General features: G+C 39.6%; 3 protein-coding genes and 1 non-coding gene across 5 annotated transcripts in view; 3 read left to right on the top strand and 1 right to left on the bottom strand.

The window, feature by feature from the left end:
• Positions 1-2537: 2537 nt before the first annotated feature.
• abraa (actin binding Rho activating protein a) lies at positions 2538-7988 on the top strand. The gene is made up of 2 exons (XM_026307409.1): positions 2538-3617; positions 6264-7988. Exons 1-2 carry the CDS (start codon positions 2997-2999, stop codon positions 6699-6701), a joined length of 1059 nt encoding a protein of 352 aa, XP_026163194.1. The 5' UTR covers positions 2538-2996; the 3' UTR covers positions 6702-7988.
• A 10580-nt stretch (positions 7989-18568) lies between these two features.
• rims4 (regulating synaptic membrane exocytosis 4) lies at positions 18569-46357 on the bottom strand. Of its 2 annotated transcripts, none has more exons than XM_026307450.1 (6): positions 46145-46357; positions 32100-32244; positions 26828-26940; positions 25768-25869; positions 24339-24478; positions 18569-19325 (listed from the first exon to the last, which is right to left on the bottom strand). In XM_026307450.1, exons 1-6 carry the CDS (start codon positions 46239-46241, stop codon positions 19107-19109), a joined length of 816 nt encoding a protein of 271 aa, XP_026163235.1. In that variant the 5' UTR covers positions 46242-46357; the 3' UTR covers positions 18569-19106. The 2 variants fall into 2 exon arrangements, with proteins under 2 accessions (XP_026163235.1, XP_026163236.1); XM_026307451.1 differs by having other exon boundaries at positions 32100-32235.
• Positions 27366-27448, top strand: trnal-uaa (transfer RNA leucine (anticodon UAA)). The gene has a single exon. It is a non-coding gene; the product is annotated as a tRNA-Leu (tRNA).
• Positions 46358-72046: 25689 nt separating the features above from the next.
• The window catches only part of ywhaba (tyrosine 3-monooxygenase/tryptophan 5-monooxygenase activation protein, beta polypeptide a), a 15317-nt gene continuing 15274 nt past the window's right edge, over positions 72047-72089 (top strand). The window contains exon 1 of the mRNA XM_026307643.1: positions 72047-72089. This exon is cut by the window's right edge and continues 110 nt beyond it. The gene's annotated coding sequence lies outside the window, so the exon portion shown is untranslated.

The raw sequence follows: 72089 nt of genomic DNA, 5'->3' as shown, positions 1-72089 counted from the left end.
GATTGAAGTTGGCCTCCAGGTTTGTTTTCCACATTCCCATTGAGTTCTTGATGAAGACTCTTAGAGTCCTGTTGATGTGCAGTTTCAAGCGTTCCAGGATCCATGTGTGCGGCACTGAGTCATGGGCTTTCTTGTAGTCAATCCAGGCGGTGCACAGGTCTGGTTTTACAGTCTCAGTCAGTAGCTGATACTTAACTCCATGTACTGATCCATGCAATCTGGGTTTTGTGACAAACTAATATTGGAAACAAATCATGGCCCAGTGTGTAATTGAATGTAAAACAACTGACGTGTACAAAGACATAGACTGTACCAGCTCAGTGCTCTGCATCTCAACCTGCTCTACGTTACAGAAGAAGAAACACAAAAGTTTTCCCACAGGTGACTCACAGCTGATGTACAGTATAAAAAAGACTTTCCCTCTGATTAAGTCGTGTATAAATACTCATTATTGCACACCACGCTCACACCTCTCATAGCTTTGCAGTGCCAGGCGTATCTATTTCTGTGTTTCTGTGTAAGCCTGCCATGCTCAGCGGGCAATAGGAGTGTGCACGTGAGGCAGCTGCTGGTATGGGTGAGCCTAACACGCACACACGCACACACGCACACACGCACACACGCACACACGCACACAAGCAGAAACCTGAGCTGGTGACTGCTTGGACCCCATTTGGTTATTTTTGTCCATAGATGCTCAGAAGCCACGTTTTAGTGAGAAATGTTTCAGGTGGAGTTTTAGCAGCATTCTTCTTCATTTGCTAATTATTATTGAATATATTTTATTTATTATGCTTTATAAAGTAAATGAGTATTGGCTGAATGGGTAACCTTTACAAGACATATTGTATATTGTGCATGTTGATGAGTTAACGAGGTTCATTTAAATGTCATAATTAAAACCAACTACAATGAAACAGCTTCTTCATGATGTGCTTCAGACTTTCAAGCACGTCTGCTCTGATTATTATTATTTTGTGAAGAAGAAGCCTATACACCCTTCAATAAAAAAAGCAATCAAAGTAATTGATACAATATGAAGCAGAATACTTGTTAATGAATTAGTGTCAAGGTAACTCAGACTGATTTGGTGAAATCTGATTTAATCCTGCTGAATAACTGGAACCTGCTAATTAATCATTTAATAAAGTCCATCAGTCATTCTGTCAATAACTTTTCTGGCTTTAATACACTTTGATTACCATATAATGAGTCACTAATGAGCTTTGCCCAGAAGAAGCTTACACCACACTTTACATATTATGTAACAGGCCAGATGAGAGTAGATCACTGGGGAATACTGAAAAATAAACAGGTTCATTGGTTTGGAGCAAAGTTGTTTCTTTGTTTATTACAAACTTAGTTTTATTACATGCAGACATGGAAGCAGTCAGTTCGTAGGTGCTGTAGGATTTTAGCTTTATGTAAAATGGATAAATTAAAGTGACGGTGGTGTGTTTTTAAAGGCGAAGTTCCCAGGAGAAATGAATACGCTCCTTTGCAATAAGCAAATGAATATGCAAAGGTAGTATTATAAACTGATTTGTGTGACAATGAGCAAATGCTTGTGTGTTTAATTAAAAACATGTTGAAAAAATTCTCATGAGTGAAAGTTCTTTGTAAAGTATAAATGTGGAAATAAATTTTCAGTGTCTCCCACAGGAGGTTTTGATCCACAATAAAGAACCATAACACTTTATGACAGTGCATAGAAAGTAAGACAGCTCAGTTGGTATTTCCTGCTCATTATTTTTGCCATGAAATAGCACAATAAAATTTCACAGATTTATTCTGCTCAGCATATGCAGCTTCAGTGAATCAGGGCTGCTCTCTCAGTAGCTTGAAAACTGATTTACAGCTTTCTAATAGCCACACTATTCCGCACAGGTAAAGAATATAAAGTCAAGGAAGTATTACAAATATCTATAAGAGCTATAAAACCATTACCTGGTCACAGAACAAGTGAGTCAGTTACTAATATGGAGTCACTGTAATTAAATTTAGCACATTTAGTGCAGGGAAATTTAGCCAGAAATTCAAACTCGCATAGTCACTAATACACACAGAGACTGAAATAGTCCCAGCTACACATGCACAGACATGCAGACACGCACTTCAGATGATGTGACCTGCTCTTCAGGGATTCACACTTCTACAGTCCTGCATAACAAAGTGATACGTCCTTGTGCTATAAAGAAAAGTTGTGCACCTAAATGAAAACATGCCTACGCACGCACGCACGGTTCCCTCATGTATAGCAGGCTGCGTCAGAGCAATGGCCTGTTTGTGTTTCAGCGTCTGTCGTGTGTAAGAGCAGAAACCTCTGAGTCGCTAAAAAACACAGGGCACCTGTTCCCTGGATACCACAGGGAGAAATTCCACTCCTCAGTCACCGTGTGCACGTCTGTCAATAACAAGAATGTTGACACTGGACCTTCCTCACATGGACCCTGTGCAGCATCACTTCCTTTACAACCCTAACCCTATTTAAAGGCCAGTGTGGAGGCAGAGGGGCTTCAGCAGGGGATTAAAGTCAAAGTCCTCACACTCTTCAAACCAGCAGCTCACCCACTGACCAACTGATGATCTGGAAGCCTCTGGATGTTTCTGTGAAGATCCATCCCTGCTATAAAAGCTGAAGCGTGTGGATTTTTTGCTCATGATCATTTGGAGTCTTAAACTTTGCAAGTAAGGAGTTTTTTTAGATTCTAGCCTGAATCTATACTACTGGAAGTACATCAGGTCAGCTTTATTTAGCATTTCTTAAGTCAACTGGAACTTTTTCCTGGAAGCAAAACAATCAGCTGAGTATTTGAGACAAAGTGTTTCTAAAACGTCAGTGACATTCAATGAGAATTGACTTCTCATTTTTGGAAGCAGCTTCACTTTGTCAGATCCACAGACACAGCAACTCAGACATTATCAGCTCTGAATAAAACATAAGACAAGTTCAATACCAATTTTTTAGACGAAATCCCATCTGGTATCCTGTCGAGATGAGTAGTGGGACGACCACCAGAGCTTCACAACAGGAGCCTCAGACTTTCAAACGGGCAGTACGGAAGATAAAGTGTGCGGCTATGGTGGCCAACTTGGCCAAGAGCTGGCAGAGCTGGGCCAGGGAACATGCAGACAAGCAGGATGCCATCCCCAGTGGCTGGATGCCGCCTTCTATTGAGAAGGAAGACAAAAAAGAACATAACCATGTGGTCAAACTTACCGTCACCCCACGTGTAATCACGGCAGACACCGATGGGAGTAAGATCAGAACCTCTTCTGTCATCAAGACAGTCCAGCCAAAACGCAAGTGCAGCAGCAGCGAATTGGTCAGTGCCATTCGAAACAAGATGGAGTCAGGTCCTGAGGAGAGCAGGCCATTCCTGGGCAATGAGTCGCCAACACGGCGGCGCCAGATGAGGGCGCTACAGAGCGCAGAAGGCACAGGGATCATCCAAGACAGGAAGTTGATGCTCCAGGAGAAGAAGCCGGGGTCAAGGAGTAGCAGTGTGGACACGGAGGACAGTGGGCTGGGAGAGGAGGCGGGACTCAGTGACAATAATGAATCCAAGACTGAAGACAATGACATCCAGTCCAAGAAACAGAGCAACAGGCCCAAGGTAAAGTGCTTCATCAAAAATATAAGTGGAATGACAAAAGTTTAATATACGGCTGTGTGTGATGAGAAAGGCGTCACTCAGTGATGAGGCAGCTTTCCACAACCTGATTTGGTTTTACAGCAGATTCACTGGTCTCTGGTTTTATTCAGGCAGACGTCAAGACCACACACCTGCTGTTTGTAGTAACAGTTCCATAGAGGGAACACCTTTCCCTTGTTGGCCCTATTGCGATGTGTCTTACATGAGACATAAGGACAATCGTGTGGTTGCTTTAATTCTACAAGCTGGTCTTCATTTTTATCTGGTTTGGGTTGTGTTCTGTTCGCCGCCATGTTGGTGAGCTGTAAAAGTAATCAACACCGGGTTGGCGACAATTTCTGCTCTGCTCACTCTCATTGGCTGTTGTGGGTTTTCTATTGGAACCATCCAGATCAGGTGATCAGGGACTCTCCAACTCAATTAGGAGTGTAAGGGAAGGGGTGTGGGGCTGATTGATCAAATCAGGACCAACATTTTCTGGTCTGGTGTGTAGCCAACCATTCATAGGATATCTGGAAACACAACCCCAAATGAATGTCTGAATATTCTGGGATAAAGAAGCCACTGGTTGTTACACATTCACCATAACAATGTTTTAAGGTGTTGTGTTCCAGCTTGTTCTGTCGCGCCAACAGCAGCATTAATGAATATCCAATGAACATACCTTTTGGCGAGGGACCTTGACCAATTCATTTGTGCAGGATTTTTTAAGATGATAATATAAAACTACATATTTGCTACATAGTGATAGAGCTGTCCTGGCAGTCCTGTTTGAGAACCAGTACTTTACATGCAGTTCATACCTCAGATGTACCTGAGCTGCATCGCTGTTTCCCCAAAAGGGGGAACTTTTTGTCCTTACAAAGTAAAGCAAGATGAAAGTGAATACAGTGATCACAGATAAGGTCAAACACTTATTTCTCTGGCTAACATCCAAACATCATCTGTGGTGACAGAGGTCATTTGCAAATGGTGCTTTTGTTTGGGACTTGTTACAGGGTTATATAAGAGCTAAAGTGACCTTGTATAATTGGCCTTTAATGCTTTTTTTTTTTTTTTCCAGGAAACAAACTAAATTATACAAAAGGTTAGGACAAGACACTTAGAGTATGAGCCTCTCCTGTCTGCATTCTCTACAACCACTGTAAAAGTGTTTCACTGTCCCCGAATCAAACCAGTGGAGGGCCAGTTCCCTAAAACAGACGATAAATGTTGTCACAAAAATCACCCAGCATGAATATACAAATCCCTTAAATGTCACCTGCAGGAATCCAACTCTCACTTTGACACTAAACAACAACACTAAATTCTAATAGTAAAATTTCCACCATAAAGGACGAACAAGTGAGTCAGTAGCCCCATACCATGTCAGGACTGAGTCCAACTCATAAAAACACAAGCTGGACTGCAGTGCAATACAATATGTGTACCATAAATAAATAAATATAGTCCAGCTCTGCAACGTGTTCCTCCGTGCTCCAACCTGACCTTCAGGTGGAACAGTCAGTGAGGGGAAAACAGGGAGAAGGGAGGGAGACCGAGCAGACAGACACTGCGATGGGACTAATTTGGACAAAAATTCAAAAACTTTCACAGTGTGAAGACAATTTAGCCTATTTCTTTATTTTTAAATTTGGATGCGCTGGCTGGGATGTACATGTAGCGTAATCTGAATTAAACTTGACAAATAACTTGTGTGGAGGCTGTGCTGACATATTTAAATAACAAAAATAAATGCAAATAGCAATAAGCAAAGATTGAGAAACAGTTAAAAGGCTAATGTTGGGCTGTGGCACATATGACTTCATGAATATGCTGACAAACATTTTTATGAGTGAGACGCTAGAAGATGCTCATTTAAAGAAACAGAGGCTGGCCTATGGTGGAGCAGATCTCTTGGCAGTGGCACTGAACCAGATCATTACATGTGTGCACCATAAAACTAAAACAGGCCAAGAGTCACAAGCAAACGTTTAGCAGGCAAAAATATTCATCACTAACATGAATAAATTACCAGAAGTCGAACAAATGTTACTTCACTACACTACTGCTCACATCCCTGCTCTTGGCAGAACAAAAACACTGTAAAAATAAATGCAAAGAACCAAAGATGGAGGCAAAATCAACAAGGTAAAAAAGACCCAGGAGCAAATATCACTTTAAGGGTTCACAGAGTTTCCTGGAAGGTCCCTCAGGTACAAGGCTTCACATTTCATAAACCCAATGCCAAATATATCCGATGACACTGATCTGAAGTCTGTGGAAAATACCGACAGGAGGAAGGAGTGAACAGAGGGACGGTAGGGAGAACGATTTTGATCAATGAGTGTAGAGAGAAAAACAAGACAAAAGCAGAAAGTCAAAAAAATGAGAGAGAAGAAGATGCAGTGCAATGTTTTTTTATTGTAAGTTTCTTTTTAAAACCTTTTCCTGGATCCTTAGGGCTGGAAAATGTTTAACCTTGTTTTACAGTATATGAACATGTCCAGTAATGTAACGTATACGTCCTTTCCATTCAAAAACAAATTTACTTTAAAGCATTCTGATTTCTTTGGCTTGGATCTTCAGACTGATATTAACCTGTTCACCATCCTGCTGTACCTCCAGATTAAGATCGCCACTATGGGCGACATCAGAAGCCGCTGGCAGCAGTGGTCCGTGGAGCACATGGAGGGCCAGAAGCTCAACCCCTTCAGCGAGGATTTTGATCATGAGTATGCCATGGCCCAGCGCCTCCGCAAGGGTGACTCTGGCTACGGTCGACCCAAAGACGGCTCCAAGACAGCCGAACGGGGCGACAGGGCCCAGAAACACATCCACAGAGAGATGGAAGAGATGGTGTGGATCATCAAAGACATGGGCTTCAAGGATAAAGAGGGAAGGACCCTCATTACCTTTGGTCAGCTTTTCGATCGCTACGTGAAGATCTCAGATAAGGTGGTGGGCATCCTGCTGCGCTGCCGCAAACACAAGATGCTGCACTTTGAGGGGGAGATGCTGTGGAAAGGACGCGATGATGACGTTATCATTACACTGAGGGACTGAGTTCAGACACGATGTCTACGACCCTTCAAACACATGTACCTACAAATCTCATGTCAGCTTGTCTAGCAAACAGGGCTGCAGAGTGTACACAAAAATACTGTAAAAATAATACTGCATAAGTATAATATCCCAAGATAATACACATATGAATGAATACTTTGGAAGTAAATAGAAAAGCATTTTTCATGTATGTACATTACTATTATGGGCCACATGCGCGCACACATGCACGTGCACACACACACATAACCTCGTTCTCATATAACCAACAGGCCATCCAGTGAAGGGAAGCTATCTTTAGCATGCTAACCATGCTAACTATGCCACATGCTAGAAGCCTCAAAAATCCACCACCATGTCAGCCATGCTCCAAAGCTTCACTCCGACTGTGGCTGAAGACAGAAAGCTGGTTCAACCCATAATTCACTGACACACTTCGCAAGTGTTCTTAGTTTAATCCATCATAAATTACAGATCATTAAGACATGTGGGTGTGTTTCAGATAAAGGTTCCACAGCCATGTGACCAAAGTTTTGTTTTGTTTTTTTGTCTTTTGACCAGCAGAGCTTTAAGAAGCCTCAATGACTGAATTTAAGTTGACCAGCAGATTAAAAGCTAAAAGCTGCTTAAAGACCAGAGGAAGATAATTAACTGATTTGCTTGTGGGACAAATAAAAAAAAAAAAAAAAAAATCATATCTTAAGAGCTTTGTTACACTGGACTTTGTACATTTTTGTAATATTTGCATCCTGAATGGGATCTAAATATACATCTATTACATAAAACAAATTATCTTTTGCTCATGTGCCTATAGAGACGATGCCTGAATGTGCAGTAAATGGAGCCAGATGTTTCAGACAGAGGCAGTTTAGTCTGTTTGCTAGATAGTGATACACAGAGCTGCTCGTCCTCTGTCCCATCAAAACCTTTTCTGGATCACACTAGTTTTCTGTGAACTGATCTTTATCCAACTGAGTGGCTGACATGCTTCTTTGGGCTGGCAAAACACAAAACCTTTGTAGACTTATGTGATAAAATACTCACGCATGCAGATTTACTAGTGTGTAACAGAAACCAGCTATCATAATAAGCTTGAACACAGTCTCAGCTAATTGTTTAAAAATACAATTAGTCTTTATTTCTTACTGAGTGAATATGTAATGTTTCAAAATCAATGTACTGTGAAATGTAATCTATATCACTTCAACATTTAAGAGACACTTGAATTGTGTGGATGAAACCTGGATGCTTGATAAATCCATTTTATTTATTTTCCCTTTCAAAATGAAAGCATGAGTTCTTACAGAAGAACAAATTTTGTTACAAAGAAGGTGCCGGGCAGTGCTATGACGCACAAATTAAGATGATTGTAAATATAGATCATTTTGTGTTTTGTCTAGATTGTTTGGATTTTTGCTGTGCTCAGTGTTAAAATGGGAAACAGGGAAAGACTAAACATTTAAATGTTGATAAGCTGTTTTTCTTTCTTTGAAGGGGTGAACCACAATCCCTGTATCTCCTGTCAGTATAAAAATGCACATGCATGTGTACTGTATATCAAAGTATTATCTTGAGATCTGATGACATATTTGTTTAATGTAGCAGTGATGAAATGAAACTCATGTCATTTGTGTCTAATGATGGTTTTGGATCTTAAATCAGCAGCTCATGAGTGAATCTTAAAATCATCTTGGCATTCATATTATTTCATAAAAAAAAAAAAAAAAAAAACATGGTTTGTGATGCCAAATGTTGGGAACAGTGACACTGCAAAAACATCCAGAATACAGGACTACAACCATCTATTCTTACACAACAAGAAATATATATATTTTAAAAATCCTGTGGTAAACACTGGTTATGAAAGCAAGAGCAATAAAAACTTATTTACTGTTCTAGGTCGAACTTTAAATTTTCACCTGGTGGGTTTAATACTTGGGTTTCCTGGCTGCTTCCCCAGTTTCCTCATTTACTGCTGTCACTGTAGCAATAAATTATGACCTAGTCCGTCTGAAACATCTACAAGGTTGCAGACTTGCTAAAAATCCTTGGGGAAGTCTCCAGAAGTTCATGCCAGAGCTCTTAAGCACCTGCTGATGCTGCAGTGAGACAGTCTTAAGCCCTTGTGGGCTCTGTAGCTGTCTGCCCAGACAGTGCTGGCTGATCACTGAGCTTTTCCTCACTACACCCCCCCTCTGCAACCAGGATGTCCTCAGCTGGAGACGAGAGAAGGAAAGGAGTGGAGTAGAGGAGCGATGAGGAAAGTACAGGCCATCTGGGAGTGATGGGACACAGCAGATAACTGGAATTGATTGAAGTGACTAATGGAGACACTTTGTGCTTTTGTAGTTATTTCACATACATTAGAAAATCCAAATTTTTTTCATGGTAAAACATGTGATTTTCTTCACAACCAACATTTATCTCCAAAATGCATTTCTTTTAAGCCATTTCACAACTGAGCAGTTGCACTCAAGGTCTGAGTTTGCTTGAAACTAGTTCCAATGAGATGCTGTGTGACCACAGAAAGCAAAAAGGATCCTGAAGGCCAAAGCAACAACAGAGATAGGAACTATCGGAGAGTGGGCACTACTTGAAGTCATGCACTAGTTTGCATATACACAATTTAAGCATAGTAGTTGCTTGAAAAAAAAGGTTTGAGAGAAGAGAATTTCAAACTGCCTACCTACTTTCTCACTGCTGCACTTTTGCACACATTAAGGGGGTTTGATTACTGGATTAATGACTTTTTGAAATTAATAAAAATTGATGGATACACAATCCCCTACAAACACACAGACAGACATGACTTATATTTACTGCCTGTTTTCTCTTCCTGCAACATGCAACTTCCTGAAGTACTACAACAAAATTTCACAGAAATGTGCTGAAGTGCAACATTAAGACTTCAAAAACCAACTACTACTACTTTGTGTTTGGTACATGTCACGCATTTCTTTTTATACAAAAAATTTACATCACATTAAAAATTGACTTCACAGTGTGAAAACACATTTTAGAGCATATGCTATAAACACATTTCCCCTGTAATTTCTATAATGTTCGTTTAAGGAAATGGAGAACAGAGAAAAGATAAAGGCTTACTTTAAATCCAGACAGAATCGGAGTCCATGTGAAATAGTCTGACCGGAGGTGAGGCGAGGGGCAGAGACCAGTGCAAAATGAGTTCACACACAGGTAAATACAAACAAAAAGGCAACCTTGGCTGAGGCTAGAAGCATGAAGGCTGTGGTGAGCCCAACAGATAATTGTCACAAAGGAACCAGATGAAGCAAAGCAACTAATCAGGTAAATGGAGACAGGTGTGGTGGGCGTGGAAGTCAGGAATTGGGCAACGAGGAAACAGAGGCAGGTGTACAGGACAGAGCTGAAGGGAAGACCTGGGGCAATTGGAGACTGGATGGAAGAACCACAGGACCAGGGCTGTCACATTTTCTGCCTGTGTCATGGTTGCTGCCTATCTCTGGGATGACCCAGGAAATTAAGAGGCGGTGAAGGATAGAAAAGAGTAGAGGAGGAAAAAATGATTTGCAGGTGGAAGACATAAAAATAAGCGAGGCAGTAAAAGAGCAAAGTCAGAGGTAGAGGAGGAAAGGAGAACGAGAAAGCAATAAGAGGAGGCTGCACAGTAAGTGGTGGTATTTAGAGGAGCATATAGGATAATAAAAGGAAAGATACTGGAAGAAAGGCGAATTTGAAGAGGGAAGGAGGATGCAGTTGGAAAAAGCAAATGAAAAGCTAAGTAAGGAAGGAAGAGATATAGAGAAGAAAAGGAGGGTGGACTGGAGGAAAGGATGGCATGGATGAAAAATAATAGAAGACATATCTGGACTTATAAAATTCACCCTTGTGTTGACTCAAAGTTCAGCCCCATATATTTTTATTTCCCCCCTTCTTACTATCTACAAATGAAAGCATCTGAAAACAGTGATGCAGTAGTGAGCAGTGAAGCAGTGAAGAAGCTTCGTCGAAGAACGGCTCTTTCATATATGTTGTCGGTGTTTTACTGAACTGAGACGTGCTGTTGTTTGGACTCATTATTTGCCTGTGGAGAACAGGATTTGTGTCTCAATTTGCTGTTGCAGCATCTGAGGACCTCCTGCTGGTTCCTCCAATTTTACTGTGTGAATTTGTCCCTCTGCCTTCGTGTATGCGAATCACGCTAGCACTTGTATGTGAGTGTGTGATGTGGTGTCTTTGCTGCCTGTCAGTCTGCGCATGTGCATGCAAGTCATGCCTTTGCCTGTGTGTGTGTGTGTGTGTGTGTGTGTGTGTCTGCTTAGTGTGACCTGCCTTCCTGTCACGCAATTTCTTTTTTATGTGTGTGTGTGTGAGAGAGAGGGAGGGAGAGAGAGAGACCTTAATACAGGATGATCAGTTTGGTCGCCAGGGAGTCTGGACGTCTGCCAGAGGCACACAGGGAGGGAGATGGAGTAAATGATGAAGGGGGGAAGGTATAAAAGAGTAACTAAGATTACGATAGGGGAGATGTATGGAACGAGAGTGATGATGAGAAAAAGAGAAAGAATGAGAGATGGCAACATAAGATAGCAACTCCTTTCTTTTTAACAAAGGTCTAGAGGTGTAGATAGCTTCATATTTGGTCCTCCTTAGCTGCTGACTGTCAAAATAAATGAAGCCCTCCTCTCGTCTGCTTCTCTCTCCAGCTCCCCACCTCGTTCTCTTCCTCCATCCTCCTTTTTGTTTTTTCTTCTCCTCTCCTGTGTCTCTTTTCTCATCTTCACTTCCCTTCTCATCTGTTCCCAGGAGCTTTTCAGGTTGTTGAGGTTCAAGAAAGTTGCTGATCAGCCTACAACCACCCAGTGATGAAAACAGAGCAGTAGCATATATTTGCTTTTAACCACATGTGTCTGTGCTCAATTCTTTTTGTGTTGATGGTTCATCTGTAAAATGTCATAGCTTCCACACATGCACAGACTGAACTGAAATATGAGTTAAAGGTGTTTATTTAAATCAGTCCATGGGAGTATTTGTATTAACTTGATCTTTAAGTTCATTTAATATGTCATGTTAATATAATACCATGTGAATGTCCCACGGTGTTGCTTTGCTCTCGTCTGTCCCATCAGTGTCTCTAACTTAATGGGTTTTATGCACAAAGGCTAAAATCACATTTTTAGGATTCTGGTCTGTCCATATTATCAAATAAATGCATCTCTACAGCTGCACTGGATGGTTAAATCAAAGCACCTCACTGTTGTATCCTCAATCAAAATTATTTTTTCATCCTTCAACAAAAACTTATCCATTCGTCACAAGCTGCAGTGTCTTCTGTCCCTTACACATAAAAACACAAACACACAAACAAAATCTCATCTAATGAGTTAAACTATTTTATTGACAGTTGGAATAGAATAACAATACACCAAATTGTGCATTTACTCAACAATATAACAGTTTGCCAAATAATCTGCAAATATACTTGTGTTTTAAATGACAGTACAGTGAATAAAACTAAAGTTACACAATTTTTAACGCTTCTGATAACATTCAGATCCTCAAGGCAGTAAAACATGAGCGAAGAATGGAGAGCAATGCAGATCGATGCTTTGCTAACACAAGTTTATGGTTAAGGGATGAGACTGTAAGTGTGGGAAAAACTTTTACATTTTAAAACTATAATCTACTTGCAAATGGGATTTTGAAATCCTTAAATGACATGGTCTTTAATTGGTGATGCTCCCCCCCCCCCCCTTCTTTTTGCTGCTGCTGAAGTGTCACAGCAAATGCAACAAGTCACTTGCTCCAACAAAGCTGCTCAGCTCCAGACGGATCACACTGAAGTAGAGCTGAGACTTGAATACACTTTTACCAGCAAGACATTTTGTCTTTCCATCAGTATTGCTTCCAAACATTGCCCATATCAACTGTTCCTGGCAGCATGAAAAGGCCTGTGAAACAGTTTCACCTCATATCCCAAAACCAAAACATCACCTACATGTAGCGTTTTAGGGGCCTTAGGAAAATGCCATGATTGAAAATTTCTCAAATATCCTCAAAAGGCCTCAAATGATGGTTTAGTGATGACAATTTAAGGCTGCGAATGCTGCAGATAAAATGGCTTTATATCAGTGGAGAAATAAAAGAAGCATCTGTTGAGAAGTTTTGTGTTTGGAGCCCAGTGTGTTGACACCAGTGTAGTGTGTAGTGACTGCCAAGACTGAGTGAATCACAAACTCACAGAGAAAGGTAAAGGGTAAAGTCAGAAGGAGCTGCATTGAGAAGCACAACAGACTAAACTTCATGGCACTTTGATTCTCCCTGGGGTCAGCAAACCTAAAAATGTATTCACTTATGGTACTGTGGGACGCTTCGGATGAGAGGACATGCCACATGGCATGTCGGGGACACTTTTATGAGCACTGGGAGGTGGGGGTGGGGTTCCAGGGGAAAAAAGTTGGGGAATCACTGCCTCTGCAGACAGCAGACTGGAGGAGATGTGTTGCTTTTGGGATCCACCAGCCACCGTTTCGTAACAGCCACAGGAGAAGCTGCAGCTACCCTTTCATCCTCCCACTCCTCCATCTCTTCCCCTGGAGAGAACATGATATGATATGTGTCTAGAAACATACACACTGTCACTCTAAAAGAAAAGGGCAGGAAGAGGGCTCCCTTTCTTTCTAATAATGTACTTAAGAGGAAAAAGATATGGACAATGTAAGCTCAGGTAACAGGTTTTTTTCTTTTTTTAACTTCGAAGGAAACTACCTAGATTCATGTTTAGGTTGATTTTCTGCAAACACACTGTGTGCCTGTGCACATTCTGTGTGAATGAGCAGCATTGTCAAATGTACCGTCCTGAAACTCACCCAAATCAAAAAGGTAAATTTTATTTTTATTTCAGATCAAAGTTAGTTTAGAGAGAAAGTGACCACATATACATGCACACAAAATTGTATTTGTAGACAAGAAAGTAACGTGCGTGATAAAAAGAGGGCATGTAAGCCTGTGAAGTATTTTGAGCACTCTTCACATTTTATCTATCTGGCTTGTCTTGCAAGTTTGCAGAAAACCTCTGAGGTCCTCAGGGGTAAAAATCTAAACTGAGCAGGTAAGTGCACTAAGCCGCTGCAGTTTCTTCTTTTGCTCAATCAGAGGAGTGAGGGCTCGGGTCTGCACGACTTCTGGTGTAGGTCAAAAATGAGGAAACCAAAGGAAGCCTGAAATACTTTTTCAGTGAGTCATACATGTTGGAATAACCTTGAAATAATCCTGGAAAACTGTATGCATTACCAGTTATCCTAGCCTGAAAACAAATGAGCAGGGCGCTTTCAGTTATGGCTGTTTTAGGGCTGCTTGCACGTTGACTGTGCGTTTGATTGCTGGGACACAGCTTCTATTTACTGATTGATTCAAAGATGAATGTACAGTAAGGAACCCATAGGTACACCTGCATGACTGTTTGACTCTTTCATCAAAGAACTAACAATGGTTACCTGTGCATGTAAATGTAGTCAATGTCAACCATTGGGTCTGGTATACAAACATCATGTATCCATCATCCAGTATCATTATTATTATTATTAGGTTCAGTATGATTACCTTTTGGTTTTACCTTAGCACAACACAATAAGCTGATTAATATATGTAACCTAAGATCTTATTCTGTATTTGGGCAACAGCCCTTGTGGTGCCATAGAGCTGTGTTTTGCAGAATAACACCCTAAAATGCAGCAGAGATGGAAATGGACCCCGACATATCATCAGTACCATTTACAGATGGCTAGATTGGGAATGTTGTTGTTGTTTTCATTTTACTCTCCTTGACTGTAGCCATAAAATATCATTATGTGCATTCAAATACCAATAACTAAAATGACACAAGTTTAGAAAATAACTCTTATTAGGAAACTGGTCAGAATGTTTGAATATCTATGCTGCAGAAATGGTTTTGTTTTTTTTGTTTTTTTTTGTTTTGCTTATTTTGTTCATTCAAGCCCAACCCAAGGAGTGGGGAGTGGGGAGAATACACAAATAGTTGAAATATCAGTATATCAGAAATTCATTAAGAACATACGCAAAGATAATCATCTCCATAAACAACACATAAATTACTATAAGTAATGGGTTTGAAATGGTGACACTGTAAAACGTTTTTTGCGTCGTTTTGACTACCTTATGTGACAATTCTTAGTCCTTAGCCCTGACAAAAAGTATATTGGTGTGTTTAAGGCCTCTACTTACATTACAATTGATAGCAGTACATAATTAACATCAACGTGGCAGACACAATCAAAATATGGGGAAATGCAAAAATGTACATTTTTGGTGGTGAACGTGTCAACAATAACACCAACATGGTTCATTCATTTGCCTTCAAAGTTCAGACTGGTGGACAACAAACAACAAAATTACTCTTAAACCTTAAACATCAGCATATATTTTGTCTCCATCTCAAACGATTAGTAAAGAAAATGTTCTTGCAAGACTGAGCTGAATACAGTTTTACACCAGATTTGCAGAGTCTGTACCTGCAGCCATCATAGAAAACCCATCATTCACTGCATGCATGCCAGTACTGCTGCCATGCCACACACCGAGAGGAAAGTAGTTTAAAGTAGGTTAAATAAACAATCAGCTCCTTGACTGATGCTTTAAAAAATGTCTGTTTTCATGTTCAGGCAGCTGCTGCAGGTTAGACCTGGATAGATGGGAAAGCTCTATGATGGAGACCCCTGCAACTTTAGATTTCTAACTCTAATTGTGATCTGCACTGATCATCATGTAATTTTTCTTCTGCTTCAGCTACAACAGTCCCTGTTCTTGGATGCCAAGTAATTTTCATAGACAGGAATGAACTCTGCTTTATGCGGTATTTAAAGAAACTCTAATGCCAAGTGTGGAAACGTTCCTCACTCACTGGTCCTCAATGGGGAGCTCAGCCCTCAAAATGTGTTTACATTCTGGCACAAAAGAACACAGACTGACACATTCCTCGGGTCACAGTTAGTTGACTTTATATTTCTATTTTTATATGCATGTCTTTGATTTCTAAACAATATCTGCTCTTTTGTTCATTTCATTAACAGTTTTGTTCTAATTACCAGAGAGTCATTGGATTAAAATGCTTGAAAAATTATCTCACATTTTTATAAATCATGAATGTCAGCATCACATGGGGTAATATTGTCCTGCTTTTTTCATTTAGCAGAGCTCCTCAGAGAATACATCACACTCTGCCAGGAACAAGGTATGGAAACCAAAAACTAAAATAAAAACATTAAAAAGAGATTTTCAGTTCCCGTGTTTAGATTTTTATGCTCTTGTCAGACTGCTATAATGAACTGCTATAATGTTGCTTTAATGAACATTATGTATCACATATTCTGTTCTCAAATACAGCATTTTACAGTATTATATTTATGTATATATATATATATATATATATTTATATTTATTGTGTTACACCTGCATATTTGTTATATATTCGAGGACAGAATGTGCTCTGAAATTCAAAACATGCCACAAGATAAATCGGTTTGAATGAACAACTAAGAAACAGCAATGGCTGGATGTTTTTTGATTATTGCTTTACAGAATGTAGCTAATTTTTTGGAAATAAATACAGTATTAACATCCCTGCAACGCTGCTACTGGCAAAAGAGAGGCCACTTTTGCAAAGTGTGTTGGAGTAAAATTACTCCATATTGTATGATTTAATTAAAATACTTGATTAGTATAAGAGAAATTTGATTTAGTTCTGCAATCTTGCCTTGTTAGAAAACAAAACTTAAAAAATTGTGACAATTCTGTTTTTTGTTTTACTTTTTTAAATTAATTTTTCTTGCTACAGAATTCAGTTACTGTCTGTGAAAGAGAAAACAAAAAGTGAAATTCACTAACCTCGGTAGAAAATCTGATTCAAATTGCTACATATTTATGTTTTTCTCAATTGATGTTGGATCTCAGCGTGTTTTATTTGTTCTCATTCTGTGGAGCGTATCACTCATGCTCAGTCTTATCAGGTTGTCTGTTAATTAGTCAGTCATGCGGATGCTACCAGCTAATGCTACAATCTTACGGTAACTAGCAAGAATATCCTTTCCCTCCCTCTGAGTTTTAACATTTACTAACTACTGTAGGTCATTATAGATTAAATTTGGCTGACTCCAAAAGACACTAACAACTATAATATTTACACGTAAAAAAGACATGAATAATCATAAAGTGCCCAAATGAAATACATTATACTTTTGCTCTTTAATAAACTATAAATTTCTCTAAAGTTGTGTTCCCTTTAAGGTCATCCTACTTTTGTGTCCTTTCTGAAATCTGTGAAACCTGATGTAATTTCAAACAGATCCTTTGTTTGGATGATGCAAAGTACATTTCATGCATCCTTCCTCTCTCTTTCCTTTTGCTGCCTCTCTTCCTCCCTCCACTCTGAGTCGTAGCATGGCTAATCAGCAGGTGCCTTGGCGGTCTGTGGATTAGGGATGTAATTTAGAATAAAGGGTATGCTTCTCTGCACGGCCTGAATACTACTGTCAGATGTTGTGAGTGGTTGTTACTGTTCCTTCCTCACAGTGGCACAAGCCACATCGTAATTGAAGAAGAGGAAGGAGAAGACACTTGCTGGTAGAAATTGGCACAATAGAAACTGTTATTAGACAATTGTTAGCCAAAGATTTAAAAAAAGAGAGGAGGAATTTAAAAATCTACTTCTAGAGTAATAGCTAAATAAGCATTCTGGGATGTAAATCCTCATTGATCTGGAAATATTTGTTTTATACTGTATCTTAGAATCATGTGTCAGTACTATGACACAGATATAGTGCTGCCTCCTGCACTCGATGTGACCTGTACTATCAGGTGGAACAGAACTCAACCAAACAACTTCAAAATTTCAGACTCCACTTACACCTGAATGTTTCATGTCAGTCAAATCCAGATAATGCTGTGCATCAAGAGGGGTCGGTCCTAGGTGATACATTATTTGCAAAGACACTTGTATACAATCTCGCTAAAGTAGAATCACCTCCTAAAGATCCGATCCAGGCGATCAGATCTTAACCAGCGTGTGGTGGCTGCATTTACACCTGCTGCGATAAGCAGGGAATCTCTGCTTGAACAAATCTATTTGCTTCAGATTCAAGAAGCAACCAGGTAAAATGAGGTCTTACAAGCCTGTGGATTTCATTCCTACAAAACACAACATTAGCTGATTTGACTGATCAGCACCTTACATGCAAGATGACAATTTAGCCTGGAAAAGCTGCCAATGTTGTGACTGTCTCAAATGAAAATGTACAGTACATGCTCTTCGGGCCTAACGGCACATGGTCTATGGGAACTCAGAACCTGCTTTTACGCCAAATAAATTCACGCATGGACCGTTATTATTATACCTTACATCGCAGACAAATGCAGTCTAATACAATCCAAACTACCTGGTAGAACAGAAAGCTAGCAGTGCTCTGGATCCCCAAGGTCAAACAAAGGTCTAGATTCAGGATGATTTCAGGATGTGAAAGGGGATTTCATTTGTATCTACTGTCACACTCAAAGGATCAATTGAATAAATACTGAAGGGGCAAATGTGTGACACAAAACACACACACACACACACACACGCACACGCACACACAAAAACAGGCCATGTCAGAGTCTTCAAAACCAAGATGTGTTGGTTGTTTACAACAAATAAGCTTCAATCTTCTTTTAAAAGTCCTCTTTTGTCCTGCTGTGCACAGATCCATGCACCTACAACCTACTGTCTCCATGCTCGTGCAAAATGGGAGGCTGGTGTCTCAGGCAAACTGAGAACAGTCTCACTTTCTCTCCAGACTTGCAGATAGACAGATAACATTCAGGGGTTGTTCTCCCCTTAATGTGGACACAGAAAGACAACGAGCAGTCCTGGGAATGAGAACTGAATGTAGGCTGTGAAGAAGCTGCGTAGCAGAAGCAAAGCTGAGCCCGCAGTGCATTGTGGTCCCGATAGGATGTGATCAATGTCAGCAACTGAGCCCTCCTTTGAAGTATCCTCATTAAGTTGGTGCTTTTTTTCATCAGAGATCTGAAGATAGCTAAATTTTTCCTGTGAGTCTAAGGGGTGACTGGTTGCAACAACAAAAGAAACGTGTTGCCCATGAGTTTTGGGAAACAGTATCAAAAGAATTACAGTACATTTCCAGTGAGCGCCAGAATGATATAGTGGTTTGCAAAGTCATTTCCCAGTCAGGGCAGTGATTCATTTCCCAGTGTGGCTGGACCTGTTGAAGATACTTAACACCTACCTGGTCCAAGGACAGTACCAACTAGCTGACCTGCGAGCAGGACTACGGAGTATATAAAAACGCGTCTTAGGATTTGGTTGAGCAATGGAACAAGAACAAAAACAAGAACATTTTTGCTTGAGTCTTAGGATCGCTCACAGCACGGTCCGATAGTGCTCTCCAGGGACATCTGAGAGGAGTGGCGGATGAGTGGCGCCATCGTTGGGTCCACCATTGAGGAGGTAGGGAAGAGCTTGTACCAGCCAATCACCATCGTACTGAGGTCCAGCTCCTCCAAAAGAATTCGAGCTACACCCATGAAGCATTTGCGGTCCATCCGCCCATAGTTCCCCCAAACAATCACCTAGAGAAGAGGGTGGCAAAATAAAAATTAGGAGGAAAGTAGACTAAGTAATGATGCATTCATATGTAAAAATTGTTCTGTTTGTATTAGCTTTTTTTTTTTACTGTTTTATAAGCTCTGAACTTGTCCACAATGTTTTGCAGAATCATCTTCAAGGTAAGAAAACTGTTGTGGCAATTCACACCTTTAACTTGTGCTGCATAATAAATCATTAATATTTATTTTAGACAGACATATTATTCTAATGCCACCAAAAACCTGTTTATACCCCAAATATAGGATCAACACATAAAGTCTAGACTCACCAGTCAGAATCACCTTATAAATGTCCTATTTCAGGATTGAAGTAATAAACACACAACATAACCATGTCCTCTAGAAAAGACATTTACCGCTATACACTAGACATTTTGTTTGTTATTCTAGGTGATTTTGGAAAAAATGCAATTGCTGCCAGACTCCCCATGACCAGCTCACTAAAAAGGATTCAGTGTTCACCTGAACATGGTGTCAAAGGCCCTTCATGGGGGTAATGGAGGATCAGACAGGTGAAGTGACAAAGTGATAATGTTAAGAGGAAGGGGTTAATTAGCATTAATCCAGATGGTTTGAAAATTTGTTTTAAGGTCATACTGGATCTTTAAACTTTCTCTCTGTCACAGGAGCACAGAGGGAGCTAGCGGGAGAGAAACCTGTGGGTTTCTGTTAGGGGTCCTCGAGCTCCTGACATCCCGATAACATCAGGGCTCATCTCAGATGGCCCACGTCTTGTCAAGCGGCAGACAAAATAATCAATATCTGTCTGCACATGTCCTCTTGTGTAGTGTTCTTGTGTGTCTGTACATGTCAGCATACCAATTTGTTTGGCATGTGGGAGTGTGTGTGCGTACGAGTCACACTCCCACAGAGGCCAAATCTGCTTCAGTCTATTCCCTCCATCTATAAAAAAGGAGAATCTGTCTCTATTTGTCTGTCAAAGATCAGTCCTCCAAACAATATCCTGACCTGAAGTGCTACAATTTAGGAGACAGAACATGGGGAATTAGAAATAGACGGTAGAACAACTGAAAGTGGAGGGTGATGAAAAATACTAAATCCTAAATCCTCTACTGGATGTAAGAATTTAAACAAACACAAAAACACACACCGCAGGTGCTGGTGGAAAGGCAAAAGACATTTGATTAAAAAACAGCATGATGCACTGAAGTGGGGGTGAAGCGGATCACACAGAGGACAGATGAACTTGAACTGAAGGAAAGCGAGGGTATGTGCTCAGTGACACCAGAGGATGGGAGAGCCACATTATTCTATTCTCTAATATAGTCAAAAGAACTTTCATTTAATTTTGGGTTGGAGCAGTTTTCCTTGGTTTAACACACCAAGTTCTAATGAGGGAAACTCTTAACGCTACAGTGGTTTTGGATTTTTTACAAGAGATTGGAAAAAGCTTTATTTCATCATGGCAGTGCCCTGTCCACAAAGCTAGGCACATAATGAAAGACAAGCGCTATAACCCACCACTCTTCATGCTACAAAGAGGTGGCAAATAGGATTATACATGATAAAGTCTTCATTAGACAAGTCATCTCCAGATACTTTTCTATGCACAAACATGTACAAATCTCTTCTTCCATAACTACCAAACACACTCAGGTAACAGTTTCAGTAGCCTATCATACTGACTTCACAAACACACCAAAAACACTGATATTTACATTTCAAATTAGGTTTCGTTTAATGTCCCATAAGCTGTTTTAGAAGCAGATTAACTCCCCCGGTTGTGGACATATTTAACAAACACACAGGGGAGTAATGTTCGGCTGAGGGTGGTGCAACAACAACAGAGGTAACACGCTTTAGAGGTTGAAGTTCAGTAGAAGTTGTGCTACACACAAGTGCTGTGCACACCTACCTGACCTTGGGGAGCAAGTGATCGTCTATTTCAGTGAATTGATTTCAGTGAGAACTTGTTAAGTTATAAATGTATAAAACCAGATGTCTCTAGCTGAGCCACTCACAGTTTTTACATCAGAAGTACCATCTGGTTAGAAGCCACAGAGTAATAACGCGTGATGGGAAAGGATCATTTCAAGTAGCACATTCTGGAAAAATACAATAAACCCCTTGATTTAGAACTTTTCCTTAATGTATCAACTCCTGTCAAAAAAGAAACAGAAAAAAGAAAATATCAATGTTATGAGCTATTAGTCTTTCTATTGTTGGATGATGCTTATTTAAATTCTTAACTTCTGTCATGTACTAAATGTTGCACTATAAAACGATTATTAATAATTACGTAGATAAAGCTTAATTACAGATCAAGCTGATAGACACCTTTAGCACGTCAATAAACTCAGAGCACAGCAGTCAGGATAAGCTGACATTTAGATGCATCATTGCCAGAAAAGATGAACCAAACATGCAACAGCATGTGGAAAATAAAACCAAATAAGAGATTACATGCAAATCAGAGACGGTGTGAGAGGAAAGAAAATCAGACGATTGGAGGACAGGAGCAGACAGTGCAGAGCCAGGGAGAGGGAGAAAGATGGACAGCCGATAATTAGAAAGGAGGCTTTCAGTGAATAATTACGCAGTGACAGCAGCAGCAGAGCAGCCTCGGGCTGTTCTGAACACCTTTCCTCTGAACACACAAAGGTTCAGACCTGACCGACCTCTGTTAACATCCTACACCTGTCACCACACCGTCTGAGCTGCTCTTTACAGACAAGAAAGGAACTAAAACTTCAAAGTTTGTAAATCCTGAATTCAAACAAAAGTCACACTGACTTCAGTGAAAATTAACAGTTTATCAGTATCAGCACTATGTGTCTGTGGGCTGGTTTCAGCTTGTGAGCTTTTTTAATATTATTGCTGACTTTGCACTTGACTTTTCCACTTCACATATTGGATAAACACTTAGCTATTTTCTGTCTGCGTTTTTTTAACCAATCCACATTTATGCAGAGACCACTTATTACACCACCAACTCTAAATAAATGAATGAGTACCAGTCAAAGTGAATTCCTGCACTTATAGACAAAAACTCTACTGAATTTCTATTCTATTAAATGATCATCCATTGCAGAAATCTGTATCTAATTATGTTTTTAGAACAACCTGTTATTTCAGTATTCCTTTCTTGTTCTTTAGCACCAGAGGAACATGACTGAAAAAAGCAGACCAAGTACAGGTATAACGAATCTGACTGAACTGTATTCTACTTCTGCTTATAATTTTACACGTTTCTGCATGTATAGAATATTTTAAAATGAATTCCCATTATGTAAAAGGTCATTTTCTTCACAGTGCCACATACAGTTATACTTGCACATCTGAAGTAAACAGATGATGTGGAATATAAGGCCATATGTGGCGTTTAGATGGTTCAGTTAATGTGTCTACAATTGTGTGCACAAACAGTTTTTGTGGTACTTTGTAAAATACTCAGTCATGTAGTTAAGGAAGATGTCTGAATGAATTTTTAAGCGCACAGTTGTTGTGCTACATCAGGAGGTGACAAATTGAAAAGCACTGTTGAATTCAGCGATTTTCATTATCTATTGTGAATGAGTTTGATGAAACTGAGAGGACAGAGACACAGACAGCAGATAATTAAGAGGGAGGCGTTTAGTGGCTAATTACACAGCGACAGGAGCAGCAGAGCAGCCTGAGGCACAGCCGCAGGCCTCTCCACTGAGCAGACCACAGCTTACCCTACTGATTACTGAGGAACGTGACACACATCAAGTTAAAACACACGTGCGAGCATATTGATGTTATGTGTTGTTTAACCATTATGAATGCACACAAAACATTACTGTAACAGAATTACAACAAAAAGAAAAAAATACAAATATAAATAATAATAATAATAATACATTTTATTTCATGGCGCCTTTCAAAGTCTCAAGGTCACCTTACAGATAGAAAAGGAAGCATACAGCATGATATACATAGAGTGCATTAAAACAACAGTAACAAGAATGCATAAACGGCGGGAGAGAATGTAAAGGCAAAAGCGTGGATTATCTAGGAAGTGGGCGAAGTACAGTAAAAGTAAATTGAAATACAGAAACCCAGATGACAGAACAACAAATATGAAACAGTATGAGACAATATGAAATAGGCAGAGGGTGAACTATATGAAGAGTGAACTGGAATACGGGTCTAAAACACAAGTGAAAAGAAAGAATAAAACATCAGAACAGAGTGAAAAAATTAGGCGTAGGTTAAGAAAAAAAAGCTGATTGACAACAGAAGCAAAATAAAGAATGAAAGTGAGAAAGAGAGTAAAAAGGGAGGAAGGAGAGCAGAAAAGGAGGGGAGGAAATAGGCAGGTGAAGGGAGTAGAAAGAAAGACAGAAGGACAGAAGAATTCAGTCAGTTATTCAGTTCAGAAGAACCAAAGGAAGGAAAGAGATGAGACAGTGTGCAAAGGTGCTAAGAAAATTCAAACAGAAAAGACCAGAATGAGAATAAGAGAGAGAGAAAATGACGTAATGTGTGACAGGTGAAAAATACAGGGTATGGACAGACAGGGTAGGAAAAAAGGAAGCGAGGGAGCTCAAAATATGCTGCAATAATCAGTCTCTGTCTTAGTTCGTATTGTGACATTTTGGATCTGTAAGGGAGCTGAAGCTCAAAAAAAATCAAGGAACAAAATCAGCTCAAACAGCCTCCTGGTCCCTCAAGTCAGATTCTCTTTGTAAATATCTAGTCCTCCAACCTAAACAAGCAGGTGGTCTGTCCCTATCCTTTGTTATGACACATAGACATGACTGCATGTAAGGTTTTCAGACAGTCAAATGTAGTTTAATGTGTGGTAATACACTGGTGGCACAGGTGACCTAAATGGTTGATTTTTAGATACACATGATCCTGGTCTTCAAAGTGACAATACTGCAACATGCTGACTGTGTGGTTATATTTCAGCATATCCCAAAATTAGCCTGTTTCATTTCATCAGCTGATTGTTTGCCTGCATTGTAAATTAGTAGTGATGTATCTCACCTGCACCACTTTCCCCTGTGGGCTTTCAGAGAAGACCAAGACTTGGTTGTAAAGAGGATCCAGACTCTTCCTCACTGACTTGGTCTTCTTCTTGGCCACACAGATCCCGTTCTCCAGGAGGTAAACTTTGATGTAGGCCGCTGGAACGAAAGCAGGCAGAAAAACTCAGTGTTTTCTCAGAGCACAATGCAACTGAGCTTTCAACTGGAATCACAGTTTTCAGCTACTTTACAGGTTTTCAGGTTAGATGAGATTCAAGGATGTAGAGACTCTAAGAACAAAGATTAGACTATAATATAGTGCAGGGCAGCAAGAATAAATAACACAGTTTATGGACCTACACGTGAACAGAACCATAACCATACTCAGCACACTCTACAAAGTATTTTTGGGTGCAAGTAGAGCTTGGAATAAACCATCGGAACAAATTAATTTTCATTTGTAATGTTATCAGCTGTGAAACACACATTGTACATTAAGATGTATGGCATGTCACTACTTCCTGCCACAAGGCAAAAGTGAAGCCGAAATATTACGAAAACACAGAGCCCCATCTTCCTTTTGTCACACATTTTACAAGACACCAATAACAGTTTTTATAACTTATTAAATATGGCGTCTGTACAGAGATCAGTGTGATAATCTCCGCCTAAAATAATGAAAATCATGGTTGTTAAAAACTTAGAGGAACAGCTGTATCATTCATGTTTATATACAGTCTAGTTTTCACACTGCTGTCCTGCACCACACTCCAATGAAACAAACTTCTAGTTGTGACTTTTCATCCTGGGATGAAGCAAAAGCCAAAAGCAAAAGCTTCTGACTTTGACTGACACACCCACACGCTCTAAAGCTTTTTGTCCTGTGTGTTCGATAAGATTAAAGACTCTAACACACTGAAAGCTGAAGTAAGGATCTTTGTTGTCTTCACACTATATACAACATGGCTTCTGTTTCTCCTCTTTCCATGCTCATGTTTTTTAAATTCTTCTCCGCTTGTTTCTCTCTTCTCCGCCTCCATTTTCTCTTTTATCTCTCCCTTGTAGCTTTTCCCACATCTAAAGTTTGTTTTTTTTTATTTTTTTGCTGACGCTGTTGTTCTTATGCAATTAGGATCAATGGCCGGTTTAATATTATGCAACCACAGAGGGGAACCACAATTAGTGCTTACACCATCCAACGTGCTATTTCCTCTTCTTCACTCAAGCACCTATGTTGGAAAATACTGTATATTCTCATAGGTTGAAAATATCTGCTGCAGTCTATTGCGTGTCTGTAGCTGAGGCTATTTGCTAGCTTGTGATGCATTCAGGTAGTGTAGGATCCCCCATGTCCTAAGACGAGACAGTTGTTTCATAAATAGCTGCCAAGAACCCTTGAAGACACCAAAATGCAAATGTTATGTGTTAACCCACTGCTTGGGACTGACCTGGAGGCCCCTTTGAACCTGGTTTCATGGTGAGTCCCCTGGCTTGGACGACCTCCACCTCCAGACCTCCGTTCCTCTCCATCAGACCGATCTCTATGTCACCTGGATGATTGAAATTACAGGTGCAGTTTAATATTGAGGATGGAGGATGTGAATGGTTCATTACTGCATGGTGTCAGAAAAGTCTGCCTCAAGTAACAAATAACATCACGAACACGTCATCATCAAATCATAGGAAAAAAAACTGCTGTTTTTGAGGAAGTTAGCAGGTAAAGAAAGTTGAATCTAAGAACCAGAGATTTATCCTAAAAGCTGTTAAGACCAAATTAGAGATAAAATGCGAATAAATACAAAGCTGCTCTGTGTCTGCTGGACACATTTGTAAGCAGGCAACAATATTTTAGTATGGCCTGCCTTTGACCCCCCGTTGAGATCTGGGAAATGAAAATTTCACTCATTTGGAAGTCACATTTGGAAAACAGCTTCTAATACTGTTCCAAAAATGACAGAGCAGAGATAACTGAGTTATTGTGGTCCTCCAACATTATATAACGATGGCGTGGACAGCAGGTTTTAGTCCAGCCAGTGTCACTTTTTTTGGGACAAGGACACTGTCTGGCTGCCAGTGAGAACAATGACCCATTTACAGTAGATCACTACTATGGAGGACTGACTGCATACAATAAATCCAGTATATACAGCCTCAAAAACTCTGCAGAAGGGAACAGTTCTGATATATGAGGCACTTTTCCCAGTGTGAAATGACTGTAGCAGTCATTGGGTTCAGTTCTATGAGGAAGAAATCCTTTTTTTTTTCAATTTTCAGATCAATTTTTCATGGAAAGACTGTTTCAGAGGCATTTTACAAAATACAGGTGGAAGGTTTGACCCGCAAATCTTAATGATTTCCTTCTCAACTTGGAGAAAGTGCACAGTGTTATGATAGTTATCTCTGTCAATGTAAAACAGACTGATTACAGACGAATTGGTTTTAGCTTCTCATGGCTCTAGGGGAGAAAAAGTGTGGCAAAATGGTCAAAAAGAGTTTGCACCCTCGCACCCATAGATGTTGTTGCCAGTGTCTGTCGCCCAACAAACTGGGCAGGTCCCATTCCATCAAGGAAATCGCTGAACTGGGCATCAGATGCCAGACACATGCCACTGTAGTTCAGACTGCAGAGGGAGAAAGAGTCAGACAAGGATAGAAAGGGTTAAACACGGCCAGGCACTTCTCACCGTACTTCAGTTACAAAAAGAAAGTAAGTCAGAGAGTGGACGACAATAAGAGTCTAAAGGAATCAGGACAAAGACAATAAAACACAAAAAAGAACTGATAACTGGACTCCTGTCTTGTTTCAACTTAGTTAAACTCCCAAATTTCAAATTGGTTTCCTTTAACTAAGCTCAGATTGTTGGCTTTAGAGTTTAGCCCCTGTGTCTTTGTTTGGTGTGAGCTTTTGTGTGTATGCAAAGGAATCAGCTCAGACCGCCCAGCATACAACAGGTATGTGTTCCATACATTCAAATGAAAGAGTCTGCCTTAATCTGCCTTCATATACGGATGTATGTCTTGAATCTTTGAGAAGCTTAGTACCTGTACCAGGATGGCCGAGAGGTTAAGGCGTTGGACTTAAGATCCAATGGGCATCAGCCCACGTGGGTTCGAACCCCACTCCTGGTATCCTGTTAACGAAGCACTACTGACCCTAAATATCATGCGTCTGTTGTCCAGATGCATCTGTCACAGCTGTGGCTTGTTGCAACTATTTGACCACAGCTCTGTCCTTCTTTCCTCAATATGAACCACCCGGCAAAACTAAAACACCTGTGTGGACATGGTGGGTCTTTAAATAACAAAGAACTCTTAAAGCCCTGAGAGCGAAACCTCCATAACATATACAAATTATTAGGAAAGTGTGTGTATCGTTGAAGAACGTTGTCAGATTGCTTTAAGAAAAGCTTAAAATACTTTATGTTCACATTAACGGTCTGCAGCCCATGTGCCTACCAGGCTAATTAACTTAAGTAATGTCTGTGGCTTAGGTTGTCTCACAGTTGTAAAACTTGCTCTACTGCTCCAAAAGTAAAGCGTGGTTTACAGTTAGATATGACTGCAGCTACTTCACACACACGTCACTGTTGTTCTCAATGAAATTATCGTCTTTGTTCTGTACCAGAGGGTGAGCAGATAAAGAGAAGATGAACTAAGCATGTCCTCTTCCTTCTCCCCTCTACCTCTCCCACCTGTCTCAAGTTTTTCCATCAATCTCTCATTTTCTTTTCTTGTCTCCTTTGGTGTATCTGTGCATTTTGCAGCTGATTTGATCCTGATGAGATACAATTCTTTAAATCTTTAGATTAACGTTTGTTCCCTTTTCTACATCCACTCTAACAATCTTTTGCCTCCTTCTCTCTGAAGTTATATTTCATCCTAGTCTATAATCACTCATTCAAAACTCATTACTGCTATGATGAAGTACTTCAGCTGCACATTTGAGGAAACAGGTGTATTATTTTTAAACCAAAATGTCTTTCCACAAGGACTACAACCTCAATTACCCACCAATATTGTCTTCAATGTTAAATAAAGGAGAAAGAAAGTGTTACATATATTAAATATTTACTAAATTGTTCCAGCAAAGTCGCATAAAGGCACACAGGCTGACATTCAATGTGAACTTCAGAATGAATGGCCAAACACTCAGCAGTCATTACAAAATATAAAATTTTACTAGGCAGTCTCTTACAGTATGATTAACACGCAAAATCACTTAGCTGAGATTAGTCATTTATGTAGATGTCAGAAAACATTAAATTATCGCAGGTCATTTTTAATATTTATTTATGCTGCTGATGTCTCGTTAATCTGTTTTTGTTTGTGCTGTTTTGCATTTTCATATGTTACATACTTTATGTTAGGTTAGACATTTCTATTTTTGCGTTCCCGTGCACATGTGCACGTAATGCAATGTCCAGTTTGAGCTGCAAAGAGCGAATTCAAATATAAGCAATATGTAAATCAACAGAGAAATTCTATTGCGGTAATTCTCTGTGTTTGATTTTCAGTTTTTCTGTGAATGGGTGTGACCATATCTGTGTGAACACAAAGTGTGATGCCATGCAAATAGTCAGGACACATTAAGCGAGTGGGTATTACTGGGTGATAACTCTGAGCTCTAGATTATAGTGTTGGTGTATGAGGCATATCTGGAGATTATGCTGCTGTTTCACCGAAATATGACACTCGATGTAAAGTATGTGCTGCTCCCTGATGACACACTAGAAATGTTACGTTATTATTATTATTATTATTATAACTGCCTTTTACTTTTCAGATTGAAATCATCAGATTGTAATCATGCATGAGTATAATATCATGCACAACCACAGACTGAAGTTTAATTTTCAAGTTGGATTTGACCAAGTTGGATTTAGCATCATAGAGTTAGCTAAATAAAGACAAACTGATCAATTCTACGTTGTCATCAAAAGCTTTCTGAGTTGACATTTCCTAAAAATTGTTCACAATGGTAAAGCTAAATTCTTTCCACATAACTACAGCCTCAATTATGTTTAGTGACAACATTTTTCCAGTCCAGGTCTTACGTTCTTTTATGGAGCATGTCGTTAGGTTTGTTTTACAAAAACAGTTTAAGATCATGGAAGGACTACCTAAAAAAGAACTTGGACACATTATTTCTCTAACTGAACAAAGTACTTTGAGTTACCTAAATATGAAATTAAATGTCCACAACCATTTATTGTAGAAAAACAAGCCATTTTGTCAGTGAACACGTTGCTTTTATGTTCAGATTGAACATATGGCCTATTTGTATATATGTTCACTAAAATAGTTTTGTCATTATGATTGTGCCCATTATTATTTTAGCATTATGAAATGAAAACAAACATAGGAGTGCATGTGAGTGTGTGTGGCTGTTTGTCTTTGTTTGTCTCTATGTGGCCCTGTGATGGACCTCTTGACCTGTCCAGGGTGGACCCCTGCCTTCCACCCAAAGAGAGCTGGGATAGGCTCCAGCAGATCCCTGGGACCCTGGTTAAAGGAATAAGCGGGTATAGATGATGGGTGGATGGATGGATGGAAATGAAAAAAAGAATGTAATCCATGCGGAGCTAGTACGTAAGGTTGGGTCAATGAGTTGTCATTGTCATCTCTATGCTGCAGTAGAAAGGCTTCAAGCCACAGATGAAGCAGTACCCTAGGGGCCTTAGCAAAGGAGAAAAGGGAGCAATTTAAACTTTTCAGCTCAAGCCCAACAAAATGTCAGCAGTGCCTTTGCTGACCATGCTTAATGAGTAGGTTCCAAATAAGAAACCTCTTTTTAAACACAAAGGAAATGTATAAAAATATCCTCACATCCCCTATACAAACACAGCAAACCATTCCCATTTTAGCCCAACACACACACATACATACTGAGTGGGTCCTGGACTGCCCCAACCATAAATCAATAAGCTCATAAGTGTGATTGGATGGTGTTAGCTAACAAAATGCTTATTCATGGCAGTGCATTCGCAGGCACAGAGCTTTTCAATCAGCACAGTGAGCCAAAGAGCCGATGGAAACACGGAAACACTGACAGACCGGAAGACAAGCAGCCGTTTGCTGCTGATGACTTCAGTGATGCTGTGGTGCAGCCCAGTTTAATGATTCAGCTGTAGTTTCCCTCTCTGTAGTAAGTCCTGCAGCTTAGAGCACACATGGATTTACATTTTAACCCTGAGGTTCTCTGTTTTACAGAATCAAGAGATAATAAAACGTTTTAAGATAAGACTCAAAACAATTATGTAACAATACTACAATTCAGACATTTTATAACTTTTTGAATTTATCTAGGAAGAACATATTGTAGACGGCTGCAGTGTCGACTGTGACGAGAGGGTTCAAAGCTATCCCCTATGGGCTTAGTGTGATTATGTCTCTCTCTCTTCCTGGTTTTACTCTCTTTTTTATTCTTCATTATTTCTCCGAGTTTGTTTGCATATTTAAAAAAACAACAACAACAACAACAACAACAAAACAAAAGAAGCTCCATTTGGCTCCGGCATTTATAAGATACAATCAGTAATGGCTGTGTCAGCTGACTAACCCAGCATTAAACAGGCTACAGTGTTCTCACTTTAAAATAAACCTGTTAGCATTGTCATATTGTTTTTTTTTTTTTTTTTTGATGCAAACTAAAGCAGGTTTTCATGCAACAGCTCATAAGTACAACATCTGCAGATTCCAGATATAAATGGAATATTAATATGCAGGCAAACAAATTCAGTGATGCAATCATTCTCTCTCCCAGTCTCTACCTCTTCTTGTTTGCCTCTCTGCTCTGTTTGTCTTTAAACCCTCCCAGCCCTCATCAGTCTGTCTGTGTGCTTGTCTGTCTGCCTTGTCTTGTTATGTAACTGCAGAAATTCAAGCCGGTAGCCAGGTTGGCAGTGATCAGCATGTGTGTGTGTGTGTATGTGCATGTTCAGTTGTACTACACTACTGCTGATGTCATATGCATTTTCTCCCCCTGCACCATCATCATCACCCCCACCCCCCGAGTATTTCTGTTAGATGGATTATAGAAACATATGCAGGAGGCAGTTATGTCTGCAGCTATAAAGATAAAATCAAAATAAAAAAGCTTGAAGGCAGTTTTAAATCACTGTAAAATCAGTGCTAATGCTAAACAATCCACCAGATTGCTGTTATGCCCAAGACCTAACTGCTGTCACTTTAATTCTGGGGTAAAGTGACTTTATCTTCCTGCAAACCTGCCCAGGAGTATTTTAAATCAAGTCACAATCTGTGGTAATTTCAGAATTATAGCTGAAAGCAGAAAAAGTCCAATGCCAATTTTCCAAATGTGTTTCACAGGCAGATCTGGTCTAAATTTCATGGGAATTTCTTTTTAAATCATTGCTGCAGAGTAACAGGGAGTAAAGGTAAGTCGAGCAAAACCAACAGGAGTCATGCAGACCAAATAAACACATGGTCAACACACAGTCAGGAGATACATATTTTTACATTTATTAGTTTAAACTAGAAAGCATGGCAGCTACATACAGTAGCTATGCCAAGACATGCCACAAATTATAAAAATTCCTTTTCCTTTGATTCTCATACAAAATTAGTCCTGGTTCCAACCACATTTCTCTAAAATCTGTTCAAAGATTTTGAAACTGACTATAAAAAAAAATGAATAAAATTCGCTCAGTTATTCATCAGTCATGTGACTGTTTGTTGGATTGAGATAATCTGACATCTTTTTTTTTTCTAGAAAGACACGTTATATTTAAATTGAACTGCGTCAGGATTTGTTACTCACTTTCCCTCAGAGCCATAGCTGTTCATGCTGTCCTCTATGGACTCGTGGCTGGCCTGACGTATGGTTCGACTGGGCATCTCCACAGCCAGACCCGTCTCTGTGCTCCTCTGGATGCCGCCCTTCAACTTCCTGCCGTCTGTATCCACTATGAGTTAGCAGATACAAAGAAATCCTACAATTAGCAACTACAACACATACACTGGATATTTACATATAGTAGTGATTGTTATTTTCATTCAGTTCAACACAGATATTTACTGTTTACTTTACTCATATGCTTGTGATTGTAAACACCATTTGCATAGTTTCATTTTCATCTTTTTCAACATTTATTTTTCATTGGGATTTCAACTTTTAATAAAAACGTATTTTCTTTCTGGAAAATTTGAAACAGAATAGGGTCATCACATTTATGAACCATTTAGTGCTAGAGGTTTATATGTTCGAACTCATCAGTGTCAACAGAAGGGCGACCACGGTAGTGAGAAATCACTATAACTAGTCCAAGGACAAAAGCACTCGATTCCTCCTCAGTCAGACACATACATCTTATTGCAGAATAGACCACAAAATCGATGCATGGAGCACTTTATGAGACCAATCTCTGCTGGCCGCAAGGTGTCCTGCGTGCGAGTGTTTGTGTGTGTGCTGATGGAGGTTGTGCTCATAATGAAGTACTCGATCAGGAGGTCTTTGACCTTGTTTTTAGTACAGGACTTTTATGTTGTTTTCCTTTAATAGAGAGGACACACACAAGAACATACACTTGTCTGAAACAGAACTCAATATGTTAAAGGGTCTGTGCCACTGCTTTTGTAAAATAGTAATGCAGTCATTTTTACGAGAACTTAGTCCGTTTCAGAGTTTAAAATACATGTTAAAGTCACCAAATGAGAGGATTAAATATAAAAAAACACAAAGTAAAATTTCTATTTTTTGCTCCTCAGTATTTGTGTTCAGTCACTGACCACACTGACTCTTTTTCAGTCAACTGAATAGAAAGAGAAATGCTTTAGATCCTGGCACACACAGAGACACACTCGAGCACAACACCAAGAAGTTAGTTCTGCAGTTATTAAAGAGCGACCTAGAACGGTGCTATTTCTATCGTGTTCATGTGGGACAGGACGTTGGCAGATTTGGGTTACTGCTTCGGTTGCTTGATTTGTTCCATATGACTAGTTACTTCCTGTGTTAGTCCCGAGCACCACTGTCATCCGGTACTCCTGTTGGTACAAACCAGTACAGAGGTCAAAATAATTATAATTTAGTGAAGAGAGGACATGATTCTCTGTTAAAAAAATACAGATACTTCACATTTCTATTAAAAGAAAACAAACAAACAAAAAAACGACTTGTTGCTTTCAATCACAAGTGGAAATACAGTCATATAAAAACAGTTAAGAAGATCTGGCATGGGGCAGGACACGATACAAAGGTCTTTAGGGAGAACTGAACCACAGGAAACTGCAATTTTGTTAGACTACCAGGGCATGGTGAACCCCCTGGGATGATATGAGCCACATCCCTTTTTGACCTTAATCCTAGTGCATCTTGCAGCATTGCAGTCTTGTCTATACCTACTGAGGGTTTATAAAAATTGGTGTCTGAGCCTCTTCTTTGACGGATTTGTTCCATGTATGACTGTGGGGGCTCAAGAAAGTAGTCCTGTGTCACCAAAATGTGATTTTTAATAATTAGGTTTTCTGTCTCTGAAATATTTTGTTCAATAAACTCCACCACAGCCGCAGGAGATATCTACATATACAAATAAAACTGTTTATTTTGGAACAAAATTTTTGAGTTTGTAACAAAATGAAACATTGACCCAAGAGAGGCCTAAATGGACACTAATCAAGATAAAAGATCACATTTCAGATTGATGGAACACTTATACACTGATTCTCTTGGTCTCCCACACTTTCCATATAATATTAGGCCTGTAATACATTTTCTGTCTGTCTGCATCGCTTCCTGTTTCTGTGTTTAAGTTTCTAAGGTCTAATGACAGATGGTGTCAAATGCTATACACAATGTATTGCTAAAGGCAAACTTGGGATTTATGATATTGGGCCATATAAATAAAGCTTGACTAATACTCACACTGCCAGTTAGTAAATTAAAAAACAATGTCATTAAATGTAACTGCAACTGTACCATTTTGGGACACAGCTTGACATATTTGACATATTGGTAATGCTGAAGTTATACTGCACCAAAAACAGCTGATTCATAGAATTATTTTTTATTTAATCATTAAACCATTAAACTTTTACATTACCTCATTCGAGATGGCCAACTTGTACGACCTCAAAACACCAAACTGGTTATACATCAGTGGAAGAGGTGGTACTTCTTCACTTTGTATTTCTGATGTGTCTCTGCTCTTTCTGACCATTTTGCTTCTATCAGTTTTCCTTTTTCGCTCACTTGTCATTAATCCTTACATAGAGGCACTCTATCCTGTGATTCAAAAATGAAAGAAAAGTCATCCTATTATCAATATCTTAGTACATTATTTATCTAGTAATATTTTAGTACATGGACCATCTTTAAACCAGTTACAGGTAATCACACTGCTGGTTGTGGGTATGAGGAGACAGATGTTGGCCAGCCAGCATCTGCTTGGAAAGTCAAGCCAGACTATTTTTTTTCCTTCTGTGACCAGCTGTTGTTGTTTATTTGTTTCCAGATGTTTCCAGTCTTAAGTATATTACAGCTGTATGAAATGTGGTAGCAGTATGTCTACAGTCAGAGGACTTAAAAAGCTGCTCCGTCAGCCTGAGTTCTACACTTTCTTTTTTTTGATCATTTATAAGGACTGACTTCTTCCCATTGTATATTATGTTATTTTACTATATCTTAAATCTTATGTTTTTAAATATAAGCAAGTGCATCTTTCTCAGTCTGTTCTCCTCTGTTCACTCTCTACAAAACAAATAAAGTAAGATCCCACTCCACTCTAAAATAGCCTTCTGGTGAATGCAGTTCACAGCATGTGATGCAGAGCACCCACTGTGATGCAGCTCAAAAAGTGTCTGATGTGACGCACAAAAGTTGAGATGTAGCAGTCAGAGAGCCAGGACTCATTAGTTTGTCTCCCAGCAGAGACATATTAATAAAAGCAGAACAGATACAAAAATAGCTGCTCCCCATTCGGCCAACTCATCTGGTCAACACAGACTGGCAGACAGGGAGACTCGTAGACAAGGTAGGTCGTACCTTCTGGCCCAATGACTCAAAACACACAGATAAAAATACTTTTGCCCTAACTTACTGTAAAGAATTAAGCCATTAATATGTCCATATATATATTATTTGTCCAATATACCATGTTCTAAAACGGTTAAACACCAGGTAAAGTGTGTATTGTTCAATTCTTGTCACAACATTTCTAATATGAGTTTGTGGAGGAATGTGTCATTGCTGTAGCTCTGACTTGGAGCTGGACGAGGGTCAGCTCAAGCAGTTAACTAGAATAAACCCTTCGCTACACAACCATCCGTCCAATCCAATAGTGGTGAATCCTAATTAGGCTACTAACGTGCTAAACTAAGATGTGAACTTGCTATACATCAGTAAATTAGTATTGTGATCCTGAGCATGTTAGCATGTTACCATGCTAGCGCAAATCACTGCTGTGTCTAATGCAGTTACCCATTTATGTCAGAAGTTGGAAGTCAGAACAGATTTTCAGCCTAAAACAGAAAAAAACGGACCCAGAGACCTTGAGACCCAGATCTATGTGGTGCCTGGACTACTTAAGCAACTAACACTTGCATCCATCAATTCATGACTCTTTAGTCACATTAACTTGTGTGCACAGACAGAATCAAATAAAATCCTGCCTGAGATAGACTGGTCCACAGGAGGCAAAGCAGAAAGCACAGACAAAGAAAAAGGTGTAAATTAAACTTGAATCTTGTGTTGAGCTCACATCTCTGCATACTTCACAGCTTCCCTTTGCCAAACAACATTTAGTGTAGGACCTTATCTAGACCTCTTGACACCACTTCTATATCCACTTCTTTGACAGTGGGGAGCTACACAGTGGGAATCAAACACTGTACAGTGAACTGTAGGATTGTACAGGCTCCCTTTGCTCTTCTTACGATAAAACCCTCAACTTCAAACAAATATGAAGCTCTGTTTCCCTCCATGCCACACTTAGTGCTTGTGGCATATCACTCCACACATCTACTCTGAACCACACTGAAATTGTCACAGACGCTAATGAAGACATCCAGGATGAACCTGTGAGCACTTTGCAGAGGTTCAATCAATAGTGGTATACACATTATAACCACTGTGGAGGACCCCCAGCTGTACAGTCAGAGAAGACGGCGTTTAAATGGGTTGATTGAGAACAGATCAAGACTAACAGATACAGAAGATGTTAGATTTTACAAGCTAGTTTGTAAAGACAGGAAACTGGCAGGAAGTCAAGTCTCTTTTTATTAAGTCTCATCTTACCCAATGCAGAAGAGTTTAATTCTTATCTCCGTGAGTCCATGGTCACATTTTCGTCCTACCTGTCAAGGAAAAATTGCGAAGTGTAGTTTTCTATCATACTGACTCAGGGTAAATGAAGTGTCCCAAGAGCCATTTGTTCATTAATGGACTTTTAACCTGCTGCACTACCTTGCAGTTCATAGCAAATCATGGTAATAATCATAAGGTAAGATTATGTTAATAATAATTTATAATCATAGTGCAGATTGGACCAAAGTCTTGACTGATCACTAAACTACATGTAAATAAAGGATTTTAACATAATTTGAACATGATTCTAGCTGGGTCTTTGACTAACAACATACCAACAAGAAGCACTTGTGTTGGTACTTGCAAACACACACATACACAACAGTCCTCTACCCTTCATTATAGCTGGCACTGTGGCAGTGTGTTCTTGCCAAGGTCTGTATCGAGGCCGGGGGGCAGCAGAGTCGAATAACTAGTCTAGAACAACAAGGAACAACAACAAGAACTTTTTAAAATGAGGAAAATGCCTGAGCAAGGACCTTTGGAAATAAGTTTGAGGCTCAACAGAAACTTAATGCAATTAGAAAAATTATTCAGAAAAATTCCTGAAGCCAAGAAAAAACTGTAATAAAATGGTCTCATAATGAAACAACAGGCCACTTTTTAAGAACAACTCTTTTAGAATATTACACAGATAAACAGACTTGACCTTAAAAAGCACATTTTCTTTTTCACAAGCTGTTACCATCACTGAAGTTCTTTTCAAGGGTTATTTAGTTGAGCCAGCGCTCTCTGAGTGCTTTATACACTCTGACAGTCTAACAGCTGTTAGGGTTTAAAAGTTTTATTGTATCAGATGACAACACATCACACTGCATTTGCTGTGATCCTTGATATTTTGCTGTGTGCGTTTCACTGGCAAGGTGTGTGTGTGTGTGTGTTTTTCACTAGCAAGGTCCTCTAAAATGATGACCCACCATTTGAAATATAGGACAGACCCACACTTAAAGTTTAAAGTGACAATGGTAAATTTCATGCTCTGAAATGCCATCCTTAGTGCTTAGAAGCACGTTGAGCAACAGGCAGCATCTTCGAGGACTGGTTGAGCCAGGACAGGTTTATGCCTTACCATAAAGACACCTTTACAGCCATTCTGTGTGGCCTCACATTCATTTTATTACATGCTGGAGCTAAGGGAAACATTCTTTGCAGTGTGCAGATGTCATCAGAAATTTTGTAAGTCAATTGCAAATGTTAATGCAATTTTCTACATGATAACCATGTCAATAAATTACACAGACGTTTAAATTGGATCTAATGTGCAGTTTTATATTTAATTATTTAACATTGCAGCAACAAAAGACGAGAGGGACCAAGCCTTCTAGTGGCCGTAGCAGTTATGATAAGAGGAAAGTGCGTAGTCAGGTTACACTGTTATATAATAACAATGTTCATGTAGCAAGGAGGCTGGGGTGACTAGATACTGTCTTTTAACCATGATCACAATTCTTCTATGAATGTAACAAACCTCTACTATTATCACATAAAAAGGTTATACCTCCCCCTCCATATCTCCTGCCATTGTAGGGGCACTAATTCACGAGATGTTGGGCTCTATCCGGGTTTAGGGATGGAGCTGCTGGTTGGAGAACTTGAGTGGTCTTTCTGCTAAAATTCAAGGAAGGCCAGACACATTCACTGAAATAGGGACTTATATAAAACATCATATTATACACATTATACACATCCCTGAACATCCCTGAACATATTGTTCAGGGATGTGTAATCAATCTCTTCACCTGCAAGCACCCAGTGCAATTTGCTGTTTGTTTTTTTTTTTGCATTAGGGTGTTACTGGTGAGCCTTATACATGAGTCGCTAAATGATTTTCTTGCCACTGCATAGCCAGCCTTGGTGTAGAGCCTTGGTGTAGAGTTAAATAAGGAATACATTTCCTGCAAAATTTACAGTCTGCAACCGCAAATGAGCTAACACAACAAAATGCATTTGTGCGACAACGTTTCTGGTTTGGTGGATTCAGATCTCATAACTAATCTTGGTAAAAACAATGTTATACAAAGCAAGTTCCCCTTTAATAATTCTTCTGGAACATGACCCCAGATCAGACTCAGAGGGGAAGAGGCAGGTCATAGATGAAAAGGAAAGGGGTGAGAGTATAGGAGAGATAAAAGGTGTGAAGTGTGAAGATGAGAGAGCAGGAGGTGAAGAAGGTAGAAAATTTAGAGGCGAAGAGGAGTGAAGACTAACAAGGAGAGAAACAGTAGGAGAGGATGAGAAAAAGAAAAAATAGAATAAAAGGGGAGAGGAAACAGGATAAAAGAGGAGTGTAACAAAGTAGAGAGGACAGGAGAGGAAAATGAAAACTGGATAGAGAAGATGAGAAATACAGGGATGTGAATATAAAAATCAGAGAGAAGTACAAAAAGAATTAGGAGAAGAGGAAGGCCAGAGTGAGAGGAGAGAAAAGGTAAATGTGTCCCTTCTTAACAAGTATTTCATATCAGAGCAATGTACGAGCTGCTTGAGCTAAAAGGAGGGATTTAACTTGTCATCAGAGACAATGGGACGTGGCTGTCACAGCTTGTCAGATACACACATTCAAAATAGCCTCTCAGCGATTTCCTGTCATTACCACACAAAGCACGGCTATGGCATTAAGAATGAAATCACACTCTCATTCATTATATAACGTTATGTTTGAAGAGGCATCACAGCAACTCGTTTCATCTGGCTTTGTCTCCACTTGGAGCCCACATGCCAACCTGACTTCCTGCTCTCAGTCTGTCACAATGCAGCCTGTCAGGACAGTCAAGCCTGTTGGGAGTGCATCATTCAGACCTCAGTTTAATCTTAATGTTCTCTGTTCTGACCGTGCTTCACTTTCCTCCTTCACTTCTTTATATTTTCTCCTTTTTATGTTCAAGTTCTCTCAAGGAAAAGATTGAGGTTCGGATCCAACTTGGGCATACTCATACTCAGACCAGGGTAGCCAGGGTGGACCTAGGAACAGCTGGGCAGTGCCAGTCGAGGCTGAAATGCAATAACTGTCACACATTTCATTCCATTATGTCCTTGACTTACGCGTTGCAGGGTATCCTGCAAGTCACTAAGTCAGTGCTACACAAAGCAGAATTATAGATTTTTCAGTGTGAAATATGGTCATTGTTTTATCGTCACTATATCATCTGACAAAATACAACTTAATGACAGCACCTCCTGGGAGACAGGCTGTACTGGCATTTAACATGAGTGATGACAGAGAAGGTTAGAGGTTTTCAGGGTTGTCAAATTCAGGTACAGCCAGTAGCCATAAGGGTCTAAATAAGCCGCAAATGCATGTTAATTGTGGTAAACACTCACAGACCAGCTAGATGTCATATTGCTTTATATTGTCTCGGTAATGAAACTCATTTATCAAACGTTTCCCTGCTATGTGGTGCTGCTAATGTGCTACACTGCCTAGTGCAGCTTTTGTACCTCATGGTGAGAAACACTATGCTAAAACAGCATCCACGGTCACTAAAGAACTAAAGAACACCTTTCCTGCTGCCATACTGCTCAGTATAACAAATGAACACCTGCAGCCTTCACCCACTTCCTGCCCTCTGCCCTCCCCCCCTTCTCCCTATAGAATAGACCTCCTTTCCTGGCAGTCCATTTTTTACTCCTGACTTTTCTGGGTCGTCTCTCCAGCTCAGAAGTACACCAGAGACCTTGCTCTTCCTATCATTCTCCCCTCTTTTTCTTCTTCAACTCATACCTATCAGACAGGCTTCATGTATGTCTTTTTCTGCACCATACACCTCCAAGCTGCTGTGGAGAGAAATCTTCTCACTCCTGTTCTTTGAAAACCTTTCATTCATAACTTTGAAACCCATTTTTAATGTATTTAAATTTTTTTGCATCATGCCAGCTTCTCTTTCACCTTCTATCTGTGGTCTCCACGTGACTTGACAGCAGGAATGAAAATGGAGAGCTGATGTGATGGTAGGGTGAATGAGAGGACAGGAGAGACGAGAAGGAGGGAGAGGCAGGAGGAAGGAAGACCGAATAAAAGGCTTAACAAGCAATGAGGGAACAAGATACTTACTGAGCCATTTTAATTTTTCAAATCTCGCTTCTAGCCTTCTACCTTCTTTAACTTGTTATTTCCTTCTTCCAATCCCTCCATATCCCTCTCCATGCATGTGACCTCTGGATGGTATATGTTGATGCAACTGCCTCTTTGCACCCACCCCCCCATCTTCATTCCTTTCCTTTGCCTACTCTCTCCACCTCTCCTCACCCATCATCAGTCCCATCTCTTCCTGTGTTTTTCTCGTCCTTATTTTCATTTTCTTTCCTTTATCTGACTCACTGAAGGCTAATGTTCAAATTTCTCCCACCTAAGTGATATGTGATTATTTTAGCTGCTATTTTGATGCTGTACCTAATGCATTCTCAAACTTCAGCTGGCACTCTCATTCATAACTTCTTTAGAAGTAGTTTTAGTGTCTTCAAAAGGAAACATGGCTACTGCGGTCTTTGAACCTTTTTAGATAGTCTTTCTAACCTTTGTATCACATATATCACAAGTATATATATAAGTTATATAGAATTAACTGACCAAATGACCAAAACTTAATCCTAAATTAGTTCCTTAAAGAAGCAAGGGACAGAAAAAAAAAAAATCCCTACCTTGGAACTTTTTCTCATTTTTCTGTTCTTGTAAGAACTTTACAGCAGCATTCCACCAGCACACAGTCTCACAAGAAGAAATATAGAGTCAATTATTCTCCCTGAGCAGCCGCAGTGACAGCAGTGCCTGTTCTGTTTCTGTATATGACATTTTTTCTCCATCTGATTAATGGAAAGATAAGAATGAATAAGAACAAGCCTGAGAGGAAGATGATTCCTTAAAACACTTACATCTTTAAAAAACAGCTGATGGGAATGTGCCTTTACTGTCTGGAGACATTTTGTTTAGTACACAGTAAATTGCATATGTTCAGTGCCCTATAGGCAAGATCAGCAAAACAAGGTCAATTACCTTTAGCTCACAGTGTACCCAAAGGTGTAAATAATTTGTTCAAGTGCCCATTTTGCAAACCTAAAATCACACAGTGTGCATCAGCAAATTAGAAGCTGCAGATGCACTGGTCATATTTCTGTTGCTGATAGCTACACCATGTTGAACTTAAGAACAACTCCATACATTATTTTAAGAGTTGTGTGTGTGATGATGTAGTTGGGCAATTAAGGAACATGAATACAACTGAAGCACAGCACAAGTCAGAATAAAGAGCAGCAATTGGCAGAGATGCATCACATTTTTACCTGGAAAACCTCAAGTTATATCGTAACTATTAAACTCAACAGGCGAACACTCGTCAAGAAGCCTTCAGGGAAAAACAGCAAATCATAACCAGAAGAGGAAGACAAGGAAATCTGACAGACAGGGAGCGTCTAGAATACACTACATTATTTAAAACAATGATTTTTAGGAGAATTTCTCCTTCGAGAAGTGTGAATGCTGGCTGTTGTTTTCAGTCAGACGTGATGAGACAGACAGACTGATGAGTGGCTAAATGTACATTTAATTTTTCATGTTTTACATTAACTCTGTAATGTCAGCGAAGCTCAGCTGTCAGTCTGTCACCAAGAGCAGTGAAATCTAACACCTGAGCTGCTAGATAACGCATACATAAGGGCATGAGTTTGCATATATGTGTCTGTTCTCTCTGCTGATCATCTGTGAGACACGGACAGGAAAACAAAAACTGCAAATCAGGTCAAAGATATGAAAAATGTCTTAGCTTCCACAAAAGGAAAGACAGCAGCAAACCTTTCTGAAACTGCAGTATTTCCCTTAAAACTGGGTACAGTGACTGTATAGCTTGTGCAAACTTTGCTATCACTACCTCCATTGTAGACATTTGGGGGAAAAGAGAATTCGTGTTAAATGGGCAATAATGTTAGCCTCCGAGAATGCTCAGAATAAACGTGATTTCATTTCAAAAAATGTCATGTAAAATCAAATCCAAAGCAGAAAAGCTAAACATACTGTACCCACGCATGTATTCAACAATGGGGGCTGATATCCTACCTTCAAATTTTATTACTTCAATTGATGTTGTGTTGACACAGAAAGAAATAGACTTCCTGTCCTGTTAGAGAAACATACTAGACAAAGCAGTGACAGAAAAAAAAAAAAAAAAAATCAAAGACAGCGAAACGAGTGGAAAAACAGAAAACGAGGAAAAGGAATTAAGACACTTTTCGGTGGAAAGACTGATTCAACCTGCAAACAGACAGAGCGGCAATGAGACAGAAAAAGAGAGAGAGAATTAACCTGCAATCAGGCCTCTATTTAGCTGCAGTCAGCCACAATCAGCAGCCATATTAGCATTTAATTAGACAGAGCCACAAACCATGGTCTGCTGCTCCACTCTGATTACCTCACACACTGTTTTCATATCTGTGTGTGTAGCATAGGGCCATGTGCACCTACAATCACAAATGGCTGCATAAATTTGTGAGTTTAGTCATGAGAATGCTTAAATTTATTAATACATATGTGCTCGTACAGGTCTGTGTTTGTCCATTCCTATGTAGTGGTCCGCCAATATCTGAATATTTGAAATCAAATTAAATGAATTTTACATGTTTTTATTTTGGATTTGTCGTGTTGGGATTTGTCGTGTTTGCCATAAAGACGGGCAGTGGTGCCCACAAAAAAAGAATCAGCAGGCTGAAATCTGCTTCTGATTGATGTTCCCATGATGCTGCCCTTCATCAGACTGTGCAGACTGGTGACAATAAACACGCACACACACCTTATAAGCAGGTGAGAGTGTGAATTAGCTTTGGCAAGGATCCTTATGTGTGTGAGTGATGTGTAGCTTTACCTAAATTGTGTAAACATCATGGGATCCAATTTATTAAGTTACAAAATGTGTTGTGTTGCTATATGATAGTTGATATTTGTAATTATGTGCTCAGAGAAGCACAAACACAACTCAACTCAAATTACTGGCACTACAAGTGACTTGAATCTTGAATGAAAATAATGACGTAATACTGGACCGACATTAACAAAATTCAAATTTGACCTAATGGTAGAGCTTGAAGAAACGTCAGTGCTCACCGGTGTTATCAGGCATGTAACATGTCATATGATACATTACATTTGTCAAAATATATGCAATAAAATCTTGTCATTGTTTGATAGTATAATGACCGAGCGGAAGAGATAAGGAAAAAGAATAATGAACAGTGTCTGCAGTTTAGAGCTGCAGGGTGGTGTGGGATAGTACAGTAAATAAACCATATAAAGTGCAGCCACATAGCATTTAAATAGGATGCACATGTATTCAGTGCTGTACATGCATGATACAAAACAACTTAAAATTGTATTTGTAAAAATGATGCTCTATATCTAAAAACATTAACAGTGGAATTCTGGGGCATACCTGAACCTTTGGACATCACATATTAATATCTAATACCTAATAGCTACAAGAAACACAAGGAAAACTATGAGGTAAAGTGCCAAAAAATGACGTATGTGTACTAATGCGGCAATATTAGTCTATGGTTGTGCATAAATGAGTAAGATTTGTGGTTTGTTCAATATGAACTGACAACAGTGACTCTACTGTCAAAAATATGTCACAGGGTCAGAGGCATTATGTATGCAGCAGAAGATACATCGATTACTCTTTTCTGCATAACCATAGACTAATACGCACACGTTTATTAGTACATGCACGTCTTCACTGACAGCTGCCTTACCCTGAAGAAAACAAGCCAAATATGCTTGATTACAACTACATCCCAGATTATGGCACTTAAATGACAGCATGCTGACCTCAACAAGGGTAGGGCCAGCAACAAAAAATGATCAACAGGTCTTTTGTCTCCTTGGTATCATATACAATAATAATAATAAACAGTGAGAGCATCCCTGTGAAACAAATAATCTACCAACATGTCTGAAAAAAGCTCATTCTCAATGATCTCTTTTTAAATTCTTCTCAGCTTTCTGTCTCATTGACAACTGGATTCCACAAAAGCTATTAGATGTCTGTTTTGCTGTTGCTGAGAAGCAGCAGGTGTAGGTGATGTGCAAGATATTGCCAGAAATTAGATACTCACAGACTTTTGAGCAAATGGTTTGTTCAAACTGAGCTTCTGCAATTCTTGGATTGAAAGTTAGTGGTTTACTATGTAAACCGGTTGGTTTCAGCCACATAGACCATTTGGTCATGTCCAGGAAGTCCCAGCATGTTAAACACTACCTATTTATCTTTGTTCATTCATGGTTTTTATGTTGATGACACAATAAAAGCATTTACCACTAGGATGGAAAAATACTTAGTACTTATTATAGTTAGTGATAATTTCATTAAACACAACATTATTTGAGATATGATTGGGCAAGCACAGTACAAGTTGAAGTAAGTCTAGAAGCTAGATTTTAACATATTGTCCCTTTACAAGACATGTCCACAAATTAAACTTATAATAAAATCACATCCCTTAATTATACTAATTACTTCAACTGAGAAGCAGTAGAAGACATTTGTTCTACCAGCTTGTTTTCTTTAATTCATCTTCTTTAAAAAGTCAGTCTGTTCAGTTGAACCCTCTGTTTAAAGGTTTCTATTTGAGATGTATGTGAATGCTTAAAATTATCATTCATAAGCTGCCATACCTTTGATTTTAACAATACAGTACAGTATGAATTTATCCTGTACTTCAACTTACATGGAAAAAACAATCCTGTATTACAGTTTTCCAGCACACAAGCTGGATTAGTATGACAGGGAATCCAGAGTAATTTTAATGTAGCAATAATACCAGTTCAGAGCAAAATACATTACATCATCTGATACTTTCAATCAGAGGAAATACTTGATCCTACCAACAATCTCATCATAGAAAACCATCATCACCACACAGGTATGCAAGGCTCTCACACACAAACACAAACAGACACACACGTACTTGGTCAAATCTGACCATGGTTTTACCAACTTAAACTAATCTGACTAATAGCAGCGAAATGATCTGATTATGAAAGGAAATACAATAAAATCTATGCAATTAATGTGGCAGAAACACTTCCCAAGCTGATGTTTTCATCCAAACTTTTTGATGATTCATTTTCTGTGGGTTGATGGCCTACTAATCAAACTGCTTTAGCGCACAGTGTTAGTGTGATTTCTTCAATACAAATGCAAAATGTATGTCATCCAAACCAGTGGCAGGTCATTTTTCATCTAACCTTTAGCATATTATCAAATTGAAATGTAAATAGGCTATGTTGAAAGATAAACCACTTAAAAAAGAAGGTTGTTGTAGGACACACTGAAAAATGATTTACTGTCTGAGTCTGTCCTCTGAGCCATGACCCATTTACATAACATGTTGCCTGACATGGATAGAAATGTCAGTTTTGCTGAAGACGGTTGACAGTTGTTTTAAGTATGGTTCCTCAACTATGTGAGGGTTGCATGTGTGCATGTGTGTGTGTGTGTGTGTGTGTCTTTGCCACTCACCCCCATCATCCTCATCAAAGGAGTTCATGCAAGGGAAGTAGATGGCAAGGGCCTCAAAGGACGCTGACAGGCTGATGCGGCTCTGTGATCGTTCCATATAAAGGCCCGCAGTCGGGCCCGGATCGGCCGGCTTGGCCAAGCGCGGCTGGGCATTCTTCACGCGGAGTACGGCTCGCGGCGTCTTGGATGGCTGTCAGCTGCCCCCCACGGCAGATACACCCCACCTCGAAAAGCTAAGTCAAGCAAGGACCTCAAGGCACTCACACCGACTGAAATCGGTGCAAAAACCTACTTGCAGGAAGTTGATGTCAAAGAAAGATTTTGGTGCCGCTTCTTGTAATGTCAGACAAGATAAAAGCTCTGGTGGTGCCACATCATCCTAGAAATGAATAATGCAAAGCAAGATATGTTTCTGTTGGTGGCACCCTTTTGTTGGCGTCAACCGATCTAACAAATGTTATTCTTTATGCAATTTTTTTAATTGAATATTTATATAGAGCTCGATGTGGCAGAGTTATATCTCTCGTTTCCTGTCATCGCTCCTCTAGTTTTTGGATTCTTGCTTTGCTTCCATACTCAGGCCGATATAAACGTACATCCCCTGTGCATCCTTTTCCTGTCTGTAGAAGTCCAAGTGAGAGTCTGATGGACTTACTGATGTTGGGTGATGAATCTTGCCTGCTTCTTCACGCTGACAGAACCTTATCTTGCTCTTTTTGTTTCACAGCAAAACTCCCTCAACTCTGCATGTCAATCTAACATCCTCATGCTGTTTGTGCATTCACAGCTCAGATACCTGGTCTTCCTCAGATCCTGGTAAAAAAGGGAAAATGGGAGGAGACGCTGGTGGAGGTGATGTTGATGGCTAACACGAAACGTGTTGCTTTCCGAGTAGATCAAAGCTTTTCCTTTCTTTGGAGCAGCACTGTCACTTCCATGTGCCTTGACATAGAAAAAAACATTTTGAAACTGAGTTTCAAAACCCTGGAGATGCTAGCTGCAGATACTCTTGCAAATCTGTTTCGTTTCCAAGCCTAGGTCAGCTGGGAGAGCATCAGCTGCAGCAACAATTAAAGCTGAGGACGAATGCTGCTTCTGCTTTCCTTTTAACTGTATTAAAGAAAATGCTCTGCTGCTGTTATAGTAAATATTCTTAATGTTGTGTTGCTGTCAGCAAGGTTTTCTGTCTTCTCCTCTCCTGTCAGACCTCTGTCGCTCCACTGCCGTGCCGATGCTCCACTGACTGTCTGCTCCTTAGAGGGGAAAGGACGAAGAGATGATGTGATAGTGAAAGAGAGAGAGGGGCTGTACTGTTTAAAAGCCTGTGTCTGACTGGACTCATTCACTGGTGAGCTGCGTGAAGCGAGAGAGAGCGGGGGAAAGGGAGAGGAACAGAGAAAAGAGGGAGGGAGGAGGGGAGGACAGAGGGGCTGAAGGGCTGACTGTTGCTGGCAGCCTGACCAATCAAAATGTGGATGAGGGAATATGGGAGTGGCTCAGGGAGAGCGGTAGAGACGATGCAAACCAGAACGAGTTTACACCTCTTTCTCCCTTTTTTCTCCCTCCCTCACCTTTTGTCTCCCAGTTTTACTGATCACCAACCTTTCCCAAGCAAAGACCAACAAAACTAATGTAATCATGCATTAAAATCCAGAAAGAGATGAGCTCAAACGCTGAACAGTGCCCTTCTCTCACCTATGTTTCTTATGCAAAATATCTGACAGTAAAAACAACTTTAAATATCAGTGTCAGATAAGACTTCAGTAACATTACAGCTTGTTAAAGCACCATGCCATAAGTAACCATTACTACATTCGATGTTCTAGACAGAAATGCAAAACAAGAACAGGTGCTATAACAACAATCTGTGCTCCATAAAGCTCATAAAATAGATTTTCCACTACACCATCTCACAGGACAGAATAAAAGTCAAGTTTGAATAAATTGCCCTTTATGTTACTCAAACCTATTTAAACACAATCCTGGGTCAATGAGTAGTGACTGTTAAATAAGTGCATGTGTCCATCAGAGTGTCTTCTCCTTCCGTATAGTCTTTATGATTTGCTGCAAACAGCCCTATGGTTGCTGATGTAGAAACCAAAATACTTCCACACACTGCTTCTTAAATGTTTCACAATCTATTTTCGTCTTCCAATTTTATTTATTAGCACTCTTCATTCAGAAGTCAATTTCACATGTAACAGGTCAAGTTGTAAATTTTAAGAGCACCCTCAGCTGGTCCACAAGAAAAACAACTTCAAACAGTCAATATCACACAGCGTACAGTGGAGAGAACGTCTCTTGCAGCTATTTAACCCCAAATTCACACCAGATGCAAGCTGGCATCGAAATGCTACTGTAATGTCTGTTTAGTCAATCCACCTTCATAACAGCATCACAGCAGGAAAACAAATGGATTTTATCCGACTGGTTATCAGAAATTCTCAATGGATAAAACCTGTTTCATTCTAAGCTCAGTTAGAAGTCACCATTTTTTTCTGCTAATGATCAACATTTCCTATTGATTCACATTCAATTGGCAAAACATAAGGTGGCATTTTATATATATATACACAGTATGTAAGTACGCACACAAACATATATATATATGTCCATATTTTGACGGTGGTTAAGTTTTAAATATTGAATGGGGTAATTGAACAAGAAAAAGTAGCCACACAAAATTAACAGGCGACAAGCTGCACACTTCCCAACTCCTTTTTCTGGGTCCTGCTGTTGTGTGAAAAACTACTTGCGCCATATGCAGCGTGAAACCCAACTGCAGTTTGTTCAACTTTACTTTCTGATACCACCACTGTCACCAGGACTGCAGTCTTTAAAAATTACAATTTTAAGCCAATGGCAAGGAAAGGAAAGGGAGTCCTGGAATAATTTTTTTTTAATATAAGCTTAACTGAAAATATGTCCCAATCAACGAAACAATTGGTAATTTGCATAAAGATGGAAAGGGTTACAAAGAGTATAGATAATCCTCACTCCACAGTGAAACACATTTAACAGCTCACTAGTGCTGTCCCTCTGATATTTTAATTTAATAATGAATAGCTGTTGTAAAAGAAAAATAGACTAAAATTATCTCACTTTCAATTAGCACAGTTGATTCACAGGCAGCAAGAGGCTGCAGCTCCAAGAAAGCTGTAGGAGAACGCTCAATCCTGACTGGTGAAAATTGCTCTCAACTTGGAAAGATCAACAGACAGTTTGCAGATTAGCTTCTGTAGAGCCCATTTCTGCTTGTATTTATGTGTCTCCTTCTGACTGTGGTCATTCCCTGATCCTATTCTTAACTGTCTTTTATTTCTCCCTCTTTCTTACCTCTTCTCTCCTTTGTACCTGCCTGTCTCCATCTTCGTATGGTGCACTCTTCATCTCTTCCTCAGCCTCTTGTTGTCTGTGAAGCAGAGGAAACGATAGGTGATGAACTGTGCAATCAACAGCACTGATGGGACTCCATTTCTCTGCTTCCACAGATAGAAGCAAGACACAGACATGCAATCAAAACAAGGAAAAAATGACAATTAAACACACACAAGACGTTTTGTTCAGTTTTAGCAGTCTGACTGTCATCTATAAAGCTCCTTGGTTTAACCTGCTAAGAAGGTGCTCTACAAATAAAATGTGACTGATTTGTGCATAGACACATAACACACAAATGCACAGGTTTCCAAATATAAAAACAAACACACATGCAACAGTTGTCAGAAATGATCAAGTAGTTTTTGCATTCAAAAGCAGAGTTCATTCTATAATGTCAGCCAGATAAATGACTGGTCAGAGAACAAGAACAGGGCACTAATATATCACAGTAGATTTATGAAAATGTCAAAACTGGCAACTCTGATCTTCCAATATACGTCTTCATGAACAGCTGGGGTGAACATTCTGATTAAAGAAATGTTCTTCCTGAGGTTCCTTGCAGAAAATTACACAGATTTTAGAATACTGCTGGTGAACGTATAAACCATTTGTGGATATAGGGTAAATAGTTGAAGATTACAGTTCTCATGACCTCTTTCTTAGATGCACCTCCATACCAGTACATCTCTACATGTTGCCCCAGCATGTCTCTATTGGGCACTCTCTCTCTATCCTTGAGTCATGCTTTGAGGGTTTTAAAATTATTTTAGGACCAATGATGCGCCCACTCTGGTACTCCAAGTTCAAAAACAAGACTTTATTCCAAACAAACTTGAAACCCAAAAACAAGAACACAGGAAAACAGGAGACGAGATATTCGTCGTGAGAACATGAAAACCGAGGGGACAAGACATGGGACCTGGGACACACACACTGGGGGCACACAGGCCTACAAGGATAGGGAGACGAGACAGGGGTTCAGACACACCAGGAAACACACCAGACTTCAAGGGAACATGAAACATGAACACAGAGGACCGGGCAAGAACATGAACACCAAACACAAGGGAACAGAGCATGGGAGTCTGGGTCTCACACACACACACACAGGGGACTCACCAGACTACAGAGAACATGGAACACAAGGGGAACAAGGCATGAGGGTCTGGGTTTCACACACACACACACACACACACACAGGAGACTCACCAGACCGAGGGAAAAACATGAACAAGACAGGCAAGGACACAAGAGAAACAAGACATGAACAAAGGGAACAAAGCATGAACAAGAACACGTGGGTTATGAAACAGAACAAGGGAGACTAGGCATGAACAAAGGGAATTGACATGAACCGGGTAACAAGACAAAACCTGAACACAAGAGGAACTAGACAAAACACGCAAGACATGGTGAAAACACACCCAAAAGAAAACCAGAAACACCTTAACTTAACCTTGGGGAAACAAAAGGCAATCCATGATCAAAAGGTCCAAAAATTGAGAAAACAAGCAGAGCTCAAAACGATGTCTTAACAGACAACCTGGCAAAGAAACTGACTGAACAAAGGTATATAAACAGAAAGACCAAACAAGGAACAGGTGAAACCAATCAGAATAATCAGGTCAACGTAAAGTGAAACAGAACGAAACAAATCCAGATCCTGTCATGACCTTTCAAACTAAGAGAAATCTTAGAGATTTAAGCCAGGAAGTCACAAAATGCGGATCATGACACCTTGAGTGGTAGGGGATGAACGGGTTTTTGTTTCACGAGTTTAGTTTAATGGTTTATCAGTGGGAATAGTGGGGCATCATGTGGCATGGTTCAAGGTTTCCTTTCTGCAGGTTCCATCTTATGGAGGCCTTTGAGTTATGGTTAGCCATGGATCGCTACATGGTTGATTCAGACTTTGGGACAGATCTAAACTTACAGGTCCTCTCTCCTTTGCTCCTGGGTCAGACAGACAAGGCCCTTTGGATTCTCCACATGCTGTTTAATTCTCATGAGGAGAGAGAAAGTCTTGGTGATGTGACACTTATTGTGACCATTTATAACCTCATTATAACCAAAGTAAGTGTGTGTGTAGCTGCTGCGTAAACTTTGACATTGGTGATGCAAGCAAACTCTGCTAAAAACATCAGATATCCTTTTTTAATCTAGAGATTTAAGCCAAACATGAACACCTTTCTCCAAAAATGAAAAAAAAAAAAACGCTATGACTAATATGATAGTAATAAATTTCTTATTGATAAATAGTGTTAAATATAACATTTATTATCAGGGAAGGTCTAGGGTTAGCTTTGAAGCGTATGGTAATACAGGTCTGTTTGCGTCCATCTGCAGAACTGTAGTTGTTGTAGTTGTGACTAGGTCAACATGTCTCATAGGCTCCATTAATGAAAAGCATCAACACCGGACGCAGAATCACATCTTATGCTAAACCATGGTGCTTTTTTGTAAGGGACTTACGTAATTGTGCATAAATCCACTATGAACCCATATGCACAATAAAAATCTAAATCTAGACCAATAGCACTGTGAAGCTGTACTTGAATGTATTAGCATGAATGAGAAACTGACATACTGATGTTTGCCAGGTATGTTTTCCATGTCCGTCTTATGTAGAACATTCTCACACAAAAAATGCCGCCCTACATGAAAAGTTAAGGCATCATCAGAGTATGATTCATCATGTACGTATCACAACATCAAGTAGAAGTTTCCACATTTTGACCTGATGGTGTGGTAACAGGAAAAGTCAGGGATCAGCAAATGATATGAGGGTTCATCATTTTAATATCTGTACAAACTCTCATGGCAATGCATCCTAATGACACGAAATGACTATGGTGGTTTCATAATAACATGTTCATGCTGCATCAGTGACACAGATTTCACAATAGTTTTGTTTTCCATAGAAACATAAATTGTCAGGTTTCTCCTTCTGGTCATTGTTGTTTGTTGTTAAAGTATAGGTGGAAGTATCACTTATAGTTTGTGACTCACTTCCTCTTGCTCAGAGATCATTTTATGCAAACGTGTCTCATCTAATGTCACTCTCTGCTGCTTTCAACCTCTGTTGCTGCTGAAAAAGAATTAGAAGAAGAAGAATTATCCTGCTTATCATTCTGTTTTTTATAACGATGCACAATACGTCATCATGTTCTTACTCTCCTGTCAAACTCAGCTGATGTTCCTTTATGGCCATTCAGCAAGTACAGGCCAGAAAAAGGATTATGTGTCAGAAACATCTGCAGAGAATGAATCTTCTAATTGTGATGAGTAAACATCTCAGACCTGCGCAGATAGAATCTTTTCTTGCATGATTTTTACCCTACTTGTCTTTTAATACCAAACATATCATATTTCATATTTTTTGCTTTCATTAAGTGACTTGGTAATGTCCTAAAAAAGGAAATTTTCATCATGATGTTTCTGTCCCTACGTGCTCTGCTGGGTGTACTGTGGCCAATGAAGTGCACCGCTATCGTTGTTGACAAGCGCTCGGCCGCTCGCTGTGAGCATGCTGTCCAAGCACGCCTTATCACAGGAGCATTGACCTTTTACTACAAGTACCTGCTGCAGCCTCTGTTTCCTCCTTTTTCATGTCACTGCCTGTCTCTCTGCCTTTTTCCTCCATCTGTTCTTCTGTCAGACCCTCTATCGTCCTTTCTGGATTTCCATTTGTCTTCCTGCTGCTATCATCTGATGTCTTTACTTGTCTGCTTGTGTCACCTCACAGGTTTGTCTACCTGTCTTATTGTCTTTCTGAATCTAGCTTCCTGTCTGTAAACCTGTTTTATTTATATACATATATCATTTACTGTGTTGTTGGCTGTTTTTCACTGCAGTTTCCCACAGGTCTGGTGTTTATTTGTCTTTGTGTATTTCTTTCTGCATTTCTCTACTTGACTTTCTATTTGTGTAAATTTATATGAAAACAGAACTGAATGTTGCACCTGACACTAAATCACAACCTTTCCTGGAGTTGAACGAATATGAAAATAGTTTGCAAAAGTTACAAGGGCAACATTTCGATCAGGATAAACACATTTTGGTACAACAGGAAACACGTTAACCCAGGTTCTAAAAACAATGAGTGAAAACCCTGTTCTTGTTTATTAACTGGAAGCAGAGAACAGTAATTCTAGCATTGACTCTAATATTTCAGCAGGTAGGTTAATGATGCAGATTTCACCAAACTTCCTCAGTAAGCAGACAGCTGCTGAACCCAAACCAAGAGGCTCAAATCAACTTTGTCACATAATATGGAACAGTACTGCCTAACATGTTTACACTTTGATGTATAAAATTAGTCTTTGAATTTCTTTATTAAAGGCCTAAATCTTATCCAAATCTCTGTGTGACACAATATAGTTCAGGATTTTTGCATTTGTGCTCATCCTGGAGAGAAGTTCAGAGAGTACAAGCAAAAGGACTTTAGACACAATGGGTAACTTAGTGTAAATGAATAGATCAAATTTATCCTTAATGTACAAGGTGTGATAGGGCATAAAGGTCACGTCCAGCCTCGCTGCCCATTAGGCTGTGTGTCCACCCAAACCGCTGTGTTACCAAGGCAACTGCAGGGTGCGGAAACAACGTCAGGATCAGCTGACACTGATGCGAGATGACAAGACCCCGCAGAGAGCGTGGACAGCAAAAAGAAGAAAATAATTAAGGAACCGAGTGGGGACATGAAGATGCATTCTGTAAAGAGACAGATAGATGGGAGTCAGTGTTCAAATTGGTTATTTCTGAGAGCACTCTCAGCTCACACACACAGCCATGAAGTCTGCTGAGATTATGCAACTGAATGTGTGTTATTCCATCATAACCCAGCCTCACTGGGTATTAACTTTGAAACTTTCATAAGTAGAGTAGAGCAGGTCTAAAGTTCTCTGTTATCCTTTGTCTCATTTTCTTCCTCTGGTTTTCCTCCCCATTCTTTAGATAACTCTCTCATCCACATAAGAACACACTTACATCTGTTTCTGTTCTAATCCCTTTCTTTTTTTCCTCCTAGTTGATCTACATCTGCGTCTTTATTATTGTCTTTCTTTTTGTTTAACATGCTCTTCTATAGTTTCTATTTTATTGATGTGTATTGATTTGTTTTCATGTTAGAACTTTATTTCTCTACATTGGCATAATGCATTCTGGCAAAAACACACTTGTCAAAGTTGGATATTAGATTCAGAACAGCACATGAAACCCCTGTGGGTTTCTATTCTATCACCTGAACCACCAGACACATATGTAAAGGTTCTATGTATTGTATTAAGTAAATTATAGAAAAATTTAAAACCTTTTCTATGAAAGCAAGTTCTCATTCAGCATTAGCTATAGTTACGTCCTGTTGTCTCTCTGAGAGGAAGCTGCTAGTTCCTCTGAAGTCACATCATGGGTTTGTCAGTCACAGATGACCTAGTTAGTGTGAGATGAATCAGTAGTTTATTGGAGGTTGCAGGCAATGAGACTGTTTTTTTTTTTTAACCTGTAAGTCCTTCTAACTTACTGCTGTGATTCCCTAATGGTCCAGTGATTTGGATTTAGGGCTGTTATTGCCCAGGTTTGATTCCCAGACAGGGAATTTAGCTTCTGCACAGCATCTTTTCTCTTCTCCCTACAGCATAATTCAATATCTAATCATAATTCACCCAAGTGACCCTGAACACACATGGCTATAGAAAAGGGAAGAAAGTTCCACTGAAAAAGGAACAAGGTTGAACAAATGAGAGTGAAGAGTGAGGAGATTGAACCTCATCAGTTTCAAATGAAGCCTGTATTAAGACTAGCAGACAACAGAGTACACTTTCCAGGTCATGCACTGGCCGATAATTTTGTGCTTCTCAGTTATGCTGTTTCCCTGAGCATACACACATGCGCACTCACATGCGCTCACACTGACGTCAGCCTGTCAGTCTTGCTGTGTCTCTGGGGTCCATCCAGGAAGAGACAGAAGGCTGAGCAGCCAGAGGTAAAGACAACCCCAGAGCTAGGGTGTGTTCATGCATACATGTGAGTGTGTGTTTGTCCGTGTAACATGAATGCATGTGTGTGAGCCAGAGAAACAAAGAGGACTTCATGTTATTCGTGCTTCTCCTTCTGTGACACTGTGCTTTGTGTGTTCATGTGCAGGGAGAGGAGGGGACAGATAAAGATGTTATATAACCATGTCATGATGGATCACCAGGTAGTCCTGCACTGTGTGTGTGTGTGTGTGTGTGTGTGTGTGTGTGTGTGTGTGTGTGTGTGTGTGTGTGTGTGTGTGTGTGTGTGTGTGTGTGTGTGTGTGTGTGTCTATATGTATGGCTATGTTTCTGTGGACCAATGAGCTTTCAAGCTTGGGAATGCAGACAAACTATCACTAGTATTTGGATATTTAAAAAAAGGAAACAGGAAGTTAGAAATATAAAAATAGCATCTAAAGCAGCACAAACACATAATTATACAAAATTCTTTGAATCATTTGAAAGTATTTTAATTAATATGGTGCAATAAGAAGCCTTTGTGTGATTTTTTGTTTTTCTCCTGGTAATAGTTGTATTTGTGAATATAAGTTGTGCACCATCCTCTTTACTGTAATTGGTTCTGTACAATGTTCACCTGCAGCAACAAAGTTTTGATCCAGGAGAACAAAAAAAAAACAAATGTGTTTAAATTGGTTTAAGCCAAAGTACTCTTCAGAACAAAATACACATTTTTATTTATTTCTAATTATAACCTAGCTACATTCTGATGTGTATGGTACTGCCTAAGACCTGTGTAATCTTCAATTGGTATTTATTTCAAATGTTAAGCAGAGAACTGCAATAAAAACATAATAGAAAATAGAACCAACCTTCAGCTAGTTTGTCACAAAGCCATATACAGGGTACAGCAGTCAAAACACACACACACTAGCACATATATACCCTAACACAAAGCAGGACCATCTCCACATGTGATGAGAGAAAAGAAGCTGTACATTGTATTTTGTGTGTGGTGTAACTGGAGGAGGTGAGCTTTGCTTTATTTGTTAATAAAATATCTCCTCAGTAATTTTCTGTCAAGACCTGAGATAGGACATCGCAGGAGTGTAACATCATTTTTTACCAGAGGAGCCAGGAGGCTTTATTTAATGGAAGATGCAGAGATTATTCAGACATGTGAGATGATTGCACTGATGAAATATGTGTTTGTTATGGTTGGTGATGATGTAGTCCTAAATGTTTTTAACTACTGATAATTGACCATTGGCCACAATGCTAGGGGCTCTATGGATTAGTAGTAGTGGTCAGTCAGTCCACCCCTCAATCTAGAAATTTTGCAGTTGTTCATGGCCCACACAGGATGAATCTCAGTGACTCTGGTGATATTTGGATGGATTGCTACATACTGAAGTTGCTGATGCCCACAGGATAATTTGGAGGCAAATCAATCTAGTTCTGTTTTTTCCCAGACTTTGATTTATGATTAAATATCCTTCAGAACTAATGACGTTCTCATCAGGCTCAGCTGTTGATCAATACTAATTAGCAAATGTTAGCACATTAACACAGTAAACTCAGACAGTGAACATTAAACAATATTCTACAGAAGCGGGCAAAAGCAGCAGAGATTATGAGAATCCATGAGGATGTGTTTTCATGTGGAGACAGCTTACTCTATGCCATAGTATGTGCATGTGTTTGCATGATGGACCATGTTTGTTAAGAGGCATGGTCTATGGTGCGGACTGAGCTCCAATCACATGTTTAGGAAGTCTAAAGGAGAAGGGGGGTGTTTAATTCCTCATTTGAGCCTTTCGTCTGCTCTATCAGTCCCTGTAAGACTCTGGTGGCAGAAAGAGGTGAAATGTTTAGGTTTGTAAAATATGCTGCTCAGTGTTGACATGACATGGAGCTTTTTCTGACCTCTCCTGTGTTTACAATAGGTTACACACTACAGTACATATATTTAATGTGTTAGCACATTTGAACAAATTAGTATTATTATATGACAGAATTTAAGAAAGTCACTATTTCACATGAACAAACAAAGCAATCATATAATCATATACACCTGTAACCTAACCTCAGAAATGAGCCATGAGGCAAATGTTTTGTCCCAGCTCGTCTCTCAGTCTGGTTATCTCATAGAAACCTCATGACGTCTTTGAGCCCACTTTATCTTGCAGGATGTCTCTGAGGACCAGGAGCTGACTGTGTAATCAGCTGCTGCCCTAGTAAATCATGTACACTGCAGCTACAAATGACGTGAAAACAGCAGCACACATTTGCATTTCAGTTTTTAATAAGTAAATCTATCCCCCAGGTTCCAAAACTGCCCACTATGTCAACATATACTGTAGAGTAGTCCAGCAAGCAAAGGTGTATATCTGTGTTTCTTCAAGAGTGCTTCACTGGATTTCCACCATGCCAAGTTTCTTTAATGATTCAGTTGCAGACACTTCTTGGAAAAACGTTTTGACCGTGTCTGTAGGTGATGAATTTAATTGTTATGTGTTTGCTGGTATATACTGTAAAGCATGGTGGTTGGGAGCGCTCCACAAAATGTCAAAGAACTGCATTAGCGGATCACAGCTGGTTCCCTCTGTGAATGACTAATGGTAGCACCACTGGGTGCTGCCCAGCTGAGCCCCCACGCTAACACACTTATACACACTGATGCCTTGAGACTCACAAACACATACGGTCTCACTGACTGTAGAAAATGCTTCATTAGTAACATCTGTTCGTTATTTCACTTTACTTTTAGACTCTTTTGCACCACACTGGAAAACTTCAGTACAGTGATAGATTTGCCAGACAGGACTATAGAACAAACACAAGAAGCTGCTCACACTGATCGTGAACAGTGTGACAGTAACTTACTGGCGTCGACTGTAGGATGATCTACAGCAGACTGCAGCCTCATGTCATACTTCTGAAGTTTGATGTTATGTGGCAAAACTTCAAAATCTACAAAATGGATCCATGAATTCACCAGAAGGTACATTCATTTGTCTAGTACATGTTTCACACAAAGACAGTTCATAGTGTTTTGCATAGTATATTAAAATCTAAATATGATAGAACAGAATAAGAAAAAGCAATATAAAAGTAAAGAACAGAGACATAAATAAATCCGTACAAAACAAGAAGGTTTTTAAATTGGATTTTAAGGTGAGCAAAGTCTGAGCAAATCAAATATTTTCTGGAAGTGGTGCACTTTTAACTAAATGCTGCATCTACATATTCTTTGGAGTCAATATGTAGAGCAGGGGTGTCCAACCCTTGATCACTTCCTGCACTCATTTTTGTGTACTTGGATCAAATGTTGTTGAGTCAACCCTAATGTAGAGGATTTGTTATTTTATAGTTAATTTCCTCCATCTTTAACCACAACGTCCTTAGTCGCCTTTTATTCATTTTATTTACCCCTTGTTCTCTAAATGTTTTGGCTTCTCATCTGTTTTACTGATATCTGTTAGTTTTTCTATGTGACTTACTCATATGAGCAGGTTAGATATGTTCATTACGAACTAACCATAAGCCTTACAGAAATTACCGGTGATCTGAAAACTGTCACATTGAAGAGTTTTCCTGTTTCTTTCTCACTCTGAGACCATTTGATCCCTAAAAGGGAAAAAATGAAATAAACAGGACACAAACATGACACCTCTGATGTAGCAGCTTGTCACAGCCCACACATTGACTGCACGACATCACCGAGCCACCATCACTGGGACGTCATCATTGGCTATGATGTATAATCCTGGATGTTTATGTGTGACAGAGATATTTAAAGAGACAAAAAAGAGCGTGTGTTGCTGCTTTTCAGTCAGGAGGGAGGAGGCACAGATGGAGCAGAGAAAGAGACCAGAGTGTTTGTTTGCGAGCCAGAAGCCTCTTCCTTTTCTGGCAGACAGTAAATACCACCAGACTTTATCAGTGCTACAAATTCAACCTAGCGAGCCAAGTGCAAACCAGCAAGTGGGACAGCAATGAAATGACTCCTCACCTGACGTGACTTCATGCCCAAATAGTTAGGGTCATATTGAGGCAATAGACCTACTGGAAACTGGTTTCTCCCTGGGTTATGACCAGGAGAACATAGCAACACTTTAATGCTCACCAATCTAGATTTGCCATGTTAGCTCCATCCACAAAGTGGGAACGAAAGATTGACAGGAATGTAAGAAGTTTTGCATGTGTTTTGTTGTAAACCAAAGCACTGAAATTAATATGTAGACCTTATGTTGGAAATAGACTTAAAGTCAGAAAATCAGCTGATTCTTAAGAGCGTATGAACATTTGTGCCACATTTCATGGCAATCCATTTGTTTATGAGACACTGATCCAGGACCATATAATACTATAACAGTGACAGAGTTACCTAAAGTGTATAGAGCAGATTCGACTCTGCAAAGTCGCTACAGAAAACCCTAAATCACTGAAAACAAGGTCTGAAGAATGAAAATGAGTTTTGTGTCAAATTCAGCTGGATTGTACATCAACCCCTATCAGCATTTGTAACATGAACACTATCAGGTCTGATCACATGCCAACACAACAGTCATTAATTACCAGATCTCCAAAGAAAAGACAGTCCAGGTGGACAGTAATGTGTGTGTGTGGCTGTTCTCTTGTTCAGTTAATGAGTGTGTGTATTGTACTGCAGGTACAGGGCAGAGGTAACATACCATCTTGTCAAGGATACAGATGCTGCCCAACTGTTCCACGTACACTGGTTCTCTCTCACACACACACACACACACATATTTGGAAAATGTCTGTGTGAACATGCACAGCCCAGGCTTCACTGTGTGTCAACTGGTTTTCAGTAATTCAGTTTATTTACCATCTGTAATTGCAGCTCCATATAGTGTTTTCAGGGTCAGGGGTTTAAATTTGTCTCCCTGATAATCATCAGGCCCACTGTTTACTGTTCACTCTCTGGAACACTGGAGAGTATGTGCTGCTGAAAATTCATCTCATATATCTGATGTGATGATGTTTCTCTGTGTTTACATTGCAGCGCTGCAATTCACCCACCATTCATCACACAGTGTGATGTGCAAATTGATATCATAGAGTGAAACATATTGCAGCTAAAGTTTTAGTAGATCCATTTCGCACAATGTAATGTGCAATGAACCTGCAAGATTGCTTTTTTTACAGTTTTGCACCAAACTAAACCTGATGCAGCAGTGACAAAAATCCCCAGTGATCTCCCCAAAATAAAACTTTAAGAACAGAAAGAGAACATATTTATGTTTCAGAATGTTCTGTTGATTTGTCTGACTTTTCTTTAACCTCTGCTTTATTGAGAAAACTTGGAAACTTTACCTGTTTGGGCCTTTAAATATTCAACCTGAACAACCTATGATCTGTGGTTAGGATCAGACCCACAATGCATCACACTATTGTGTAATTCAGGTGCTGAATGTGAGCAGAGGGCACCACCTGATGAGCAGGTGAAAAATCCAGAACGATTTTCACATTGATGATACTGAACACAGTTCTTCTCTTATGCATCAGTATTTAATATGCAATATAACATCACTGCAACAAAATATACAGGCAATGAATCATTTCAAGTTTAGCCTGAATGTCATCTGGTGCCTCGAATGTGCGTTCACATTCAAATACCAGATGTAAATACGGTTGCAGCTGCATGACAAGTTTGAAAAACACTGGTATGCTGCTGCTATGCAACACATAACTTTTCCACAATGTTAAAATATTTATCACTTTGTGTAAACAGTTGAAAGAGAGACATGCAGCAAGTCCTGCATAATTAAAACACAGCTCACAGGTTGTACCAGAGATGTTTAACTGACACATGTCCAATACAAAAGCTTAGCAAGAATTATACATTTTAACTGAATATTTGTGTGTGTGTGTGTGCGTGTGTGTGTGTGTGTGTGTGTGTGTGTGTGAGGGGTGAGAGTTGCTGTTTTAAAGGTTTAGTCAACCCAAATTACACACAAAAAACTGTGATAGTGTCTACTGATACAGAGAGATTTGATGTTACTTTTGCAGGATTTGGGATCTGATTCTCTGCGATTTCTGCCTCCACCCAAAACATTAGAGCAGTAGAGGTAAACAGACTTCGGTTGGTGCTCAGAGCATAGACAATGTATTATTCAAAAACAACAACATCTGTGTCCATGAAACTCAGAATATCCAGAGAGCATGCATTCAGCATTTTTCACATGAAGTATTTAATTTCTCATCCACCTCCACCACCTGTCCAATATACTGTTAGACCACACCCTGTTTCTGTTTGTGTCTCCCTACATAATCCTTCTATCAGTGGGGATAAAGACTTCATATTTTTAAACACTCAGCTCATTATATCACGGTTACATGATAAAATGTGACCACATGAGGTGCTATGTCTAAGCCACTTCTTTGAGGTTCTGTTGTGTACACTGCAGAGCTCCTTAATGTCAGAGTTTTTTTGTGAATACAAATATCTTCTCCACAGATGAGAATCACCCCCGGGTGGGTGAATCAGTGCAGGTGGCTCTGGCTCCACACCATAAATAGCTCGCAGGCCGTCGTCATTTGCTGGTGTGACATTTTCATCGTAAAGGTTAGATGTTGCAGATGTTGCAGGATGCATTCCTCTCATAGCCGTGGCCTGTCGCACTCTGCTGTTCTGTGTCATTCCCTGTGGTTACACTTGTTATTTCAATGTGATGTGTGAGATCTGATTAGAAAGATCAGACTACATAAAATCATGTCTCTTTGTGTCCACATTTTGCTTGGAAATGGCTCTCAGGCTTCTGCTGCTGCTGCTTTTGCTGCTGTGAGGACTTGTTTAAATCAGTGTCTGCATTACTTCTTCCTCTTCATCTTTACATTTATGTTATGCACTTGTAGCTGGAAGTTCTCTAAATTATTCACTGTTTGGATCAGGCCATTTTGGCTTTACAGACCTGTTAGTTAATGTTGCCTGATGTGGCTGGATAAAAAAGTGGGTTGGGAAAGAGAGAAATTTCTGTTATTTAGCTATAGCCTCAACAAAATAACATGTGACTATAATACAATACACCTCTACTGTTGAAGTGGCAAAAGCAGCTTCTGCTAAAAGAAGCACAGACTTGCAGAACTGCTGAAAAATCCATAGAGGTTCTACTCTGTTCTGTGAGCTGTGACTGTATACACGACTTTATTACACTGTGCAGACTAGTTTTCTGTGTGTTGCCATTGTCATGATGACATATTGGTGTTGGAAAGAAATTTAAGTCACTTCTCACAACTTTACAGAGCCTGGGTTCAGGTTAGGGTTAGTGAAAGTAGTGGTTAGATTAAATCTCTGCAAAATGAACATAAGTAAATGTAAAGCTCCTGTATGGAAACAAACTAGCACAGCCCAAGTATTTGGCTCTTCTGTTTTAAGTGGACATTTCAGGACATTTCAGCCTAATTTGGAGAGAATCTGGGGCACGGCCTCAGACAGACAGTTTATATAGAAACTAGAAACTAGAGCTCAGACTCACAATTATCACTTCTTCCTCCTCGTTCCCTCTCCATCTCTTTCTCTTCATCTTCTCCTTTCTGACTGCTAAATTTTTTACCACCTTTTGCCTCTGTGTTCAGAAACAACCAGATCTATTTTTGATTTAGATTATATTTTCACTGCCTCAGAAAAGTTTACTCCTGAACATGACAAAATCCTCAGTAAGTAGCCAAAAAATAAATAAAAATAAATACTAAAGTGGAACAAAGCCATGATGAGGATCTCACAAATAGGTTAACAAGTCAAATAAAAAAAAAAAACATTCCTGCTCAGGTGTAGAGAAAAACTTTGACATGTGACCCATTGTGTAAAGGACATGGACATATTCCAAACCTCTTTGTGCATGAAGTTAACAGTCTATATTCATGCTAGCAGCGCCCTGAGACCTGATAGTCCTTTGAGCAAAATGCTAATGAATGAAAACAAGCTCTCAACGTCAGTGCTAATGTGAATATTAAATAGGTGCATTGTTTACCATGTTCAGGATCTTTTATTCAAAGGATCTGCATTTTATATGTCAAATCGTTTTTGTTGCGTTGGTGAGCATGTTACCTGGCTGCTTCTTTTAAAGAGTCTTAAGTCCCAGTTCTCTCTCTGTTTTGTTATTACTGATTATTGGTACAGCAAGCCAAGGTGTTTCTTCTTGGAAAGCAGCAGTAAGTGTGGCCAGTGCTTGTGACCAATCAGGACACACTCAGTGCTCAGATGATTGTCCCGCTCCTCCATCTGCTCCTTCTCCCTATGACTTCTTTGTGTTTTTTGCTGAATCAACAGGACATCAGCTTTGTGTTCAGCTGTCTTGATTTGTCCCTGCAGATTTCCCAGAAGGCCACTCACATCGCCCTGAGATTAAGCTCTCCCATGAGACCTAGCTGTGTTGACAGAGAAGTAGGGAAATAACCAGAGGTTATTGCTTCCTTTCTTCACTCAGAGATGCACAGAAAGTTTCTGCAAACATCAACACCACAAATCAATCCTTAAAATCTTTTCCTTTCGTGATACCAGCCCCTTTTTCCACGTCCACGTCTCTACATATTTACCAGGGTAGAATTTAAGGCTCAATTCATTATTCACCATCATTATATTTTTATGTAATTGTATAATCTATCTGTCCAGGGTGTAGCCCTGCCTTTCACCCAAAGAGAGCTGGGATAGGCTCCAGCAGATCCCCGTGACTCTGGTTAAGGAATAAGCAGGTATAGAAAATGGATGGATGGATGGATAATCTATAAAAATGTCAATAAAAATTGATTATAACCACAACCAACCGTCCAGAGTCTGAACAATACATGCTGTATATAACCTGTTGAATTTCTGATCAGTTAAAAACTATTTTAGAAATGAATTTTAAAAGAGTAAATATGAAAAAAACAAAACATTTTAAAGCATCTATTAATATAAAAGGTTCTGTGCCTCAGTTTCCATCACTGAAACCCAACAGGAGAGGTTTCTGAATTAGGTGGGAGTTGCAGCCTTCTAGCTAAATTAATTTTGCAGCTGCCATATGCTGTGAAGCTATTTCCATTCTGCCTAATGTGATCCAAATCTGAGAGTTTTTGAGCTCACATCTCTCTCTTTGGTCCACAGAGTCTTTGTTCATTGTTTGGGAATAAAAGCCTTTCAAAAACCTGGTAACAGAGTTTCAGATGTTCTGCTTGTCTTTTTGCAATACCTACATGTTCTGATGTAATTATCCACAAGGCAAAAGTTGACATGTATAAATACCTTTTCAGAAACCCATAATTGGATCTTGGATCGGATCTGTTTATATTTTCTAAAATGCATTTTGATTATAGTCACAGACCATGTTTTCCTCTTGTGCATTGGAGGTTTCTGCCATGTTATGCTTCATACAAGTCACAGACAGGTGATCAGGCTGGACAGTAGTGTCTGTACAAAGTCCGAGATCATAGCTCCAAATTCACACATTTTTTACAAACTCCTCACAAACAGACTTTGATGTGTAAAATTGTTGGAATGCCCTTTAACTGAGGAAACAGCGATTCTCATGCTTCAACTCCATACGATCCTTTACCTTTCTGCAGTCTTAAAGTGGTACTGTGCCAGTCTTAAGCATCAAAGCGTATTGACACGTTGGGGGTGAACTAGTGGGGGAAAGTTGTTTAAAGCCTCCTGTGGCCACAGAGGGAGCTTTGCAAAAGTCTGACAGCTCAAAGCACTCGTCTGAAATCGCTTTTCATGCAGTCTTAGGATTTTTTTGTTTTTCATTAACAATTGCTTCTGTCCAGCCTCTATAGTCAGGATGTCAAAGTGCTGTGTTAACTATGTTAGCTATTAAAACCTAGCAGCTTTAAGTTTAGATTTATATGAGAAAACTCAGAACAAACCTCAGAAGAAACGTGGGCTTCAATAAAAATAGTAAAGAGTGGAAAAATGGATTTCCAGCTGGGAGAAGTAATACTCAACTCGCAAGATATATGTGCAGCAGCACATCATACATCCACACCCAGCCCTTTATCAGCATGCCACTCACATCAGCACATCTATTGGAGATTTATGATGGGAAAATATATTTAAGAGCAGAGATTTGTGCATTTTATCTTTATATTTTCCAAAGTTGAAGTTCACTTTTGGAGCCACTGTTAACAGCACAGCCAGAAAAGGCATCTGTCCATCAGCTGAAACTGATGTTTTAGTTTTGTACCTTTATTTTAGGATTTTTGTGATTTAATGTCTGTGGTTTCAACATATGACATTTAAAAGTAAAGTCCTGTATGTTATAGATTTACTTATCAGGAACCTGCTGCTTGTTTGACCCAGAAACTAAAATTTAAACCTAGGATGCATATTTTACATGTAGGATACATATATCTAAAGAAAACATGTACTCTTACACATACACATAAAGAACTACAGACTCTACACACTGGTAGGTGACCACAAACACAGCAGAGAGCAGAGTAGGCAGTAGTGTTAGAAGCATTTATTGTGCACATAGACAAAAGAGTGTACACAAAAGTACACACTTCAACAAAATGAGCCATCAAAGAAGCAATGAGCATCCTAAACACAACAGGAATAGCAGTAATTCCCTGTTCTCCATGCTCTATAAATAACTGTTCTGTTCTTGTTAATCTGAGGGAGCCATAAAATAGAGACAGTCTGCTCTAGGGACAGTTCCTGCTTCACTGGAGTTACTGCTTATTTCTTGCATCCTTTAAATGTTTTACATATGTGAGGGTGTTCACAGCCGCAGTAGTACCCTCCTTATCTGGAACATCACAGTTATGTGTTTGCCCATGTGAACATAATGTCCTTGTTGCAGAAGCACAGGTCAGGATAATGTGGTATATGTAAACAACTGATTCAGGTTTCTGATCACTGTCTTGTCATGTCTAGAGCTGAATCCTTAACACATTTTATGCACTAGTTAGTTCGTTATGTAACAAATAGGATGATAAATGATATACTGGTGATCTATGTGTTGAAAGCAAGTGGAACATATGGGCTGTCCAATGACGCAGCTACATTTGCCATGTTTTTGTTGATTTCTTACTGTGTGATTTAAATCTCCACAGTGTGACACTAGTATCATTACTCTTGGGTTGTAATTTTACATATGAAACCTAGAAAGCCTGACATGTTAAACTAACAAACACATTTCACAACTCACAACTATGCACCATATTAATGAACAATGACCATCAAGGTAAATCAAGCTGCACATATTTTTACTTCCTTGCTCAACTTTGACATGCACATTTGTCCCACTGACCGAAAGCAAACTGTCTTTATAGTGCTGACCTTTGACTGAGGCATCGTTCACGTTCGTTGTTAGGCGGAGAGTCATAAATGTCATTCATGTTAGACATTAGGTTGCAAACACTGAACACCAAACGCTGATTTCCAGGTCAACACACCTAAACCAGTGGTTCCAAAACTTTTTCCCCACAAAACAGCTCCACCCCCCACTCCCCCTGCTGTTCTGGGATTTTCCCAGCGTAACTGGAATTCAGTCTGCAGCAGCAGCAGCATACAGTGATGCAGACCATTCACAACATGGACACACATATACAAACACAAGCAAAACCTTAGCTTCATATTTCAATAGGTGCAGATCTTAACCTTGTCTGTTTTCTGATACAAAAGTTTGTCTTACTCTGGTCTCTTTTGTTTCCACCCATTTTCTTTCTTTCTCCTTCCTCCTGCATCTCACACTAACCACGTACCTCTGTTGTTCCGGTTCCTGTTATTTTCCAAAGCTGTCACCTTCAGACCAAATAGCTGTGTTGGGAAATGGTGAGTACATTGATTTTCAGTAGATCTTTCTTCTCTGTGGAGCCCTACAGCAAGCCCTGAGTTATATGACTTCATACTGTATTGATTAAAACTCTGTCAGTATGATTAAAGACTGCAGAGACCGGACCCCTGCATCATGTGAGGTAGTTCAGCTCAGATAAATAAAGAGAAAACACATATGTTAGGCTGAAATATTTCCCCTGTAAAGCTATAGAAATACAGTATAGAAGAATATCACAGAATTAGCAATATTTTCTGATGTGGATGTATAGTACTTAAAAATATTGTACATTAAAATAAAATAAATATCCAAATAATATCAAATGTGTTTTTACTGCTATGGTATAGATGAATGGTCAGATGAAAGTCATAATATTTAGTTTTCAAATCAAATCTTCAGTCTTCAGGTTGGTGACCAATGAAGTCACTTGTGTGTTACTCCAGGGAGACGCACCAGCAAATAAATAAAAGACACTGTGAACTGTGGCAGGAGCTTCTCAATATTAAATCCACATACCACAACAAAACTTCTGTAGCTCTACCGTCCAAGTTATCTATCAGTGTGTTTGTCGTTATGGACAGTTGTTGTGTGTGTCGTCTACAGTGTGTGCTCCTTCCTGATTGTCTGTGCATGATGGCAGAAACTTGGACAGTCAATTGTCAAGTGTGTCTCTGTTTTTATACGTCCTCCTTCTTGTTGCCTTGTATAAACTATGTGGCATCCTCATCATATCGGGTTTTTCTGTCTACTTATAACCTACGGGGTAACAATTGAGTCAAAGCCAGCGACTGTGTTTACTAGACATCATCTGTAACTGGTAGGAGAATGCACATCAAGTGTTTTCCTGGCTCGTAACTGACATTATGTAGTCTACTTTTTGTGTTTCCTATTGTGTCTTTACAGCAGATGATGTCCTGCCCTGCCTGAGCTGTGTGTTTAACACGGTAACCTTTAATTATATCACTGCGCTCAGCTTCCTCATTCGCTGTACGGTCTTTGTGTTCAGTTCCTGAAGTGGTTCTGTTGGTTCTGTTCTGTGATGATTGAAGCACTTAAGTGACCTGAAAAGGAAGCTAAGCATAGCCGTCCTTATTTCACATCTCCAAGGTTACCTGAAGAGAAGTCTTGTTTCAGGGCTTCATCAGCAACACATCACACACACCCATACACACATTCACCCATACACACACACACACGCGCGCACACACACACACACACACACACACAGACAGACTTATACTCTTTTGTGTGGTATCTAAAATCACACCTTCCCACACAAAAAAGATCACTGTGGATTACTGCTGAAGACAGAGGTGGAAATTAATGACATGCCACCACCTATTTTCTCTAATTCCCCTGTCATTCTTAAATAACTCTATTAGTCCAACAATCCCACAGAATAAGTATATAATAAGTAAAGAGATAAAGAGACTCTGCAGTCCCTAGTTCATAAAACATTAATTCATAATTTTGACAGTGTCAAAAGCAGAGCTGTAATTTAATCATTAATCACCCTTATATTGAATTTTGTCAATCAGGTAATGTCAACACAAGCTTAGCTAAATCTAAAAACTGCATGTCTGTCAAAATGTGAGTTTTTGTACATTTTTTGTTGTACACACGTAACAAGAACTTATAGACTAGGTAAATATTTTTTTAAAACACATGTACAAAGACTAGTATATTCAAAGTTACAAGGTAAAGTGGTAAGTGGTCTTATATAGTGATTGTCACTTTATCAAAGCACTCTACACTATTTTCATTAACCCATTCGTGTGCAGTGTCACTCTCACACCAAGGCTGGCACTGCCATGCAAGACCCTGTCCTGGCCATCAGGCTTGGCCTAAAGCATCACAAATATTGACAATTTCCTAGTGACACTGAAAACAAAACATTTGCTGACAAAATATCAACATTTTTAACATAAGTGCTTCATTTTGAAATAGCATATTGCTGAATGACTGTCAGTTCTTTACAAAATGGAACATCCTTCCTGCGGAGGATGATGATGTTCTAAATTTATTTCACTTCTAGGTCACACTGCAAACTGGTTGAGCTACTGGGGAAATGATAAATTAACATGTTTTAACATCTATCGGACGTTAAAAAGTGTTTTGATTTATTTTCTGAATGACTGCAGCTGAATACCCATTTGTGGGAAAATGACACAAAATACAAAGTGAAGTGAAGTAATCCCATCTTCTAAAACCTGATGGAGTGATAGATAAGATAGCTACCTTTATTCTACTTGAGATCTGGAAGAATAGAAAGAAACCAATATAGAATATCTGTATATTTTCATTTTTAAATGTTTTATTTAAAGTAAGTTGGTGATTTGCTGTAGCTGACCCAGCTCCAGTCTGACTGACCCACAGTAAAACTGCTGGCAGTCTTTCCTGCCACCTGCTGGCTGCTACACTGAGGTACAGCACAGAGAAACAGCAGCACATCACTTAGTTCAGCTTCAGCTTATCAGAGGAAATGTAAGTGTCAGACAAGCCTCCTGAAAACTGTTTGATAATAAAATAAACAGGGAGCATTAAGTGATGCATTTGGCGCTGTAAAGATTTTTTAACTTTGTTTAGATAAGTTCTATTTGTTATGTTTTATAGGAAAACATACATCTATACAGTGTCATCTAGTAATCTCAAGTTACTATTTCAGAGTGATGGTGTTCAGTATCAGCCGCCAATTAGTCTAACCCCAAACTGCATGTCTTCAGGCTGCAGGAGGAAGCCAGATTGGAAAAAAAGCTGCACAGACAATGGGAGAACATGCAAAGCTTGTTTTGCTGTGAGGCATCAGTGCTAATCACTGCACAGCTGTGCGGAGCCTGTCGCTTAATAACAATGAATTTATAGTTCTTTTGTCTCTGTAGAGGTTTTACATCCATTTGTGGTCGATTTGCATCTATTCACAGTCCATTTAAATCCCCTTGTAATTGTTTCCATTTGTTTGTGGTCACATTGCCTCTTGTTCTCGTCATCAGGAGCAAAAAACAATTTTATTTTAACTGAGCTCTGTGACTTTCCAGTAGGTTCAAACAGACAAATACAAATATAATGTACAAGTATGAGTGCACACATCATCTGGTTTACACGGTACAGACCAAGCAGCAGCTTAACCAGGTACTGTCCTGGTTAGTTTTGGCTTTTGATCAATAAATTCGGACATCACTGACTGGTTTAATTTATCAATTCACTGATTTGATGAGGGATTTCCTGGCTTTATGGGTCGCTTTTACTTTCACTACAGCGCACTCTGAACACCGGTTGAGTGTCTTATTTATTTATTTATTTATTTTTCGCTTGGTTGGTTGTAATGATGCAAAATGTTGTGTCAGAATCTCACTTTACTGCTCACTATAGAATCAAACGTTTTATAGTATATAAAATATACATAATTATAAATAATGATATATAATTATAATAAATATATGTTATAAACTACTTCCATTGTTGTACACTCTGTACACAGCAGATGTACAATTTTGAGTGTTGCCACATTCAGAAGTATTCTGGTAATACTGCTATCATTGCATGTATCAGGAATGGACAGGAAGAGGGGTACAGAGGCCTGATAAAATCCTTCAGTGAGTGGAGTCACAAAAACTACCCCCTACTAAACACCTCAAAGTCAAAGGAAATGATAGGGGATATTCAAATGTCTAAGCCCCCTCCTTATCCAGTCAACATCTGTGGTGTGGACACTGAAGTGGTCCCAGCCTACAAATATCTAGGCATGCAGCTGGACAATAATTTGGACTGCTTACTGAACACAGTCTAAAAAGGACAGAGACAACTATCCTTAGACGTCTGCAGGAAGATGCACATGTTTTACCAAACTATGGCAGCCAGTGTGCTGTTTTATCCTGCAGTCTGCTGGGGAGGCAGCATAAACCTGAAGGATGCCAGGCAGCTGGACAAACTGGTGCAAAAAGCTGGTTCGGTGACTGGAATGAGGCTGGACTCACTGGAGGCTGTGGTGGAGAGACGCTCACAGACAAAGGTAGAGACCATCCTGGAACACACTGACCATCCCCTTCACAACATCCTGGTGGAGCAGAGAAGCAGCTGCAGTGGACGACTCACCTCACTGAGCTGCAGGACTGAACCATACAGGAGATCCTTCATCCCCACTGCCATCAGGCTCTACTACACCTTAGCCAATGGGGGATGATGACTGACCACTGACTACCCTCACTACTGACTGACTGATTAACTACAAGACTATCTGAATTCACCTTTGGGGATGAATAAAGTTTACTGCACAGTATCTTATCTTGTAATGCTGGGGGGAAGGCTTGGACACTGTCAAAAAAACAGCCTACAATAAAAAAATATTTTTTTAAAAGAGTTTAGGGTGTGAAGTTAGGCAAGAATTGTTTGCAGTTAGATGTCTCACTATAAGCAAATGAATAGATTAAGTCGTTTGATAGGTCGTTTGTGTGGATGTGAAACAAATGCGTGTAGCAAAGGCGCAGTTAGGATGAAATAGTGAGTGAGTGGCTGTGTAGGAGGTGTGCTGGGAGAAACAGACCCGCTTGTTATGAAGTATGAACGCCTGTAAAAAGTCAGTGTAACCCACACAAAGCTGTGTCAGCTGACACGACGGTGAACTCAGATACGACAGCAGCGGCCTCATGGAGACAGTTGCCACGGAGACCGGCGTACGTCATCCTGTAGCGGTTGCCATGGTCCTCCTGACGTCAAGCCCCTAGCAAGATGCTTAGGAAACCCCCTGGCGCGGTCGCTATGGTTACTGGCGGGGGGAGGTGCGGGGTTTAGAGGAAGCGGAAGTGTCAG

Source organism: Mastacembelus armatus, chromosome 5, assembly GCF_900324485.2.
Source record: "Mastacembelus armatus chromosome 5, fMasArm1.2, whole genome shotgun sequence".
NCBI classification, from domain to species: domain Eukaryota; kingdom Metazoa; phylum Chordata; class Actinopteri; order Synbranchiformes; family Mastacembelidae; genus Mastacembelus; species Mastacembelus armatus.
This window is presented reverse-complemented; position numbering and strand designations above follow the sequence as displayed.

Excerpts from the sequence above, each read along its gene's own strand:
- rims4 (XM_026307450.1), bottom strand. The coding sequence starts at position 46,241 with ATGGAACGATCACAGAGCCGCATCAGCCTGTCAGCGTCCTTTGAGGCC. Across the intron at positions 25,870-26,827 it reads ACTGGCAACAACATCTATGG|GTGACATAGAGATCGGTCTG; the intron begins GTGCGAGGGTGC and ends TCAATCATCCAG. Across the intron at positions 19,326-24,338 it reads CACAGGGGAAAGTGGTGCAG|GTGATTGTTTGGGGGAACTA; the intron begins GTGAGATACATC and ends CCTCTTCTCTAG.
- abraa (XM_026307409.1), top strand. The coding sequence starts at position 2,997 with ATGAGTAGTGGGACGACCACCAGAGCTTCACAACAGGAGCCTCAGACT. Across the intron at positions 3,618-6,263 it reads AACAGAGCAACAGGCCCAAG|ATTAAGATCGCCACTATGGG; the intron begins GTAAAGTGCTTC and ends CTGTACCTCCAG.